The sequence below is a fragment of the Bufo bufo genome, chromosome 7, assembly GCF_905171765.1.
Source record: "Bufo bufo chromosome 7, aBufBuf1.1, whole genome shotgun sequence".
Classification (NCBI taxonomy): Eukaryota; Metazoa; Chordata; class Amphibia; order Anura; family Bufonidae; genus Bufo; species Bufo bufo.
This window is the reverse complement of record NC_053395.1, coordinates 231,522,821-231,594,909: the sequence shown is the minus strand read 5'-3', so window position 1 is coordinate 231,594,909 and position 72,089 is coordinate 231,522,821. Positions and strand designations below refer to the sequence as shown.

The following is a 72,089-nucleotide window of genomic DNA, read 5'->3' as shown; positions in this document are numbered from 1 at the left end:
AGGGACCATATAGCAGTACATTCTGTATACGGTATGTGTTAGGAGTTATACATGTTAACATGTTTACTGCCACCTGTAGGCTATATAGATATGACAGTTTATAACCTTTGTTATATTGTTTGTGTCTGAATAAAGTTTGTTAAATTACCTCATCGCCTCAGGAAACATGGTGTCAGAAGTGGAGAGGGCTTTGGTGTTTTAGAAAGTCCTAATATCAGAACAAAAGATCAACAAGAATTGTTTCTCTGGTAATTTATTAATAAGAGACACACCGTGTTACAGAAAATGGCTGCAAACAACTTCCCTGTGCCGTCTCCCATGGACTGTAAAGGGGACCTGGCAGTTAACTGGACATATTTCAAATCCCAGTGGGAAGATTATGAGGTGGCAACTGAACTTGATAAGAAAGACTCCAAGGCAAGGATAGCGACCCTGCGCTCAGTGATGGGAGAGACGGTCTGCATATTTATCAGCACCTCTCACTCTCTGATGCCGACAAGCAGGACATAGAGAAAACTCTGGATGCATTACAGAGCCATTTTATGCCTTCACGTAACATCATTTATGAGAGGTACATATTCAATACCACAAACCAAGGCCCATTGGAAACTATAGATCAGTATGTGACTAGACTGGGGCAGCTCGCCGCTACATGTGAGTTTGGAGTATTACATGATGAACTTATCAGAGACAGAATAGTTCTGGGATCAAAAGACATTAATGCTAGAAAGAGAATGCTCAGAGTACCAGACCTGAACCTACAGAGAGCCATTGATATGTGTAGAAGCCATGAACTTACAGAAATGCAAATACAAGCAATGCAAGAAAGCAAAAGTGAAACTGAAGCCGTACGTTATACCGCTAGAACATATAAAAAGCCCATGAAAGAAATCAAAGTAAAAACAATCAGATGTAGATACTGTGGAAACAACCACCCCTGGGGCAGAGACCACTGTCCTGCATATGGAGAAACCTGCAGTAAAGGCAGAAAGCAAATGCCAGAATACATATGGCTGCACAGATCAAGAGCAGCAGCTCAGAAGAATCAGTATTCACTATTATTCATCAAATAGGAGCAGTAAGCAGTCCGGGAGCAGTAAGCAGTCCGGGGTCACAGTGGTTTGTACCACTAGAGCTCAGCATTGACAGAGAAGCAGGGGAAAGGTTACACTGTCAGTTAGACTGTGGGGCCACCTGCAACCTTATGACATACAAAGACTATTGCAAAATTGTTAAAGAAGGAAAGCCAACATTACAGAAGAGTAATGTCAAATTAAAATGGTACAATGATACCTATATGATACCTATGGGCCAATGTAATCTAAATTGTACATATAAAAGATAAAACATATCCACTGCAATTCCAAGTTGTCCAAGGTAAACACAAACCACTTCTCTCAGCAGAAACATGTCAGAAAATGGGCCTCCTTACACTGAATGTAGAACATAATGTATTATTACATGATGACCAGCGAACAACTACAACTTCACCCTTTTCTTATGAAATGATCACAACTGAATATAGAGACATTTTCAAAGGACTCGGGTGTCTACCTGGAGAGTATCACCTAGAAATAGATGAAGCAATACCTCCTGTTCAACACCAACCACATAGAGTGCCGGCTCCACTGAAAGCAGACTTAAAGGCGAAAATAGAGAGATTAGAGACACTGGGAGTGATAAAAAAGGTCATAGAACCTACGACATGGATAAGTAGTATGGTTGCTGTTAAGAAACCAGGCAAGCTGCGAATATGCATTGATCCCAAAGACTTAAATAAAGCACTAAAACGCTCACATTATCCAATGCCCACTATAGAGGAAATCCTGCCAAGTTTAACAAATGCAAAAGTATTTTCTGTCTTAGATGCTAAGGATGGCTTCTGGCAAGTAAAACTGGACACTAAAAGCAGTTATCTCACTACATTCTGGACTCCCTTTGGGCGTTTGCCTTTTGGGATTGCTACTGCACCAGAAGAATATCAACGTAGACAACATGAAGCAGTAGAAGACCTGCCCGGAGTGGAAGTTATTGCAGATGATATATTGGTGTATGGCTGTGGTGACATTACAGAGGAGGCCACAAAGGATCATGACAAGAATTTGATTGGACTCTTAGAGAGAGCACGAAAGCTGAACCTAAAATTCAATAAAAAGAAGCTGAGATTGAGGCTATCTTCGGTACCATACATGGGACATTTACTCACAGCAGAAGGCCTGCGTCCTGATCCAGAAAAAGTCAGAGCAATTTTAGAGGTACCAAAGCCTGACAATGTACAAGCAGTTCAGAGACTGCTAGGGTTTGTAAACTACCTTTCAAAATTCTTACCACATTGTAACGGTCGCGTACACACACACACAGGGGGGAGGGAAGTGACCACTGCGCTCCACCCTTACCCCTGGCCCTGCCTACTTGCCTCGCGAGTCCTAATGACAGGGGACAACTGGACGGCAATCCCTAACTTGGAGTAAGTGCAGGGATGACAGACAGACAAACAACAGGACGTGAACGGACCGAGTCAATACCAGGAAAGCTGCAAAGTACAAATGGAGCAAGCAGAGAATTGTCAGGAGAAGCCGGGGTCATAAATACCAGGAGAGCAGAGAAGTACAAGAGGAGTCCTAAGAGAGTAGTCAGGTGGGAGCCGAGGTCACAATACCAGGACGGATGCGCAGTACAGGAGGAGCAGGCAAAAGGATGGTGAAGGAACAGGATCAGGTAAGTATTCAGCAGTCCAACAAATAACCAGGAACCTAGAAATTAACAGGCAACCTGTAGCCAGCAGGCTGCCTGTATTTATAGTGGGGAGTGAGGGTCATGTGACGTGGCCAGCGTCACATGACCGACAGACCAACCAGTCGAGCACCGAGTGATCAGCTCGGCGCTCAAGGCAGACTTAGGAGCAAGGAGCCACCCAGCTAGTAAAGCCGCCCTGGGAATGAGGTCAAACACAGAACCTCATTCCAAAAGCTAAGCAACAGTTCTGCGGGCAATGGGGGACCGAGTGCACCTTCGGAACCCCATGACAGTACCCGCACTTTTACGAGGGGCCAGCGGACCCAAGACTTCAGGCAATGGCTTTTCAGGGTGTTCTAAATGAAATTTACGAACAAGTCTAGGAGCATGAACCTCCCTGGCAGGTACCCAAGATCTCTCTTCAGGTCCATACCCCTTCCAGTGAATCAGGTACTGCAAGGAATTACGCACCTTCCTGACATCCACTATTTTAGACACCACATACTCGACAGCATCATTAACAAGAACTGGCGGAGGCGAGGCTTTTGATGGTACTACCGGTTCAAAATATTTTTTAAGCAGAGATTTATGGAACACATTATGAATGTGGAATGACTCAGGCAGCTCCAACCTAAAAGATACCGGGTTAATCACTTCCGTGATCTTATATGGTCCAATAAAACGAGGAGCAAATTTTTTAGAAGTTACCTTGAGAGATAGATTCTTGGAGGACAACCATACTTTATCCCCAACCTGAAAGTTTACCCCCCTTGAACGTCTCCTATCGGCCTTGAGTTTTTGAGAACATTGAGCCTTTTCTAGGTTCGATTGAACCCGGGCCCAAACTGTGCACAGTTCGGAGGAGAGTTTATCAGCTTCAGGGTTAGAGGAGGAGACGGACGACCCAGAATGAAAACGGGGATGAAAACCATGGTTACAAAAGAAAGGGGAGACCCCAGCAGAAGAATTGACACGGTTATTCAGAGCAAATTCAGCCAACGGAAGGAATTTGACCCATAATTGCTGGTCATCAGCAACATACAACCTCAGGAATTGTTCCGCAGACTGATTAAGGCGTTCAGTCTGCCCATTACTCTCAGGATGGTAGGCGGAAGAAAAAGACAACGAAATTTTACATCTTTGACAGAAGGCCCTCCAGAATTTGGACACAAACTGCACACCCCTGTCCGAAACAATATTTTCCGGGATACCATGCAATCGAACAATTTCTTTCACAAAAATAGACGCCAGGGTTTTGGCATTCGGAAGTTTAGACAGGGGAATGAAATGGACCATCTTGCTAAACCTATCCACCACTACCCACACTACAGTCTTACCCTCCGCCAGCGGTAGGTCAGTTATAAAGTCCATCGAGATATGGGACCAGGGTCTACTGGGAATGGGTAGGGGTCGTAGGTTACCAGCAGGGCGAGTCCTAGGTGTCTTGGACCTGGCACAAACCTCACAGGCTGACACATAGGACTTGACATCCCTAGTTAGAGTGGGCCACCAATAAGATCTAGAAACCAGATCCTTAGTGCCCTCAACACCCGGATGTCCACAAAAGGCAGAATCGTGACACTCACCCAACAGCTGGAGACGAAATTGTACGGGAACAAACAACTTATCTGTTGGGGTGGATACCGGTGCCAGATGTTGTTCCGACCTAATGCGAGCCGAGATATCCTGGGTAAGAGCTGCTAAGAAGATTTTTGCTGGTAGGATGGATTCAGGTGGTACCTCAGTAGGTTGAAAAGCCTGGAAGCTCCGAGATAATGCGTCCGCCTTCACATTTTTACTTCCCGGCCTGAACGTGATGGAAAAATCAAAACGAGTAAAAAACAGAGCCCATCTGGCTTGACGGGGATTCAACCTCTTAGCAGACTCGAGAAACATAAGGTTTTTATGGTCAGTGACAACAGTTACACAATGCCTTGCCCCCTCCAGAAAATGCCTCCACTCCTCAAATGCCCATTTAATGGCCAGCAGCTCCCTATTCCCTATGTCGTAGTTTCTCTCCGTGGGAGAGAATTTCCTGGAGAAGAAGGCACATGGTCTCAGATTAGTGAGGCTGGCAGGACCTTGTGAAAGGACTGCTCCTGCGCCGTCCTCGGACGCATCCACCTCCACAATAAAAGGTCTCTCCTGATCAGGCTGGATCAGAATGGGAGCGCTACTGAATGCCTTTTTTAATTTTTCAAATGAAGAAATGGCCTCAGTAGACCAATTCTCCAAATCCGCCCCTTTCTTAGTAAGGTCGGTCAACGGTTTAGCAATTACGGAAAAATTCATAATAAATTTACGATAGTAATTGGCGAAACCTAAGAACCGTTGTAAGGCCTTTAAGGATGAAGGTCTTACCCATTCCTTAATTGCTAGTACCTTACCAGGATCCATCTTGAAGGCGTGAGGAGTCAGAACATGCCCTAGAAACAGAATCTCCTGCACACCAAAGACACATTTCTCTTGTTTAGCGGATAGCTGATTCTCCCCCAACACCTCTAATACTTGTCTAACATGAGACACATGGGATTCGAAGTCAGGAGAGAATATCAAAATGTCGTCAAGATAGACAATAACAAATTTACCTAAGAACTCCCTAAGAATGTCATTCATGAAGTTTTGGAACACAGCTGGGGCATTGCTGAGTCCAAAAGGCATCACCTGATATTCAAAGTGTCCTACCGGAGTATTGAACGCCGTCTTCCATTCGTCTCCCTCCTTGATTCGGATTAGATTGTATGCCCCTTTCAGGTCAATTTTGGAAAACCAGGTTGCCCCCAGGACCTGGTTAAATAAATCCGGAATCAATGGGAGGGAGTATCTATTCTGGACAGTGATTTTATTTAATCTCCGGTAATCGATACATGGCCTAAGACCACCATCTTTTTTCTTAACAAAGAAAAACCCCGCCCCCATAGGAGAGACAGAAGGTCTAATATGCCCTTTACCAAGGCTCTCCTTAATATAATCTTCCATGGCCTTGCGTTCGGGCATAGAAAGATTATAAATTCGTCCTTTAGGAAACTTGGCCCCCTCTACTAGCTCTATGGTACAATCATAAGGTCTATTGGGGGGTTGAACCTCCGGGGTTGGTGATGAGAATACATCAGAATATTCTCTAACAACAGAGGGTAAAGTATCAGACTTTACTGAGACCCCAGCCTGTACCACGGACAGGCACGAGTCACACTTAGGCCCCCATCTCACCAACTCCCCATTGGACCAATCTATAGTGGGGTTATGTAGTCGGAGCCAAGGCAACCCTAGTACCACCTCAGCAGGTAGGTTCTCCAGGACTAGAAGCGAACATCTCTCTGAGTGGCACACACCCACGGTTAGAGAAATCTCCGAGGTACATAAGCTCACCGTACCACCAATAAGAGGAGTAGCATCAATAGCCATGACATGGATAGGAGTTGGTAAGGCAAACATAGGAATACCCAATCTAACAGCATACTCAGAGTCAATAAAGCTAGCCGCTGAGCCAGAATCAATAAAGGCCTTACCCGGCCATTTATCTACTCCCAGAGAAATCGTAATGGGTACCGAAAGCTTACATTTAGAAAATTCAGGGTGTACCTGGTCTTTAGGTTGCCTTGCCTTAGGAGACTTGACAGAGAGGACCTTCTTAGGACACTGGTTGATCCAATGGTCAGAATCTCCACAGTAAAAGCATTCTCCACGTCTGCGGCGAAGATTCCCTCGGGTCATGCCAACCTGCATGGGTTCCTCGGTGGAGACCTCAGCATTGTCTCAGGGATAGGCCTCTGGCTGGACCACCATCTGGGAAGAGAACTGTTGTTCCTGTCGTATCTCTCTAACCCGTCGGTCAAGTCGGACAACAAGGGTCATCATCTCCTCTAAGGTCTCTGGAAGTTGATAACTGACCAGAAGATCCTTTAATTTATCAGACAGACCTGACCTGAACTGACTCTTCAGGGCTGGTTCGTTCCATCCTGAGGGGACACACCACCTTCTGAATTGGGTGCAATAATCCTCCGCTGGTAAATTGCCCTGAACCAGTGTCTTTAGAGCCGTCTCGGCTACTAGAGCCCTGTCTGGTTCATCATAGAGGGTACCTAGGGCCTGAAAGAACCCCTCCACAGAATATAAACAACTGGCGCCAGCAGGTAAAGAGAACGCCTAGTCCTGGGGATCACCCTGTAATCGGGAAATGATAATGCCCACGCGTTGACTCTCGGGGCCAGAGGACACGGGGCGCAAACGGAAGTAAAGTTTGCAACTCTCCTTAAAAGAGAGAAACTTCTTCCGGTCTCCAAAAAAGGTTTCTGGGAGCTTAATCTGGGGCTCAAAATGCGGACTGGAGGCCTGAGGAGTGGAAGAGCCTTGCCCTAACTCAAAAGAGCTGAGTTTTTCCCCTAACTCCGGCACCATCTGCGTCAGATTAGAGACATAGTCAGTCAGGGTAACCAGAGGATTCATAATACAGTGGCTATTGGGCCTGTTAATCTGTAACGGTCGCGTACACACACACACAGGGGGGAGGGAAGTGACCACTGCGCTCCACCCTTACCCCTGGCCCTGCCTACTTGCCTCGCGAGTCCTAATGACAGGGGACAACTGGACGGCAATCCCTAACTTGGAGTAAGTGCAGGGATGACAGACAGACAAACAACAGGACGTGAACGGACCGAGTCAATACCAGGAAAGCTGCAAAGTACAAATGGAGCAAGCAGAGAATTGTCAGGAGAAGCCGGGGTCATAAATACCAGGAGAGCAGAGAAGTACAAGAGGAGTCCTAAGAGAGTAGTCAGGTGGGAGCCGAGGTCACAATACCAGGACGGATGCGCAGTACAGGAGGATCAGGCAAAAGGATGGTCAAGGAACAGGATCAGGTAAGTATACAGCAGTCCAACAAATAACCAGGAACCTAGAAATTAACAGGCAACCTGTAGCCAGCAGGCTGCCTGTATTTATAGTGGGGAGTGAGGGTCATGTGACGTGGCCAGCGTCACATGACCGACAGACCAACCAGTCGAGCACCGAGTGATCAGCTCGGCGCTCAAGGCAGACTTAGGAGCAAGGAGCCACCCAGCTAGTAAAGCCACCCTGGGAATGAGGTCAAACACAGAACCTCATTCCAAAAGCTAAGCAACAGTTCTGCGGGCAATGGGGGACCGAGTGCACCTTCGGAACCCCGTGACACACATCTTTCGGATGTATGTGAACGACTACGCAGACTGACAGACAAAGACAGCTTGTGGGCCTGGCAATCCAGCCATGATGAAGCCCTCAAGCAAATAAAAGATATTGTTACTAAACATCCAGTTTTGAGATACTACAATGTCAATGAAGAAGTAACAGTCCAATGTGATGCCAGTGAAAAAGGTCTTGGAGCAACACTTTTGCAAGGAGGTCAGCCAGTGACGTTTGCATCACGTACACTGTCTTCAACAGAACAAAGATATGCCCAGATTGAAAAGGAATGTCTTGCCATTGTATATGCATGCCAGAAGTTTAATCAGTACTTACATGGAAAAAATATTATTAACATTGAGACTGATCATAAGCCACAAGAGAGCATTTTTAAAAAATCTCTCCTAGTAGCACCAAAACGTCTACAGCGCATGATGCTACAGTTGCAAAAATACAACCTTAACGTGGTTTATAAAAAAGGATCAGAAATGTATATTGCAGACTTCTTATCAAGAGCAGCATTACCTCACAAAACAATGGACAAGGACACCCCAGATTATGAGATTTTCTTGATGCAATCAGAGGATGCCTTTTCTAAGGAACTGGAAGAGATAAACTTTGCAGAATATCTAAGAGTGTCTGATTTGCGCCTACAACAAATTCAGAAGTTCACAGAACAAGATGAAGTCTTGCAAGCATTAAAAACTACTGTTCTTACAGGATGGCCAGACCAGAAAGAAAAAATACCGATTTGTATCAGGGACTACTGGGGCTTTAGAGATGAGATAAGCATACAAAATGGAATTCTGTATAAAGGACACAGAGTCATCATACATAGAAACATAGAAACATAGAATGTGTCGGCAGATAAGAACCATTTGGCCCATCTAGTCTGCCCAATATATCTGAATCCTATGAATAGTCCCTGGCCCTATCTTATATGAAGGATGGCCTTATGCCTATCCCATGCATGCTTAAACTCCTTCACTGTATTTGCAGCTACCACTTCTGCAGGAAGGCTATTCCATGCATCCACTACTCTCTCAGTAAAGTAATACTTCCTTATATTACTTTTAAACCTTTGCCCCTCTAATTTAAAACTGTGTCCTCTTGTGGTAGTTTTTCTTCTTTTAAATATGCTCTCCTCCTTTACCGAGTTGATTCCCTTTATGTATTTAAAAGTTTCTATCATATCCCCTCTGTCTCTTCTTTCTTCCAAGCTATACATATTAAGGTCCTTTAACCTTTCCTGGTAAGTTTTATCCTGCAATCCATGTACTAGTTTAGTAGCTCTTCTCTGAACTCTCTCTAGAGTATCTATATCCTTCTGGAGATATGGCCTCCAGTACTGCGCACAATACTCCAAGTGAGGTCTCACCAGTGTTCTGTACAGCGGCATAAGCACTTCACTCTTTCTACTGCTTATACCTCTCCCTATACATCCAAGCATTCTGCTGGCATTTCGTGCTGCCCTATTACATTGTCTTCCCACCTTTAAGTCTTCTGAAATAATTACTCCTAAATCCCTTTCCTCAGATACTGAGGTCAGGACTGTGTCAAATATTCTATATTCTGCCCTTGGGTTTTTACGCCCCAGGTGCATTATCTTGCACTTATCCACATTAAATTTCAGTTGCCAGAGTTCTGACCATTCTTCTAGTTTTCCTAAATCCTTTTCCATTTGGCGTTTCCCTCCAGGAACATCAACCCTGTTACATATCTTTGTGTCATCAGCAAAAAGACAAACCTTACCATCGAGGCCTTTTGCAATATCACTTATGAAGATATTAAACAAAATTGGTCCCAGTACAGATCCCTGTGGAACCCCACTGGTAACATGATCTTGTTTTGAATGTTCTCCATTGACTACAACCCTCTGTTGTCTGTCACTCAGCCACTGCCTAATCCACTCAACAATATGAGAGTCCATGCTCAATGACTGCAGTTTATTGATAAGTCTTCTATGTGGGACAGTGTCAAAAGCCTTACTAAAATCTAGATATGCGATGTCTACTGCACCTCCACCGTCTATTATTTTAGTCACCCAGTCAAAAAAATCTATAAGATTTGTTTGACATGATCTCCCTGAAGTAAACCCATGTTGTTTTTCATCTTGCAATCCATGGGATTTTAGATGTTCCACAATCCTATCCTTTAATAGGGTTTCCATTAATTTGCCTACTATTGATGTCAGACTCACTGGTCTATAGTTGCTCGATTCCTCCCTACTACCTTTCTTGTGAATGGGCATGACATTTGCCAATTTCCAATCTTCCGGGACGACTCCTGTTACTAATGATTGGTTAAATAAATCTGTTAACGGTTTTGCCAGCTCACCACTAAGCTTTTTTAATAATGTTGGGTGTATCTCATCAGGCCCCTGTGACTTATTTGTCTTCACTTTAGACAGAAAACGTAGAACATCTTCCTCTGTAAAGATACATGCATCAAACGATTTATTAGTCATCCTTTCTAGTGGAGGTCCTTCTCCTTTTTCTTTTGTAAAAACTGAACAGAAGTATTCATTAAGGCATTCGGCTAGCCCTTTATTCTCTTCTACATACCTTCTGTCCTTTGTTTTTAATTTAGTTATTCCTTGTTTTAATTTCCTTTTTTTATTTATATATCTGAAGAATGTCTTATCCCCTTTCTTCATAGACTGAGCTAGTTTTTCTTCTGCCTGCGCTTTAGAAGTTCTTATAACTTGCTTGGCCTCTTTCTGCCTAATCTTGTAGATTTCCTTATCTTCATTGCTCTGGTTTTTTTTATAATTACAAAATGCTAGCTTTTTATTTTTAATGATTTGGGCCACTTCTGCTGAGTACCACAGTGGTCTCTTCCTTTTTTTGCTTTTACTGACAAGTCTAATGGAATTTTCTGTTGCCTTCAATAATGCACCTTTTAAGTAGTCCCATTTCTCCTGGACTCCATGTAATCCGTTCCAGTCTGATAAGGACTCATTTATGACTAATTTCATTTTTGAAAAGTCTGTTTTTCTAAAATCTAAAACTTTTGTTTTTGTGTGGTGGGACTCTTTCACAGTTCTTATATTAAACCACACTGACTGGTGATCACTAGATCCCAAGGTTTCGCCTACAATGACATCATATACCGAATCCCCATTTGTGAATACCAAATCCAAAATGGCCTCCCTCCGGGTTGGCTCCTCAACCACTTGTTGTAGAGATAACCCCAGTAGGGAATTTAGAATATCTGTACTCCTGGTAGAACTTGCTATTTTGGTTTTCCAGTTTATATCTGGAAGATTGAAATCTCCCATAATGATAACTTCTCTTTTCATTGTCATTTTAGCTATTTCTTCAACTAGTAGATCATCTAGTTCTTTAACTTGACCAGGTGGTCTATATATCACACCTACACGAGTTACTGCATGGTTAGCAAACTGCAACGTAACCCAAACTGACTCTATGTTGGCCTCACCAACTTGTATTAGGTTAGATTTAATGCTATCTTTTACATACAGGGCCACTCCTCCTCCTTTCTTGCCTTCTCTGTCTCTTCTGTATAAAGAGTACCCTGGTATGATTATGTCCCAGTCATTTCTTTCATTAAACCATGTCTCCGTAACAGCCACTAAATCTACATTCTCAGATGCCATTATTGACGCAAGTTCATTGATTTTTTTACCTAAACTGCGAGCATTTGTAGACAGGACTCTGAGCTTATCATTTCTTAACCTCTGTGCTTCTGACCTGTTCTGGCATTGTTTCGGGGGGCAATTGGACTCTTTTATTTTCACTCTTTTGCCCCCCCTTCCTAGTTTAAATACTCTTTCGCAAATTCTTGGAGTTGTTCACTAAGTACATTTGTTCCTTTGAGAGAAAGATGCAAACCATCTTTTTTGTACAGTTCCTTTCTATTCCAAGTAGAGCTATCATGAGAAACAAAGCCAAATCCTTGCTCTTGACACCATTTACCAAGCCATATGTTGAACTCCTTTATGCGCCTCTGCCTATCATTCTGAACATTATGCACAGGCAGAACTTCAGAAAATGAAATGGTGGATGCAAAATCCTGTACGTCATTACCAAGTGTGATAAAAGATTTTTTCACCTCTGACACTTCATTGCAAGCCAGGTCATTTGTCCCTAGATGGACAAGAACATCCACGTCCCCTTCCTGCTTTGCTTGCTTAACAATATTAATAATACGTCTTCTATCTCTTCTAGCAGTAGCCCCAGGGAGACATCTCACAAAACCATTTTCTTTAAGCTCCACACTTCTTATGATTGAATCACCCAGCAACAGCTGCTTCCTTTGAGACTTCACTTTATCTTTTTTGTCCTTGGCTGCAGTCTTGCATACATTAGACATAGGAGTCGATGGCTTATCACCCTCTGTGCTTGAGTCCATATCCATGTTGTCCTTACATTCTGAGAGTGCTGCAAATGAATTATGGAGAACCACCAAAAAACATGCGCCCAGAAATGATTGCGAGGACGCATTCTAGCCACTTAGGAATAGAAGCATGCCTTCGCAAGGCCAAGGATGTCATCTTTTGGCCACACATGGGCCCAGAGATTGTAGAGGCAATAAAGAACTGTAACACTTGCAATGAGTATATGCGTAAACAAACAAAAGAACCTCTGATGACTCACAAATTGCCCACTCTACCCTGGAGCAAACTAGGCTTGGACTTATTTTCCTTAACAGGACAAGATTACTTAATAATTGTTGATTATTATTCAGATTTCTGGGAAATTGATTTAGTTTCTGATACCACCTCTAAAACAATTATAGATTGTTGCAAAGCACATTTTAGCAGACATGGAATCCCTGATTCTGTAATTACAGATAACGGACCACAGTTTGTCAGCTCAGAGTTTGCAGGATTTTGTAGAGTGGGAATTTGAACATCTTACATCATCCCCATATCACAGTCAGTCCAACGGTAAAGCTGAAGCTACTGTAAAAATAGCAAAAACACTCATAAAGAAAGCTAAACGAGATGACAAGGATATCTGGAAAGCGGTTCTTGACTGGAGAAATACCCCATCAGAAGGCACCAGCAGTAGTCCTGTACAACGGCTAATGTCAAGAAGGACCAGGACTTTACTTCCGACTGCTCAGAAACTACTGTTTCCAAAGGTTATAAAAGGAGTGGTCGAGAACCTAACTGAAAGACGCAAACAAGCAAAGGCATATTATGATAAAGGAGCCAAGGAACTTCCCGAACTAAGCATTGGTCAGCCAGTGCGAATACAACCATCGCCGTCGTCAACAGATGAAATTTGGCGACAAGGTATTTGTTTGGGGAAAGTTGCTCCACGATCTTATAAAGTGGAAGCAAATGGACAGTTGTACAGAAGGAACAGGAAGTTTCTGAGGACTGCAGATGACAAATCTGACATTGAAATAAGTGAAGTGATTACACCAGGTACATCTCCAGATGAGACAACTCCCGAAGAAACAGGGATGGATGATCATATGCAACAATGTGAAGCTCCTGCCACACCAAGACGTGCTAGAACTAGGGTTATTAGAACACCAACAAGATTTAAGGATTTTGTATGCTAGATACATTATAAAAAACATTGTATGGATAGTGAATGGGCACTCTGATAGATGGAGTCTCATACAGAATCAATAACAATTTAAACAAATTTAATTACACAATGTTATAACACTATAAATATAAAAATCCTGGCATGGATAGCCACATGGCATATAATAAGGACATAAAATGTTGGCATTAAAATATGATATGTCGATTCGGAATTACACACTAGGCATTGTTAGCACATTGTAATATCTGGCAAATATAAAATCTAGCAAATATAGCACATACAATATCGTCACAATTGTTAAATATCTGTTGAAAAAAGGTCTCTGGTATGTTGAGACACCGAATGGTTAATGTTCATACAAAAAAGGGATCCAAAGTTCCTCAACGTGGATATAGATTGATATTGTTGTAAAAACTCACATTGGTCTATCACAGACAATGGTGATAATGTTAATTATAATATGTTATTGTTATTCTTTCTTGTTACACAGTGGTATATGTTGGTGATATTGCACGAATATTTGCACACAGACGGTTCATATATAGTGATATTTGGTCTTTCCAAGAATGTTATAGGTTTTGATAGATAACAGCAGGTAGTTGTTACATAGATTTTGCTCAGCTCTTGGTATGAGCAGCTATTACTCACAGTTAGCAGCCTCGGTTCGTGGCGTCCCACGTGCTGTCCTTGTATAGTGAGGTTGTTTCTTGTTTAAAGATTTTTCATACGGTTGGTGTACCGAATCTTTGTTATTTCTGTTGGAACATGGCTGTGTGAAGCTGTAACACACGCGGTCCCGATATTTGAGCTGATTTCTTTTGGCGTTCCACGTGTCTCCAAGTGTGCGGAGCCTCAGTGTTTATTGAGATACCTGCTATGAGCCGGTTGTTTGCAGACTATGGATTCCGCCAGTGAATCTCTTTAGTGAAGCGCTTCACTTGTGGACCATCTAGTCGATGTTGTCCGACATATAACCGGCTGTTTGAGTCTGATGACCGAAGGTTACTGCCAGACGCGTTTCGGGGACTATACTCGTCTCCTTCCTCAGTGGCTATGTTCGGTCTCTGTATGCAGCCGGGTTTTATATGTTTCCTCTCCGGATTGTCTGGAAAAAGTGGACTAAAGTCCATAGTGAGTCAATGTTAGTATATCTTTGCAATTGGCTCGCCCTATCGATGCGGTATACGTGCGTCTTTCTATGGTTTAATATGTTTTATTGGGGCCAAAAAGTCTCCGTCTCTTGTTTCTACAATTTCTGTGAGTTATTTACAGTCAATATTTAACATTTATACAACCCATTATATCCAGAAATAATTATTTCCCATTGTGGAATATTCAAACATTATTAACCATTATAAAACATTGCCAATATCGTGTAAATACAGTCTAAAATAAATATCAATATAAGATCAATGTATAAAAAGTACGATAAATATCTGGAATCATTAAAGACATATATTTGTAAAAAATACTTATAAAAAATATACTTATAAAAAATAATTATGAAAAATATATATAATGCACGTCTTAGTTGTAAAAGGTTTTTAGTTCAAACGTAAATTACATGTTGATCGTCCACTATATTCTGTTATACCGTTTGGGTTCTCATTTCTATTAAGGATGCAACATATGGGCGTTGTGGACAAATCGTTTTTCCATATAGAGCTGTTTATCTGATGATCTCCAACTTCCTCCTGGATTCCTACCGCTGCGGTTATCTTGCGGTATATATGCGTTTCTGAATACATTAGCTTCTATCTAAAATCTTTCTTTTTTTCTCTCTGAACTGGAATTGTTAAATTTGTTTAGCGCTACATATATCATATGAGATGTCTCAAACAGTTATTGGTGGTGCTGTTTGATGTGGGTATATTTCCGTGACCAATTTAATGCAAAATAAAGCGCAGGTTTGGTGATGCTCTAACGATTGTTTGGCGATATATATGCATTTCTGGTGAACATTTTTAATGGATTGCTGAGTTTTCAAGTGCATCAAATCTATAACTATTATAGTGAAGTTCTAATATTCCTTTTAATCATAATTCTATTACATTTGTGTCATATAGTCCAAGTGTATAGTTTTTTGAAAAAAAGGTGTCGACTTGTGCATGTGTAAAGGAAAAGAAAAAAGAGATTTTTTTATATATTTGATTTTATATTACATAAAATTATGTGATAAAACGTGAAGTACTTCAATTATATCTATTTTTATTTTTATTTTTATTTATATTTATTTTTATTTTGTGGATACATATATGATATCCATTAACAATGTGTCCCGAAAATTATGTGAGTCTCTATAGGTGACTAAATAATTGTTGGATTGTTCCAATGTGATATGCATGTATATATATATTTGTGCAGTCATAAATAAATATGTTTATTAATATACAGTTGGTCAAAGAATTTATAGATTGTGATGATAATTGTGATGATTATGATGATTGTGGGATGGGGGCTCAGGTCCGAGAGAAGGTCACAGTGCTGGAAAGAACAGCCTGACTGTGATCCCCCGTCAGACCAGGGCACCCATCCCTTCACAGGAAGCCGAATATTTCCAGTTCGGCGTTTAGACCGTCTGGCACCAGGCTGCCAAAGTCAAAAATCCTCCTGGACTCTGCTCTCGACATTCTTGATACATGGTCTCCTCCTCTCCAGTGGCATGTTATTTGTTCTAATGCCACAAAACTCAGATGTTTGGTATCTTGATTATGCACCAATTTGAAGTGCTTAGATAATGTATGTTTCTCATAGCCTTTTTTTATGTTATTGATGTGTTCGGCTATTCTGACCTTCAATGGTCTTTTTGTTCTTCCGATATATTGTTTAGAACAGGTGCATTGTATTAGATAGATCACATTAGAGGTGTTACAGGTCATAAAAAATTTTATTTCCCATACAAATGAGTTTTGGGTTGATTGTACTTTTGTAGTTTTTCTGGGAAATGAAGTATTTTTACAATTGATGCAGCTTCCACATCTATGGAAGCCACTCATGTTCAGCCATGTATTGATTGATTGGTTTTCTTTTTTGTGATGTTTAATTGAGGGAGCTATTTTGAGTCCTAAATTTGGAGCTTTGGTATAAACTATCTCAGGGGCCATAGGGATGAGAGCACCTATCACTTTATCTTTCCTAATATGGTGCCAATGTTTCCTTATAATTTTCTCGATGGATTTATGTTGTGCATTGTAAGGGAGTATTATGTGAAGAAGATCTTCATCTTGTTTGTTCTTTATTTTCCCTAGATCGGAAGAGAAGAATGTATTCCTATCTAGATCTCTTGCTTTGTTCAATGCATCATCCAACAGTTTTTCAGGATAGTTTTTAAGTTGGAATTCTGACCTCATCTTAATGGCTTCCTCTTCAAATTTGTCCCTGTCAGTGCAATTCCTTTTAATTCTTCGGAACTGTCCATACGGTATATTTAGCAACCATGTTGGCAGATGGCAACTGGAATAAGGTATAAAACTATTTATTGCTACTGGCTTGTTATAGGTATTGCACACATATTTGTCTTTATCATTGGTGATTTGTAAATCTAAAAATTCTGTATTTTCTTTATTAACACTAGAGGAGAAAATCAGATTATAAGAATTTTTGTTAATTTCTTCCAGAAACATATTTAATTCGGGCTCTCCCTTTTGCCAGACAAATACGACATTATCTATATATCTGTTCCAAAGCACCAGATCCGTCCCCAGCCTAGGCTCAATGGTCTCGCATTCCCACTGAGCCATAAATATATTGGCGTAGCTGGGGGCGAATCTGGTGCCCATCGCAGTGCCCCGAATCTGCAAGTAATGGTCGCCTCCAAAGAAAAAGTGGTTATGGGTCAGTATGAAATTGACACCTTCTGCCAAAAATTCCACTTGTTTCTGGTTTATGTCTCCATTTTTTTCCAGTTGAGCCTTCAAAGCTGCTATTCCCTGCTCATGACTTATAATTGTGTACAATGATTGTACATCCAATGTACCAATTATCCAATTCGGTTGTACTTCCAGGTTCTCTGGAATTTGTACAATCTGTGTGGTATCTTTAATGTACGAGTTGGTCTTTTTTACAGCTGGCTGGATTAGGCGGTCAATATACTGCGAAAGATTAGCTGTTAGAGACCCAATTCCTGATATGATCGGACGTCCTGGAGGTTCTGTCAGATTTTTATGTATCTTTGGCAAACAGTAATACATTGGTAGCCTCCGTTGGGTCCCTAAAATATAATCGTATTCTTGTTTAGTCAGAATATCTTGTTCTAAACCTCTATCGCAGTATTTGACCAACAATTCAGAAAATTCTTCTGTGGGGTCTTTTTTCAGTTTTTTATAGGTTGTCTCATCTGTCAGCTGTCTAAGGCATTCCTCATTATATTTTGCCGTTTCTAGAAGGACTATGGCCCCTCCTTTGTCCGCTGGGCGGATCGTGATGTTATTTAATGTCTGGAGCTCTTTAATTGCACGCACCTCTTGTCCTGTTAAGTTGTTATTTTTAATGGGTCTCTCTGATATTTTCCTTAGTTCTGTTTCCACATTCGTTTGAAACGTGGCTATTTCCGCACTGATCTCTTGTCTCGGAAATTTTTTTGATTTCATTTTTAAATCAGTATGTCTGATTTCAGGATTTTTGTTTCCTTCTATATTAGATATAATGGGGTTTTTTATAAAATATTTTTTTAGACATAGCTTTCTCACAAATTTTGCTATACCCACATAAGTATCAAATTTGTTCATTTTGGAAGTTGGGGCAAATTTCAGACCTTTCTGAAGTAAATTGATTTGTGCATTGGTCAAAACTACTGTACTTAGGTTGACTATAGTTTTTTGTTCTGCAGTGTCTATCTGTGATTTTTGTGTGTTCCTCTTTTTTCTCTGACTTCTTCGTGTCTTTCTTTTGGATCTCTGCTGTGTTCGTTTCGTGATTGTCTTCCTTCTCTTTGATACTTGGGAATGGGGTAGTGTCTGTGAGTCTGTGGGTACCAATTCCTCTGTTGTGTTTCCTGGTTGTGTTGTTCCTGATTGAATCTGTTCCTCAAATTGTATGTGTGTATCGGTGGTGACTCTCGGTGTTGAAATTGTATTGTTGGTGATGGTGATCTGTGTCTGATCCTCGGTTTGTGGTGGGGTGGAGTCCTGTCTAAAAAATGATTGTGATTCAAAGTTTCATATCTGTTGTTTACAGGAATATTATATTGATTATTATCGCTATTTTGTTCTCGTATGGGTCTGGGTTCTGTTGGTCTTTGTTGTGGATAATTATCCTGTGTTTCACTTTTATCTAAGTTTAGCCCATATCTATATTTTTTTGTTTTTTTCTCTATTATTTCTTGTTCTAATTTGTCTAAGCTCCTGCACAATCGTTCCTGCCATCTAGAAAATTCCTCATTTTTTGGGAGTAATCATCACAATTATCATCACAATCTATAAATTCTTTGACCAACTGTATATTAATAAACATATTTATTTATGACTGCACAAATATATATATACATGCATATCACATTGGAACAATCCAATAATTATTTAGTCACATATAGAGACTCACATAATTTTCGGGACACATTGTTAATGGATATCATATATGTATCCACAAAATAAAAATAAATATAAATAAAAATAAAAATAGATATAATTGAAGTACTTCACGTTTTATCACATAATTTTATGTAATATAAAATCAAATATATAAAAAAAAATCTCTTTTTTCTTTTCCTTTACACATGCACAAGTCGACACCTTTTTTTCAAAAAACTATACACTTGGACTATATGACACAAATGTAATAGAATTATGATTAAAAGGACAGCACGTGGGACGCCACGAACCGAGGCTGCTAACTGTGAGTAATAGCTGCTCATACCAAGAGCTGAGCAAAATCTATGTAACAACTACCTGCTGTTATCTATCAAAACCTATAACATTCTTGGAAAGACCAAATATCACTATATATGAACCGTCTGTGTGCAAATATTCGTGCAATATCACCAACATATACCACTGTGTAACAAGAAAGAATAACAATAACATATTATAATTAACATTATCACCATTGTCTGTGATAGACCAATGTGAGTTTTTACAACAATATCAATCTATATCCACGTTGAGGAACTTTGGATCCCTTTTTTGTATGAACATTAACCATTCGGTGTCTCAACATACCAGAGACCTTTTTTCAACAGATATTTAACAATTGTGACGATATTGTATGTGCTATATTTGCTAGATTTTATATTTGCCAGATATTACAATGTGCTAACAATGCCTAGTGTGTAATTCCGAATCGACATATCATATTTTAATGCCAACATTTTATGTCCTTATTATATGCCATGTGGCTATCCATGCCAGGATTTTTATATTTATAGTGTTATAACATTGTGTAATTAAATTTGTTTAAATTGTTATTGATTCTGTATGAGACTCCATCTATCAGAGTGCCCATTCACTATCCATACAATGTTTAACCTGGTGAGTAGGGTGTCGCACTAGTTTGGAGCACCTATACATCACCATCACAGGGGTGAGCCGTCCTATACCTTTTTGCTCCTACATTATAAAAAACATTGTCACCTTTGGAATGTATTGTGGTATCCAATCATCTTATGTTATATATTACTTGATTTCACAAGAAAGGGAGGATGTTAGGAGTTATACATGTTAACATGTTTACTGCCACCTGTAGGCTATATAGATATGACAGTTTATAACCTTTGTTATATTGTTTGTGTCTGAATAAAGTTTGTTGAATTACCTCAGATCGCCTCAGGAAACAGTATGTAACCACTATATAATACCAAAATTGCAGAACGGATGCAGACCCATTTTGCGGACGTGTGAATGGACCCATATAATACCCAATATGTGTTATACAGTGACCATATAGCAGTACATTCCATATATATAACTACCATATAATACCCAATAAGTGTCATACGGTGACCATATAGCAGTACATTCTTATATAATACCACCATATATTGCCTTACATTGAACCCACAGCATGAGCGCACTTTCTCTCCAAAAACCACCATACAACGCCCACATCATATTGCTTTACACGGAATACATCACAGTACCATACTTTTCATATATATAATACTGCCATACCCAGTAACTCCACATTGCAGTGCATTACCGCAGCATGGTTTAACTATATGTTACTATATGCGGTGCCCACATCGTATTATTTTACATTGGATGTATAAACGCACTACATTTTCACTGTATGACACCATTGAGGAACGAACCAGACACACTGCCAGGAGTGACAACCTGAGGAACGAACCAGATACACTGCCAGGAGTGACGACCTGAGGAACGAACCAGACACACTGCCAGGAGTGATGACCTGAGGAACGAACCAGACACACTGCCAGGAGTGATGACCTGAGGAACGAACCAGACACACTGCCAGGAGTGACGACCTGAGGAACGAACCAGACACACTGCCAGGAGTGACAACCTGAGGAACGAACCAGATACACTGCCAAGAGTGACGACCTGAGGAACGAACCAGGTACACTGCCAGGAGTGACGACCTGAGGAACGAACCAGACACACTGCCAGGAGTGACGACCTGAGGAACGAACCAGACACACTGCCAGGAGTGACGACCTGAGGAACGAACCAGACACACTGCCAGGAGTGACGACCTGAGGAACGAACCAGACACACTGCCAAGAGTGACGACCTGAGGAACGAAACAGATACACTGCCAGGAGTGACGACCTGAGGAACGAACCAGACACACTGCCAGGAGTGACGACCTGAGGAACGAAACAGATACACTGCCAGGAGTGACGACCTGAGGAACGAAACAGATACACTGCCAGGAGTGACGACCTGAGGAACGAAACAGATACACTGCCAGGAGAGATGAACTGGGGAACAGTTTAAATACACTGCCAGGAGTGACGACCTGAGGAACGAACCAGACACACTGCCAAGAGTGACGACCTGAGGAACGAAACAGATACACTGCCAGGAGTGACGACCTGAGGAACGAACCAGACACACTGCCAGGAGTGACGACCTGAGGAACGAAACAGATACACTGCCAGGAGTGACGACCTGAGGAACGAAACAGATACACTGCCAGGAGTGACGACCTGAGGAACGAACCAGATACACTGCCAGGAGTGACGACCTGAGGAACGAAACAGATACACTGCCAGGAGTGACGACCTGAGGAACGAAACAGACACACTGCCAGGAGTGACGACCTGAGGAACGAACCAGATACACTACTGCCAGGAGTGACGACCTGAGGAACGAACCAGACACACTGCCAGGAGTGACGACCTGAGGAACGAACCAGACACACTGCCAGGAGTGACGACCTGAGGAACGAACCAGACACACTGCCAGGAGTGACGACCTGAGGAACGAACCAGACACACTGCCAGGAGTGACGACCTGAGGATCAGAGCAGATACACTGCCAGGAGTGTCGACCTGAGGATCAGAGCAGATACACTGCCAGGAGTGACGACCTGAGGATCAGAGCAGATACACTGCCAGGAGGGAAGGGGGTTAAATCATGGAGTCTGGGGGTCAGTGTTGGTTCTGTCATCAGGTTGAACAGAGCGGCAGTACGGAGACTCTGTTTATATATTCAGGGCAGAGAAGTATTTGCCCCCCCCCCCCCCCTCCCATTTCATCTATTGCTACTTATTAACCACATTAAACTGAATAAAACTTAGGGTCCATTCACACGTCTGCAAAATGGGTCCGCATCCGTTCCGCAATTTGGTGCGGATCCATTCATTTTCAATGAGGACGGAATGTGCTGTCCGCATCCGCACTTCCGGATCTGCACTTCCGTTCCAAAAAAAAATACAAAATGTCCGGTTCTTGACCGCAATTGTGGACAAGAAAAGGCAGATCCGCAAAACACATACGGACGTGTGAATGGACCCTTATCGATTCACTTTTTATTAACTGTTTCTTGGAGTGAGTGGAGAATTCCAGCAATGAATTTTTATGTATTAAATGCTGCGCCGCCGCTCGCCGCGTTGTCTTTACTCTGCTGTCAGTACGTTTGTGACAATACCGAATCGGCGTCATTTTTATCCATTACTTCTTTTGCACCATAAACATCGTTGCCGTATTCTGACACTCAGATCTGGGTGAGGGCTCGTTTATTTTTTGGATTGTTTTATATATATATTTTTTTATTCCATTCAGTTGTTCTGTTGTTTTTTGTGAAGTATTTTTCCTTTTTTTCCCCTAACGTAATAAAGCATTATTAATGAGGAAAATATATTTTGGGACTTGGGCTCAGTCTGTCATATAACACCCTGTAATACCGCGCTGTGTGGACCACATTGTACAGTAATTGATGTTTTGGGGGCCAATGAGGATACGGCTCGGGGTTAATAGAAACCCAATTTGTGTCTGGTTGAAGGATTCTCAGCCTGTTTTTCCTGCGCCATTGTAATGTGTTGTGCCTGGCCCCAGGGATGCCAGCGCCGCCTGTTATTCCTGCGCCATTGTAATGTGTTGTGCCTGGCCCCGGGGATGCCGTGCAGCCAGCGCCGCCTGTTATTCCTGCGCCATTGTAATGTGTTGTGCCTGGCCCCGGGGATGCCGTGCAGCCAGCGCCGCCTGTTATTCCTGCGCCATTGTAATGTGTTGTGCCTGGCCCCGGGGATGCCGTGCAGCCAGCGCCGCCTGTTCTTCCTGCGCCATTGTAATGTGTTGTGCCTGGCCCCGGGGATGCCGGGCAGCCAGCGCCGCCTGTTATTCCTGCGCCATTGTAATGTGTTGTGCCTGGCCCCGGGGATGCCGGGCAGCCAGCGCCGCCTGTTATTCCTGCGCCATTGTAATGTGTTGTGCCTGGCCCCGGGGATGCCGTGCAGCCAGCGCCGCCTGTTCTTCCTGCGCCATTGTAATGTGTTGTGCCTGGCCCCAGGGATGCCGTGCAGCCAGCGCCGCCTGTTATTCCTGCGCCATTGTAATGTGTTGTGCCTGGCCCCAGGGATGCCGGGCAGCCAGCGCCGCCTGTTATTCCTGCGCCATTGTAATGTGTTGTGCCTGGCCCCGGGGATGCCGGGCAGCCAGCGCCGCCTGTTATTCCTGCGCCATTGTAATGTGTTGTGCCTGGCACCAGGGATGCCGGGCAGCCAGCGCCGCCTGTTATTCCTGCGCCATTGTAATGTGTTGTGCCTGGCACCAGGGATGCCGGGCAGCCAGCGCCGCCTGTTATTCCTGCGCCATTTTAATGTGTTGTGCCTGGCCCCGGGGATGCTGGGCAGCCAGCGCCGCCTGTTATTCCTGCGCCATTGTAATGTGTTGTGCCTGGCACCAGGGATGCTGGGCAGCCAGCGCCGCCTGTTATTCCTGCGCCATTGTAATGTGTTGTGCCTGGCCCCGGGGATGCTGGGCAGCCAGCGCCGCCTGTTCTTCCTGCGCCATTGTAATGTGTTGTGCCTGGCCCCAGGGATGCCGGGCAGCCAGCGCCGCCTGTTCTTCCTGCGCCATTGTAATGTGTTGTGCCTGGCCGCAGGGGCTTCTGTCCTCCGCACCGGGGCCATACATCACTGCTGGACGGAGCCGGACTGTTCCCAGGGGTCAGGAGGCCCCTATAGAAATGCTCCCCATCACCTAAACAATCATCATATACCCTCAATGTCAATAGGACTTAAAGGGGAGCTCCTCTAAAAGTGGTAACTAGCCTCTAGGGCAGGGGTCAGCAAACTATAACTCCCAGCATGCTCCCTTCACTTCTGTGAGCACATTGAGAGTTGTAGTTTCACAACAGTTGGAGCACTGGAGGTCCCCTAGTTCTGATATCAAAGGGGGGGGGTCTCTTTTAGCAGCGCCTTACCCCCCCGATCATTCTAGTTCTATAATCTGCATCCCGCGAATCATCAAGTTCTCCTTGTATCCAGTCCGCACAGTTATCCGCTCAGCATTCTGACGTCTTTTCACCCCCCCCCACCATAAGGGCTCATGCACACGGCTATAAGTGTTTTGGGGTCTGCAAATCACGGATCCGCCAAACATGGATCGCGGCTGAGTGCAAGGCACCTTTTTTTTTTTACTTCTGTAAAATGTCCGGTCCTTGTCTACAAAATGGACAGGAATAGGACGATCGAATTGTTTTGCGGGGGTCGCGGATTGGACGTGATGAGATGAATGGATCTGTATCCGATCCGCCAAAAAAAAACGCGGATCGGATGCGGACTGAAACTACAGCCCTAAGTCAGCTCAGGATGGAGGGCGGCCGAGATAGTCGCCTGTGGTGGAGGCCGCAAACAGCAGGATCCTGAAGCTGCAGGAGCAAAGAGGAACTGTGGCCGGAGGCAGAATACGAATGAATTTGTCTGACGGGTAAAATGGCAGAAAAGTCACATTTTACTCCAAATTAAAGACAAAATCAGTCTGATAACTCGCGGCCTAAAGAGCCTCTACAGGGCCCGCCGGAGCGGGAGATCCAGCCCGACATCTGCCGGCTCGTCAGTGGAGGCGAGTGCTGCATTCACATGGGCTATTACATGAGGGGATCCCCTCCACTGTATGGGGACAAGCGATCCCTGCTGCCATCACCCATCATTGGGGGTCACTTCCGAGTGGCGAGCGCAGCACAGAGACACCCATGTCACAAAATATTATCTCACATGCATTTAATAAGTCACAAAACCGGGTCATGTGATTTCTTATTTTTACCCTAAGGCTGGGTTCACACTTGAGCGTTTTACAGCGCGTTCAAACGCGCTGTAAAACACTCAACACATGACAACCAATGCTTCCCTATGGCCCTGGTTCTCACTTGAGCGTTTTACAGCGCGTTTGAACGCGCTGAAAAACGCCCTACGCTCAAAAAAGTTCTTGAGCTTCTTTGGGGCGTTTTGTCGTGCGTTTGCAGCCATAGGACACTGCTGTTAATCACACAAACGCGCGTAATACGCGCGTTGACTATGGACAAAAACGCACGACAAAAACGCGCAACACAAACGCGCGTTAAACGCGCATATCAAATATGCTCAGGTCTGAACCCAGCCTAAAACCTGACGTAGGGATGTTAGTTAATGAGCCCCATTGTTTCGGGGCAGAAGGATGCTGTTCAGACACCGCAGTCTGCTGCCCAGAAGCCATGATTTAGGTCTTAGCATTTCACTCGTTTATCAGGTGATCGGCGGCGCCTTTACACCCACAGATTATCGGAACGAGCCTTTATATAAATGTTTATCCCCAGTAATCTGCCCGACAATCAGGCCGCGGGAACGAGTCTTTAGTTTCTTCATAATTGCATCTCCTGCCTGTCACTGCTTCCCACCAAATTAGCACATTCCCCTCCTGAAATCCTCTGTGCTGCTGGGAGACCCTGCTCCTTCCACTATGTAACTGATCCTGTGACCCCCACAAGATCAGCACACTCCTCTCCTGAAATCCTCTGTGCTGCTGGGACCCTGCTCACTCCACTATGTAACTCTGATCCTGTGACCTCCATAAGATCCGCACACTCCTCTCCTGAAATCCTCTGTGCTGCTGGGGACCCTGCTCCTTCCACTATGTAACTCTGATCCTGTGACCTCCATAAGATCAGCACACTCCTCTCCTGAAATCCTCTGTGCTGCTGGGGACCCTGCACCTGCCACTATGTAACTCTGATCCTGTGACCCCCACAAGATCAGCACACTCCTCCCCTGAAATCCTCTGTGCTGCTGGGACCCTGCTCCTTCCACTATGTAACTCTGATCCTGTGACCTCCATAAGATCAGCACACTCCTCTCATGAAATCCTCTGTGCTGCTGGGACCCTGCTCACTCCACTATGTAACTCTGATCCTGTGACCTCCATAAGATCAGTGTACTCCTCTCCTGAAATCCTCTGTGCTGCTGGGGACCCTGCTCCTTCCACTATGTAACTCTGATCCTGTGACCTCCATAAGATCAGCACACTCCTCTCCTGAAATCCTCTGTGCTGCTGGGGACCCTGCACCTGCCACTATGTAACTCTGATCCTGTGACCCCCACAAGATCAGCACACTCCTCCCCTGAAATCCTCTGTGCTGCTGGGACCCTGCTCCTTCCACTATGTAACTCTGATCCTGTGACCTCCATAAGATCAGCACACTCCTATCTTGAAATCCTCTGTGCTGCTGGGGACCCTGCTCCTTCCACTATGTAACTCTGATCCTGTGACCTCCATAAGATCAGCACACTCCTCTCCTGAAATCCTCTGTGCTACAGGGAGGATCCTGCTCTTTCCACTCATCCTGTGACCGCCACATGATTAGCACACTCCTCTCCTGAAAACCTCTGTACTGCTGGGGACCCTGCTCTTTCCACTATGTAACTCTGATCCTGTGACCTCCACAAGATCAGCACACTCCTCCCCTGAAATCATCTGTGCTGCTGGGGACCCTTCTCCTTCCACTCTGTAACTCTGATCCTGTGACCTCCACAAGATCAGCACACTCCTCTCCTGAAATCCTCTGTGCTGCTGGGACCCTTCTCCTTCCACTCTGTAACTCTGATCCTGTGACCGCCACATGATCAGCACACTCCTCTCCTGAAATCCTCTGTGCTGCTGGGCACCCTGCTCTTTCCACTATGTAACTCTGATCCTGTGACCTCCACAAGATCAGCACACTCCTCCCCTGAAATCATCTGTGCTGCTGGGGACCCTTCTCCTTCCACTCTGTAACTCTGATCCTGTGACCTCCACAAGATCAGCACACTCCTCTCCTGAAATCCTCTGTGCTGCTGGGACCCTTCTCCTTCCACTCTGTAACTCTGATCCTGTGACCTCCATAAGATCAGCACACTCCTCTCCTGAAATCCTCTGTGCTGCTGGAGACCCTGCTCCTTCCACTATGTAACTCTGATCCTGTGACCCCCACAAGATCACTCCACAATTCACTGCCAGCAAACAGAGATGTTGAGAATGGTGAGGAACTGAAACACAAGCTGTGCTGGGAAGTTGCAGGACTTTGCTTTACAGGAGGCTCCATTTGCCTCAAGCGGTTGGGAGGATGATGTATAATATGTGGAGCGTCGCAGCCTCAGAGCTGAACTCTGCAATCAGTGATAAATAATGGACTGTTCTCCGCTGTTTGCTCTGTCACCGGGATCGGACAGGAGGCCATTTCTCCAATGTGTCTCCTCTCTCTGCTCTAATTAACATCTGAGGGTTTGTTCCTTTGTGTGCAGCCTCCAGGAGTTAAATACGACCTTTCCGTGCGGTCAGTTTGATTTATTAAAATATTCTTCCCGGGATGACGAATCCTGAGCGGATTTATGAGGCCGATATCCTAATAACGTCTCCTAGCAACCGAATGTAAATCTCCTCAGCGCCGTCGGCGTCCCGTCTCTGTGCAGGAGCGAGGACACGCACAGCGTCCTCATCTCCTAGGTGATATTGGGCGGGACAGACCGCACGGCCGGCATCCTCAGTTCCCCCGGCAACCAGGGGAGGTCTGAGCACCGAACTGGGCACTCGGTGCTCAGCTGTATTGACTAGTGCGGGTCATGTGGCGCTGGCCATGTCACATGACCGCAGCTAGTCAGTATGTAACAGGCAGCCTGCTGGCCACAGGTTGCCTGTTAATTAGGTTCATTTATGTTTCCTGGCATACTTACCTGTTCCTGTGTTCCCTGACGATCCTCTGCCTGCTCCTCCTGTACTGCGCTGCTCTCCTGGTATTCCGATCCCGGCTTCCACCTGACTATTCTTTGCGGACTCCTGTGATACTTCTTTACTCTCCTGGTATTTTGACCCGGCTTCTCCTGACTATTCTCTGCTTTATCCTTTTGCACTGCGTAGCTCTCTTGGTATTGACCCGGTTCGTTCACTATCCGTTATTTGTCTTGTCGGCACCTGAAGGGTTAATTGTGCGGATCACAGCCCCCTGTAAGAGATCGGGTGCTGCCAGGCAGCAGGGGGCAGTCATGTACACAGTTCGTAGTATATTCTAACTAGAAGCGTCCCCATCACTATGGGAACACCTCTGTGTTAGAATATGCTGTCGGATCTGAGTTTCACGATGTAACTCAAATCCGATGGTATACTCTAACATAGAGGCGTTCCCATGGTGATGGGGACGCTTCAAGTTAAAATATACCATCGGATTGGAGAAAACTCCGATCCTATGGTATATTAACTCCTGACTTTACATTGAAAGTCAATGGGGGACGGATCCGTTTGAAATTGCACCATATTGTGTCAAAGTCAAACGGATCCGTCCCCATTGACTTGCATTGTAAGCCAGGACGGATCCGTTTGGCTCCGCACGGCCAGGCGGACACCAAACCGACTTTTTTTTCATGTCCGTGGATCCTCCAAAAATCAAGGAAGACCCACGGACGAAAAAACGGTCACGGATCACGGAAAAACGGAACCCGTTTTTGCGGACCGCAAAAAAAAACGGTCGTGTGCATGAGGCCTAAGCTTCCTGAACCCTTTTCTGGAGACCGGAAGAAGTTTCTTTCCTTTAAGGAAAATTTATGTATTCTCATCACCTACCCCGGAGGTTCTACCACCCCATAGACCTTATGACTGCAACATAGAGTTAGTAGAAGGTGCCAAGTTTCCTAAGGGGCGTATTTATAATATTTCTAAGCCCGAACGCAAGGCCATGGAGGATTATATTAAGGAGAGCCTCGGTAAGGGGCACATTAGACCTTCTGTCTCTCCTATGGGAGCAGGGTTTTTCTTTGTTAAGAAGAAGGATGGTGGTCTTAGGCCTTGTATCGATTACCGGAAATTAAATAAGATCACTGTCCAGAATAGATACTCTCTCCCATTGATTCCGGATTTATTTAACCAGGTACTGGGGGCAACCTGGTTTTCTAAAATTGACCTGAAAGGGGCATACAATCTAATCCGAATAAAGGATGGATACGAATGGAAGACGGCGTTCAATACTCCGATAGGACACTTTGAATATCAGGTGATGCCTTTTGGACTCAGCAATGCCCCAGCTGTGTTCCAAAACTTTATGAACGATATTCTTAGGAAGTTCTTAGGTAAATTTGTCATTGTCTACCTTGACGACATTTTGATATTTTCTCCTGATTTCAAATCTCATGTGTTTCATGTTAGACAAGTATTGGAGGTGTTGAGGGAGAATCAGCTATCCGCTAAGCAAGAAAAATGTGTCTTTGGTGTACAGGAGATACTGTTTCTAGGGCATGTCCTGACTCCTCACTCCTTCAAAATGGATCCTGCGAAGGTACTAGCAATCAAGGAATGGGTAAGGCCTTCATCCTTAAAGGCCTTACAACGGTTCTTAGGTTTTGCCAATTACTACCGTAAATTCATTAAGAATTTTTCGGTAATTGATAAACCGTTGACCGACCTCACTAAGAAAGGGGTGGATTTGGAGGATTGGTCTACTGAGGCCATTACTTCATTTGAAACCCTAAAGAAGGCATTCAGTAGCGCTCCCATTCTGAGCCAGCCAGATCAGGAGAGACCTTTTATTGTGGAGGTGGATGCGTCCGAGGACGGGGCAGGAGCAGTCCTTTCACAAGGTCCTGCTAGCCTCACTAACCGGAACCTTGTGCCTTCTTTTTCAGAACATTTTCTCCCACCGAGAGAAACTACGACATAGGGAATCGGGAGTTGCTGGCCATTAAATGGGCATTTGAGGAGTGGAGGCATTTTCTGGAGGGGGCAAGGCATTGTGTAACTGTTGTCACTGACCATAAAACCCTAATGTTTCTCGAGTCTGCTAAGAGGTTGAATCCCCGTCAGGCCAGATGGGCTCTGTTTTTTACTCGTTTTGATTTCTCCATTACGTTCAGGCCAGGAAGTAAAAATGTGAAGGCGGACGCATTATCTCGGAGCTTCCATGCTTTTCAGCCTACAGAGGCACCACCTGATTCCATCCTACCAGCAAATATCTTCGTAGCAGCCTTAACCCAGGATATCTCGGCTCTCATTAAGGCTGAACAACATCTGGCACCGGCAACCACCCCAACAGATAAGTTGTTTGTCTCCATACAATTTCGTCTCCAACTGTTGGGTGAGAGTCATGATTCTGCCTTTTGTGGACATCCGGGTATTGAGGGCACTAAGGAGCTGGTTTCTAGATCATATTGGTGGCCCACTCTAACTAGGGATGTCAAGTCCTACGTGTCAGCCTGTGAGGTTTGTCCGAGGTCTAAGACACCTAGGACTCGCCCTGCTGGTGACCTGTATCTGACAGGGGTGTGCAGTTTGTATCCAAGTTTTGGAGGGCTTTCTGTCAAAGATGTCAGATTTCGTGGTCTATTTCCTCCGCCTACCATCCTGAGAGTAATGGGCAGACTGAACGCCTTAATCAGTCTGTGGAACAATTCCGGAGGTCGTATGTTGCTGATGACCAGCAATTATGGGTTAAATACCTTCCATTGGCTGAATTTGCTTTGAATAACCGTGTTAATTCTTCTGCTGGGGTCTCCCCTTTCTTTTGTAACTATGGTTTCCATCCCCATTTTCATTCTGGGTCATTCATCTCCTCCTCTAACCCTGAAGCGGATAAACTCTCCTCCGAACTGTGCACAGTTTGGGCCCGGGTTCAATCGAACCTAGAAAAGGCTCAAAGTACTCAGAAAGTCAAGGCCGATAGGAGACGTTCTAAGGGGGTGAACTTTCAGGTTGGGGATAAGGTGTGGTTGTCCTCCAAGAATCTCTCTCTCAAGGTAGCTTCTAGAAAATTTGCTCCTCGTTTTATTGGACCGTATAAGATCACGGAGGTGATTAATCCGGTATCGTTTAGGTTGGAGCTAAATGTGTTTCATAAATCTCAACTTAAAAAATATTTTTAACCTGATGTACCATCGAAAGCCTCGCCTCTGCCGGTTCTTGTTAATGATGCTGTTGAGTATGTGGTGTCTAAGATAGTGGATGCCAGGACAGTGCATAATTCCTTACAGTACCTGATTCACTGGAAGGGTATGGACCCGAGGAGAGATCTTGGGTACCTGCTAGGGAGGTTCATGCTCCTAGACTGGTTAGAAAATTTCATTTAGAACATCCTGAAAGGCCGTTGCCTGAAGCCTTGGGTCCAGTGGCCCCACATAATAGGAGGGGTACTGTCACGGGACGCCAAGGCGCTTGCTCTCCTCCAGCGCCGTCGGCGTCCCGTCTCTGTGCAGGAGCGAGGACGCGCACAGCGTCCTCATCTCCTAGGTTATAGGGGGCGGGACGGACCGGCCGCGCACGTCTCCTCCGCACGGCCGGCGTCCTCAGTTACCCCGGGAACCAGGGGAGGTCTGAGCACCGAACTGGGCACTTGGTGCTCAGCTGTATTTACTAGTGCGGGTCATGTGGCACTGGCCACGTCACATGACCCCAGCTGGCCAGTATTTAATAGGCAGCCTGCTGGCCACAAGTTGCCTGTTAGTTAGGTTCATTGCGATTTTTGTTACCTGGCATACTTACCTGTTTCTGTATTCCCTGACGATCCTCTTCCTGCTCCTCCTGTACTGCTCTGCTCTCCTGGTATTCCGATCCCGGCTTCCACCTGACTATTCTTTGCGGACTCCTGTTGTATTTCATTACTCTCCTGGTATTTTGACCCGGCTTCTCCTGACTATTCTCTGCTTTATCCTTTGTACTGCGTTGCTCTCTTGGTATTGACCCGGTTCGTTCACTATCCGTTATTTGTCTTGTCTGTCCTCCCAGCACGTATTCTAAGCTAGGGACTGCCGTCCAGTTGTCCCCTGTCATCAGGACTTGCAAGGCAAGTAGGCACGGCCAGGAGTGAGGGTGGAGCGCAGTGGTCACTATCCTCCCCCCTATGTGTGTGTGTGTACGCGACCGTTACAATCACACAATTGTGAACATTTCTACCATTCTGTGTTTATTTGTAAACAGTACAATGTATCACAGTATTCCGTATAATGTATCATAGATTCCTTATATAATGTATCACAGTATTCTGTACAATGTTTCATAGATTCCTTGCAATGTATCACAGTATCCCATAAAATGCATGACAATATTTACAACAATGTAAATGATTTATGTCAGCGCTGCATGGGGCCCCAAGTGCGACCTAGACTGTTCTGGGACCCAAAAACAGATTTTAGGACCCCAACCAAGGCCCCAAGCGTCACGCTGCTTTCCTCTGATTAAAGGTAATGACATGAGACTGTACAACGTGCAGCAATTACCCAGATTGTTTCGTCTCTTGTGTTTATAAAGTGCGGTACAACAGAGGGACGTGGAGGAGACATCCTGGACGAGAGTCGAGTTCATCGTAAGGAAGAACAGAAGAAGAATCTCCTTGGAGGAAGTAGATGAATGTGAATATATGATCGGGGCGGGCAGCGGCGTCACAGATTGATGCTGCTTCCCACTGATACTCCTGTTGTTGCCTCACAACTTCTAATAATGACCCCCCCAGTCGCCGCAGCTTGTCCTGCCTCCGTCCCTCTAGATCTTCGTTTTCTTCTCCTCATAGTTTCCCTCTGGAACCATTTCGTAGAAGTCGGGAACCTTCTTCTTCTCATCCTGGTCAATGTCCGCCTTCTCATCCTCTTCCTTCAAGTCGTCAGGATTTACAGGAACATAGAAATAGCCCATAATCGAGAAGATGATGGAGACGGCGATCAGAAGACCGGCAAAGAGGACAAACTCCGCCCACTGTGGGGTGAGAGACACACGGTCATACACGATGCATGGTCGTTCACATACTTATACTGGGGTCTCTGCTGCGGCTAGTTGCAGGGGTCCCTGGTCAGTTAAACTTAGACATGGGGGACAACTGGATATTCCATTGTGGTTTTCCAGGTGTTTTGGGGTTCAGGGTCACCTGATAAGTGACATATAAGAATGCTGAAGGGCGTACAGCAGAGACACTGTTACCTCACCATTCAGTATGGTGCAGGGTTAGAACCATACCTGTTCCAGGGTTGCTGCCTGAGCAACGATCAGCACAATCACGTTGCCAAACGCGACTGTCAGCAGCCACCCGGCCTGGAGGACGGACTTCATGCTGGATGGAGCCTGCGGGACGGAAGGGAAAGTTACCAATCTATTCTAGAATGTTCTAGAGACCCCTGACCGGACCAGTAATATCGGAGATAGCTGGAACCAAACGACGTTCCGAGGTCATATCAGGAACCAGCAAATGTGCCACGTCCCAGGCTCACCATAAAATGACCAGTACGTGCACCAGTCTGCCCCCATCCTGTGACAGTGGCTGCAGCGGCCCAGTCCAGTATACTGACCCTCTCCCAGTAGCCCTTGTGGGACCATACCTGAGTATATGAGAATTCCAGGCCTGTGATGGAGAACATGACTTCCCCGGCACTGAGGAGAAAGTACTGCGGAATCTGCCATGCAACGTGAAAACTGTTTGCCGCAACGTCCTCTACTACAACGGCTTCAATCACTTTGTCAGTGGGGTTGTTCTGGAAGCAAGAAATAAAAGTAATAACGATAGTAACGACTGTACAGTATATACAAAAGCTGGGGGGAGGGGGGGCGACATCTGAGCGCCATGTCTGCACTGCCATGAAGTATTATTACCCAGCGTGGGCTTCATGCGGCCGTCCCGTCCTTGCTGTAGTACACTGATGAAATGCAAGTAGGAACATAGAGGAAGAGGGGACGACATGTCTACGTATAGATGTACCGAGAGCAGCTGACAGGCTCCATGGCCTCTATAATGGAAGTGCAGCTCTGAAGCACAAACTGCTGCACTAACAAGTGAAACCTAAGGTGAACAGGGAGGAGCGGAGCCTGGAAATGGCAAATATATTGTGACACCTCGTGCAATGCGCACACGGCACCTGCACATACCGTATACACCATTGTGTCGGATTCGTTGAGTTTACGGAACAAAGCAAAGAGATAAGTCACTTACTGATCTCAATACAGCGGTGTACGCTCCTCCGAAATCCAGCAGCCCCAAGTCAATGGAGTATTCTGTGGCACCTATGAGAGCCGTGGCCATGACTCTGAAGAGAGGAGGAGAGGACTCAGGGGCGGCACAAAGCATGGTGCATATAGGTAAAGGACGCTATCTCTTTAATTGTGACAATCACAGGGGCCGTCCCCGAAGCTGCTATCACAGCAGGATGAGCTCACTTTACAGCATGTGCTTAACATAGAAGATAGGAGGATTTACAGCAGCCAGAAAGTGAGACTCTGGAACAGCACCCATAAAAATATGATGGATGTCAATGACTGAAGTGAACCGGCCCTTTAAGAATATTGGATCAGTGGCTGCAACAATGTCGCACATGAAGGATCTGAGCTATGAAGGAGCAGAGCGCAGAATATGGGGCGTGACACGTCCTCTTGGTGGTTAATGTCCAATGTATTTATTACGTGCAGTATTTTATTGTGCTGGGATAATGGGGAGATCAGGGGCTGCCGGGGGGGCCGCCAACTCTAAAAGTATTCTAATCGCTGTATTAGTGGCGCCATTTCAGAAGGGTTCCTGTGTATAACTGGGGCAACGGATGTCAATCACAGTGCGGTGACCCCACATCCCCCGCCCCTTACAGTGCGGTGACCCCACATCCCCCACTCCTTACAGTGCGGTGGCCCCACATCCCCCGCCCCATACAGTGCGGTGACCTCACATCCCCCGCCCCTTACAGTGCGGTGACCCCACGTCCCCTGCCCCTTACAGTGCGGTGACCCCACATCCCCCGCCCCTTACAGTGCGGTGACCCCACATCCCCCGCCCCATACAGTGCGGTGACCCCACATCCCCCGCCCCATACAGTGCGGTGACCTTACATCCCCCGCCCCATACAGTGCGGTGACCCCACATCCCCCGCTCCATACAGTGCGGTGACCCCACATCTCCCGCCCCATACAGTGCGGTGACCCCACATCCCCCGCCCCATACAGTGCGGTGACCCCACATCCCCCGCCCCTTACAGTGCGGTGACCCCACATCCCCCGCCCCACACAGTGCGGTGACCCCACATCCCCGCCCCTCACAGTGCGGTGACCCCACATCCCCTGCCCCATACAGTGCGGTGACCCCACATCCCCCGCCCCACACAGTGCGGTGACCCCACATCCCCCGCCCCTTACAGTGCGGTGACCCCACATCCCCCGCCCCATACAGTGCGGGGACCCCACATCCCCCGCCCCTTACAGTGCGGTGACCCCACATCCCCTGCCCCACACAGTGCGGTGACCCCACATCCCCCACCCCTTACAGTGCGGTGACCCCACGTCCACTTACTTCCCTCTCTTCAGCGTTGTGTAATTGGTCGTGGAGTTTGGTTCGGCGTGGACGAGTTCTCCCGAGAATGAGATATTGGAGACCCTCTCATCCAGCATATTGAGGAACCTGGAAGAGGAAATGACATCGTCTCAGGGGTCTGACCAGGAAGGAAAAGCCCAAATCCCTCAAATGAGGGCAGAGTCTAGCGGCTTCCACACAGAGCAGTCCCTGGATCATAATCTGTTGTGCTGTCCTGCAGGTGACAACTTCTGAGTACAGAGCTACTGCCCCACCTGTGCCAGTCTTCACTGCAGTTCTAGAATTCTATTCGTGAGCTAATCTATTGGCTGCACCGAATGGGGCAGTAAAAAGAATACACGTAGAGGATGACAGGCCATTATCACAAGTAACATTGTTGCACCTGTGGACGCGCTCTATAGGAAGCTCCCATTGGCTGATGACCGTACCTCACAGCCGCTAAGCCGTTCTCTGGTTTTTCATTGGGATCTGTAACCTGAGAAAGAAGAGACAGAGACAGTGATCATTGTAACTGTCACAAAGGATCCCCCCTCAGAAAACCAGTTTAATGTAAGGTCGGGTGACTGGAACCGCGGGGTCTGAGTCCATGATACGTATAAGATCTGCCTGCATTACATCTCTGTGTCAACTCTGTATAGTCTCTGTATCACCACTGTATTATCTCTGTATTATCTCTGTATCACCTCTGTATTATCTCTGTATCACCTCTATATTATCTCTGTATCACCTCTATATTATCTCTGTATAGTCTCTGTATCACCTCTGTATTATCTCTGTATCACCTCTGTATGATTCTGTTTTTCTGTATAGTCTCTGTATTATCTCTGTATCACCTCTGTATAGTCTCTGTATCATCTATGTATTATCTCTGTATCACCTCTATATTAACTCTGTATTATCTCTGTATCACCTCTGTATTATCTCTGTATCACCTCTATATTATCTCTGTATCACCTCTGTATAGTCTCTGTATTATCTCTGTATAACCTCTATATTAACTCTGTATCACCTCTATATTGATTCTGTTTTTCTGTATAGTCTCTATATTATCTCTGTATAGTCTCTGTATCATCTATGTATAGTCTCTATTATTTCTGTATCATCTCTATATTGATTCCATTTTTCTGTATAGTCTCTGTATTATCTCTATACAGGGAGTGCAGAATTATTAGGCAAATTAGTATTTTGACCACATCATCCTCTTTATGCATGTTGTCTTACTCCAAGCTGTATAGGCTCGAAAGCCTACTACCAATTAAGCATATTAGGTGATGTGCATCTCTGTAATGAGAAGGGGTGTGGTCTAATGACATCAACACCCTATATTAGGTGTGCATAATTATTAGGCAACTTCCTTTCCTTTGGCAAAATGGGTCAAAAGAAGGACTTGACAAGCTCAGAAAAGTCAAAAATAGTGAGATATCTTGCAGAGGGATGCAGCACTCTTAAAATTGCAAAGCTTCTGAAGCGTGATCATCGAACAATCAAGCGTTTCATTCAAAATAGTCAACAGGGTCGCAAGAAGCGTGTGGAAAAACCAAGGCGCAAAATAACTGCCCATGAACTGAGAAAAGTCAAGCGTGCAGCTGCCAAGATGCCACTTGCCACCAGTTTGGCCATATTTCAGAGCTGCAACATCACTGGAGTGCCCAAAAGCACAAGGTGTGCAATACTCAGAGACATGGCCAAGGTAAGAAAGGCTGAAAGACGACCACCACTGAACAAGACACACAAGCTGAAACGTCAAGACTGGGCCAAGAAATATCTCAAGACTGATTTTTCTAAGGTTTTATGGACTGATGAAATGAGAGTGAGTCTTGATGGGCCAGATGGATGGGCCTGTGGCTGGATTGGTAAAGGGCAGAGAGCTCCAGTCCGACTCAGACGCCAGCAAGGTGGAGGTGGAGTACTGGTTTGGGCTGGTATCATCAAAGATGAGCTTGTGGGGCCTTTTCGGGTTGAGGATGGAGTCAAGCTCAACTCCCAGTCCTACTGCCAGTTTCTGGAAGACACCTTCTTCAAGCAGTGGTACAGGAAGAAGTCTGCATCCTTCAAGAAAAACATGATTTTCATGCAGGACAATGCTCCATCACACGCGTCCAAGTACTCCACAGCGTGGCTGGCAAGAAAGGGTATAAAAGAAGAAAATCTAATGACATGGCCTCCTTGTTCACCTGATCTGAACCCCATTGAGAACCTGTGGTTCATCATCAAATGTGAGATTTACAAGGAGGGAAAACAGTACACCTCTCTGAACAGTGTCTGGGAGGCTGTGGTTGCTGCTGCACGCAATGTTGATGGTGAACAGATCAAAACACTGACAGAATCCATGGATGGCAGGCTTTTGAGTGTCCTTGCAAAGAAAGGTGGCTATATTGGTCACTGATTTGTTTTTGTTTTGTTTTTGAATGTCAGAAATGTATATTTGGGAATGTTGAGATGTTATATTGGTTTCACTGGTAAAAATAAATAATTGAAATGGGTATATATTTGTTTTTTGTTAAGTTGCCTAATAATTATGCACAGTAATAGTCACCTGCACACACAGATATCCCCCTAAAATAGCTAAAACTAAAAACAAACTAAAAACTACTTCCAAAAATATTCAGCTTTGATATTAATGAGTTTTTTGGGTTCATTGAGAACATGGTTGTTGTTCAATAATAAAATTAATCCTCAAAAATACAACTTGCCTAATAATTCTGCACTCCCTGTATAATGTCTGTATCACAGTATAACCAGTGTATCATATTTATATCATCTCAGTCCGATCTCTGTATCACTTCTGTTCCACCTCTAGATTATCTCTGTATCACATCTGTAGCACGCCTGATGAAGGGACTGGTGATGTTTGGCTATGTAACACTAAATCTGTGTCTTTGTATCATTTCTATATCTCCTCTTTATAATCTCTGTACTTATTCTTCTACTTACTGCTATGCATTTTCTGCCATCTACAGCCAGAGAATATGTTGTTGCTTCTTTGATCTGAATGGAGCAGAACTGTTTGTCCCCCAGACTGATAGTCACATTCTGTGTGCCAGCGAAATTCAGAGTCAGGTATTGTGGATCCTAAAGAAAGAAACATAACATTACCCAGGCGGTATAACCCGGGCGTCTCCTGTATATAATTATATATGTACAGCTGGTATAACCTGGGCATCTCCTGTATATAATTATATACGTACAGCTGGTATAACCCGGGCATCTCCTGTATATTATTATATATGTACAGCTGGTATAACCCGGGTGTCTCCTGTATATAATTATATATGTACAGCTGGTATAACCCGGGCATCTCTTGTATATAATTATATACGTACAGCTGGTATAACCTGGGTATCTCCTGTATATTATTATATATGTACAGCTGGTATAACCCGGGCATCTCCTGTATATAATTATATATGTACAGCTGGTATAACCTGGGTATCTCCTGTATATTATTATATATGTACAGCTGGTATAACCCGGGTGTCTCCTGTATATAATTATATATGTACAGCTGGTATAACCCGGGCGTCTCCTGTATATAATTATATATGTACAGCTGGTATAACCCGGGCGTCTCCTGTATATAATTATATATGTACAGCTGGTATAATCCGGGCATCTCCTGTATATAATTATATATGTACAGCTGGTATAACCTGGGCATCTCCTGTATATAATTATATACGTACAGCTGGTATAACCTGGGCATCTCCTGTATATAATTATATATACGTACAGCTGGTATAACCTGGGCATCTCCTGTATATAATTATATACGTACAGCTGGTATAACCTGGGCATCTCCTGTATAGAATTATATATGAACAGCTGGTATAACCCGGGCATCTCCTGTATAGAATTATATATGTACAGCTGGTATAACCTGGGCATCTCCTGTATATAATTATATATGTACAGCTGGTATAACCCGGGCATCTCCTGTATAGAATTATATATGTACAGCTGGTATAACCTGGGCATCTCCTGTATATAATTATATACGTACAGCTGGTATAACCTGGGCATCTCCTGTATATAATTATATATGTACAGCTGGTATAACCTGGGTATCTCCCCTATATTTTGATGTATATGAGACTGATATCCATCTTGCCCATACCTTTCATATCCCTTTCTTACCTTGAAGTCTTTGAGGTCCAGCGCCGGCACTTGCATCGTACCATTGACTGTCACTTCGCTGTCAGCAAAATTCATGACTTGCAGAAAACTTTCTCCGGCTTTTGGAGCCACTGGAATTGTTTCCTGGTGATGAGAGAAATGTGCTGAGGACACTTTGTACAGACTCCTCAGTAACTCCTCCTGCCTCTGACAATAGGAGTTGTCCTAAAAATGACTTTTATGTCACATCAGTAGCCGATCCAGAGAATAGAATAGAGGCGACCATCAAGACTCAGGAGTCATTTGTGGGACAACCCTCCAATAACCTCATCAGGATGTGAGGCTGAGATACAGTATCACACAAGATAGGATTAGATACACAGCTCAGCAGACGGTATCACACAGGATAGGATTAGATACACAGTTCAGCAGACGGTATCACACAGGATAGGATTAGATACACAGCTCAGCAGTCAGTATCACACAGGATAGGATTAGATACACAGCTCAGCAGACAGTATCACACAGGATAGGATTAGATACACAGTTCAGTAGACAGTATCACACAGGATAGGATTAGATACACAGCTCAGCAGACAGTATCACACAGAATAGGATTAGATACACAGCTCAGCAGACAGTATCACACAGGATAGGATTAGATACACAGCTCAGCAGACAGTATCACACAGGATAGGATTAGATACTCAGCTCAGCATTCAGTATCACACAGGATAGGATTAGATACACAGCTCAGCAGACAGTATCACACAGGATAGGATTAGATACACAGCTCAGCAGACAGTATCACACAGGATAGGATTAGATACACAGCTCATCAGACGGTATCACACAGGATAGGATTAGATACACAGCTCAGCAGACAGTATCACACATGATAGGATTAGATACACAGCTCAGCAGACAGTATCACACAGGACAGGATTAGATACACAGCTCAGCAGACAGTATCACACAGAACAGGATTAGATACACAGCTCAGCAGACGGTATCACACAGGATAGGATTAGATACACAGCTCAGCAGACGGTATCACACAGGATAGGATTAGATACACAGCTCAGCAGACGGTATCACACAGGATAGGATTAGATACACAGCTCAGCAGACAGTATCACACATGGTAGGATTAGATACACAGCTCAGCAGACAGTATCACACAGGATAGGATTAGATACACAGCTCAGCAGACAGTATCACACATGATAGGATTAGATACACAGCTCAGCAGACAGTATCACACATGATAGGATTAGATACACAGCTCAGCAGGCAGTATCACACATGGTAGGATTAGATACACAGCTCAGCAGACAGTATCACACAGGATAGGATTAGATACACAGCTCAGCAGACAGTATCACACATGATAGGATTAGATACACAGCTCAGCAGGCAGTATCACACAGCATAGGATTAGATACACAGCTCAGCAGGCAGTATCACACAGGATAGGATTAGATACACAGTTCAGCAGACAGTATCACACAGGATAGGATTAGATACACTCTCCTATAATAAATTCACTTACTATGATTTTGATCTCTACCACTGTGGCCACTACGAACGCCAGGGCTGCTATGATCATACCAATTGCCATCTTGGGAATAGGCCTGAGGATGATGAGAGTGGTTACTCATTGTTGTATCATTCGACCCCCCCTCTGTTTTCAGGTTCAGATTATTGCCCCGGTCGTCACTCACTTGAAGTTGATCTTGCAGAGTTTGACCAGAGGGTAGATGCCGAGGTCAAAGACGGGGATGAGGATGAGGATGAGGAGAGGGTTCAGGATCTGATGGGGAGATGATCCGCGGGTTATCACCAGGTACCTCACAAGGCACATGCAGTGTACGTGGCGGCACAGTGATTGGCACTGGAGGACTCAGCACCCCCATAACCATGTGCCCTGTGACTGCGCCACCGACCTTGGTACTTGTCTTCCAGAGTTGCAATCATAACTATGCCAAATACACTGCAGTTTACCAGAATAGCAGAATTGTGGCTGCAGCTTTAGATGTGACTGGAGTGTAAGAGATGAAGTAACTCCAGATCACAAAGCTAAGGACTTACTGCAGCAGAATATCATATAATACGATATAATGGTGGAGTCACACATGATGGATATCCTTCTTACAGTCCAGTTTACCCAGTAGTCCCATCTTACCTGTAGCTGGTCGGGCTGAGCCACGAATCCTTTCTGCAAAAAAAATGAAGAAACATAAATGAGCCTGGGCGCCCATGATCTGTCGTGTGGAGATGCCCCCTATGACTGGGCGCCCATGTCCTATCGTGTGGAGATGCCCCCTATGACTGGGCGCCCATGTCCTATCGTGTGAAGATGCACCCTATGACTGGGCGCCCATGTCCTGTCGTGTGGAGATCAGTACAGATGCCCCCTATGACTGGGCGCCCATGTCCTGTCGTGTGGAGATCAGTACAGATGCCCCCTATGACTGGGCGCCCATGTCCTATCGTGTGGAGATGCCCCCTATGACTGGGCGCCCATGTCCTATCGTGTGGAGATGCACCCTATGACTGGGCGCCCATGTCCTGTCGTGTGGAGATCAGTACAGATGCCCCCTATGACTGGGCGCCCATGTCCTGTCGTGTGGAGATCAGTACAGATGCCCCCTATGACTGGGCGCCCATGTCCTGTCGTGTGGAGATCAGTACAGATGCCCCCTATGACTGGGCGCCCATGTCCTGTCGTGTGGAGATGTCCCCTAAGACTGGGCGCCCATGTCCTGTCGTGTGGAGATGCCCCCTAAGACTGGGCGCCCATGTCCTGTCGTGTGGGGATCAGTACAGATGCCCCCTATGACTGGGCGCCCATGTCCTGTCGTGTGGAGATCAGTACAGATGCCCCCTATGACTGGGCGCCCATGTCCTGTCGTGTGGAGATGCCCCCTAAGACTGGGCGCCCATGTCCTGTCGTGTGGAGATGCCCCCTAAGACTGGGCGCCCATGTCCTGTCGTGTGGAGATGCCCCCTATGACTGGGCGCCCATGTCCTGTTGTGTGGAGATGCCCCCTATGACTGGGCGCCCATGTCCTGTCGTGTGGAGATGCCCCCTAAGACTGGGCGCCCATGTCCTGTCGTGTGTAGATGCCCCCTATGACTGGGCGCCCATGTCCTGTTGTGTGGAGATGCCCCTTATGACTGGGCGCCCATGTCCTGTCGTGTGGAGATGCCCCCTATGACTGGGCGCCCATGTCCTGTCGTGTGGAGATCAGTACAGATGCCGCCCTATGACTGGGCGCCCATTTCCGGTCCTGGGGAGATCAGTACAGATGCCCCCTGTGACTGGGCGCCCATGTCCTGTCGTGTGGAGATGCCCCCTATGACTGGGCGCCCATGTCCTGTTGTGTGGAGATGCCCCCTATGACTGGGCGGACATGGGATCTGTAGTCATGTAGGAGATAGAGCGCCCCTGCTGGTGAGGAATCTCTGCATCTCACCCCCAGCACTGGCACAGGGGAGCCAGGGGGTCATCACTCGCACCCCCATGTCTTGTAGGAGACACGGACCAGATGCTGCATCTCTTCTTTGCTGTCACTGTGATGTCTATGAAGAAGAGGAACACCGCACTTATGGGGGAGGGCAATGATGAAGCCAAGCTGAACAATAACCCCCACTTTCCACGAAGGGGAAGAAACTGTCCAAGCAGATACTAGTGTACTGGCCCACCCCAGGACAGGCGGCGAGTTGCTGCCCATGCCAGGGCCTCCCATTTCCTCGTTGGCTCCATAGCAGTTGATGCCTACAGGAAGGCTCCCGTCCTGACCTGCACCCGATATATGAGAGCGGGACGATCCCTATTCACACTCACAAAATCCAGGTTCATTCTTGTAGCCTGTAGAGTCCAGCGGGATCCCTGAAACAGAAGAGAAGGTTGTCAGAACGGCGGATGTCTACACCCAGCGCCTGCACAACAGCCTCGTGCTGATTGTTTCCTTTTTATACATTCACATCATTATCTCCAGTTATTTCTACAGCGCCCTCTGGTGTCAGGGTAAAATGAGAAATAGACATGTTGGATTATGAATCAGAGTATGTAAGGAAATCCACCTGGACTTGCCTTAGACGAGCCACCATTATATTTACCTGCTGGTCGAAGAGCGCCCAGAACATGGGCAGAGGGATGTACAGGAACAGGACCTTCGTCACCATCTTCACTTCTGTGATCAGTTTTTTCTGGAACAAAAGGGAAAGTCTGTAAAACAGATTGTACAAATCAGAAGCAGCAGCTCCAGAGCTGAAATCTCCCAGCATCTGCACAGAGGCTCCTTTTCTGGGAAGTGTCATCTTTACACTGGACCCTGTACAGTCAGTGATGGAGGAAAAACTACCCCCCCCCCCCCCCCCCCTGTATTATAGGACCTCAGCACGGGGGTGTCTGGTCTATCCACTAGTTTGCTCACTGTTTCCACTAACAACTAGCAGAATTGTAAATGCAGCTCTGGGTGCTGTGTGAATGATCCCTTCTGCCCCTCATTTGGATAGCCTTCCTTTGACTCCCCAGTAGATGGAGGTTGTCGCCTGATCATAGCTCCATAATAAGGTGTGACCCCCCAGCTGTACCCAGAGTTCCCAGCGCAGTTTGAGCCAAGCAAACATTTCAATCGTATGATGTGATGAATGGACTCCGTTACTGTATGGAGTATTGTATCCGGTTGCAGGACGCCGCTCGCTCAGCCATTGTTGGACTATAACCCTCATTCTCCCTGCACCATTGTAAGGTCTCTCAGATTTCCTGATCAGCGGACGGCGCGTACTCACCGTATACTTCTCGCTGGCCCAGTCCAGCCAGTGCTCCCTCTTGGGATGTTCTTTGGAGCGATGGTTCCAGCGGTTCTTGATGGCAAACTGAAATAAACCAGTGACATGAGGTGATCACCTATAGCACCTTACTACAGGGGCCCTCCTAGGGACCCCTCAGGACAAGTGCCTCTATCTGCCTGCTGAATAATCCAGGGGGCCCCAAGATAAGTGATCCACCGGGGCCCCCACATAACTGTCCGCATGTGATATATGTGACTCTGCCTGGGCTCTGTCTCCGCTATAACAGGGATGCTCAACCTGCGGCCCTCCAGCTGTTGTAAATCTACATCTCCCACAATGCCCTTCTGTAGGCTGTCAGGGAATGATGGGAGTTGTAGTTTTGCAACAGCTGGAGGGCCGCGGGTTGAGCATGCCTGCACTATAATAAGAGCTTTGTGACTTCAGCTGTATGTAAGTGTATCCTCGGTGCCCGGGTGGTCTAGGGGCCCCCAGGTATTAGGGCTTGCGTGATATTGCACCTCTACAACCCCTATAGAGGTGTGCAGCGATATATCATGTATATACCAAGCGAGAAGAGAGGAAGCAAATTCTGCTCTATGGCAGTACCATCCACATAGCTCTGTTTTCTGTCAGTGAATGGAAACATTCGCCTTCATCCTAAGATGGGAAGCCCTTCAAATTCAGAATACTTGTCTCCGCTGATGGTTTGTAACACTTGTATCCAGTCAACGCAAAACACAACAGCAGAAATCCATCACTCGTTTGTTACAGTGTTGCAGTGTAGACAATCGGCAGCACATAGCTCTTTCCTGTCCTAATGTTAGTTTGTTACAATGTATCAATGCAGGTAAAATGTATTTGTATGGAGTGAGGATTGTCTGGACTGGATACACTTGTAACAAAGCCTCAGATGTGAGAAGTATTCGGTCACCTTCTGGATGCTTCCTATGATTATTACTCTCCGTGGAGGGATTTAGGCAACAGCGCGGATCCATCGTACAGCCGATACCGCGGCCCCCAGTGACTTATAATGGGGGCGTTCAGGCTGTATTATTTGCTGTTCTTTCTGTCCGATCTGCCTCTGACCACAGTGTGAACAGAGCCTTTTTGTAGAGGAAGCCGGATGTCTCTGACTCTGGATGAATCCAATGAGTGAATTCTGTTTTGGAAACATTCTGATACATTGTTTCCATTCATGGTGACGGCCCATCCTCCGCCAAAACTTACACCAATGCACTTGAAGACCGAGCCCAATATGTTCCCCTGCGGCGGATACTTCTGGTACATGCCGCTGCCGCTGACAAACACAACTAGAAGACAGGAGAAAGAAGAGTCAGTGGGGGAGGGAAGACGGACGGACAAAGTTCTCGAGACGTCCTGACGAGACCTGAGACACCTCTGTCTCTATGAGGTGAACTGGTCATTTGTGACAAACACACAGATGACACATTCATCGTGAAAACAGATCCACATTAGTACGCGGAGTGGAACAGCATGGCGTCAGTGAGCTCTGGGCTGCGCAAGAGGCGGGGATTCACTTAGTGTTACCAAAAAAATACTGTCCCAGAGTCCAAATCTCTGACAACGTGGCGCACCCTCCACCCCCATACTACCACATAACCAGTCACATCTGTCATCAGGGGTTTGGTTGTCATTCAGCTTTCCAAGAAGCAGATCAGATGCCGCATTGAAGGAATTCAGAGTAAGTTAGAATACTTACTGAGTGCAAATAACATCAGTGCAGCTGGGACTCCGAACGCCAACGCGTAGCAATCCGTGCCGAAACACTGGACGTCTCCTGCAAAGGAAGAGCAGAGTCAGCGACCAGTGTCAGGGAGGGTCAGAGGGTTTAGGATAAGGTTGGACATGGGGTGACAGGATCCTGGGGTGCAGGAGCAGATCTAATCTCAGTACCCACCTCGGAGCACAGGGGTCACAAAGGTGGAGATGAGACTCCCGGCGTTGATGGCCAAGTAGAAGATGGAGAAGAACTTGGCTCTTTCTTGTACCTAAAAATAAGGCAAACATTTGGGTAAGAAAGCAACTACCAGGGCTGAAAAAAAGTATAGGCTCCCAAGGTCATCAGATCTCACATGTTCTTCCTTGAACTGGTCACCTCCGAAGGCAGAGACGCACGGCTTAATCCCACCAGTACCAAATGCAATGGCGATCAGCCCGATGATAGACAGCGCCCTGCGAGAAATGGTTCAGGGTTTATACGAGGCTTGGTCGCCCAATGTTCCGGCCATACATGTCAGGAGTGTACTTACACGTGCACCTCTGTGTTCCCCACCGTTGGAATGGCGCCCACGGATTTGATCACATGACCAATGACGTACAGGATGGAGAGCCAAAATATGGTGCTGCAATAAGAGACAGAGGGTCAAGGGTCATACGGAGAGTCCTGTGATACACCACAGGGACGGTGACCCGTGCACCCATCGGTGTATCACTCTCATCATTTCCTATGGAGCCTACGCATCAACATGGACCCAAGAACATGGCCCTGCCCAAAATACACTGGAATGCACATGGTGATTCAGGAAGGCTCTTACTTGAATTTTCCCAGCCAAGCGTCAGCAATGGGGGCGCCAATAATGGGGGTGAAGTAGCAGAGACCACTGAAGGCGTGGTAGACGGTGGTGGACAAGTTCCTATCCCAGTGCAGATAATTCACGAAATACAGGGTGAGGACGGCTGGGGGGAAACAGACAGATTAATGGATGGCATGGAGAGGCCTCCGACAACAAGGAGAACATGGGGGCATCACCAGAAGCCCCACAGCTCAGAGGGGCTCTGGTTCCCTGGAGAGGAGGGATCTAAGCTGGGGCCCCTCATTCTCCATGAGCCCTATAGCTCAGGGGACGTTCTGCTGTATATGGTGGCTACAATTGTAATCAATATTCCTACCAGTAAAATTATATTAAATAGATACATCGCTGTTTCTATCCAGAGGCTGAAAACCCGTCATCTGACAGTTGAGGGTTTGATACAATTGTATCCAGCAAATCAACCTGGACTCTAGTCTGATACATTGTTACCTGCACTGACACATTGTAACAAACTATCAGCTTACTAAAGAGATTTGTGCGGCTGGTGGTTTTACTTCATGGAGGATTGTTTATAACGGATACAACTGTAACAAACCCTCAGCTGTGAGAGGCAATAGTCCATACTGGCTTTCAGGATGAGGAAAAATGTTCTTAATTGTTGACAGCAAGCAGAGATCTTGGAACTTGTGAGTAATGGAAACACAGTATATTACAAAGTTGTGATTGAGCTATTTATTGACAGCAAGCAGGGATTGTGGAAATGGTGAGAAAATGAAAAACACAGTCCAGTGCTGATTGTTTCTTCATTCAGTGGTTGGACGCCGGCCCTTTAATGTCCGGACTGTCCTCGTGTTGGTGACCGTACAGAAGGTGAGGCTTCTCTGTTCGTTGTGGCGCAGGAACTTCTTGTTCTCTTTTCTATTTGGGAAGCAGAGAATCTGGGAAACGATCCAGCTGTGATGATTCTGCTCCGAGGCTCCATATGAAGCGCAGCAATCACTGCAAGTGGGCTATACAACATGTACAGGCGGGTATGGACATCATGTGCCAGCCTGCGCCCACATAGGGGTGCCCATAAACATTAGCTCGCCAAACCCGCAGGACTGACTATCTAGCGTATGTGGTGGAATCCTGACTCAGGGAGAAAGGAGGGATCAGGCATGAAGGATTTTAATATGCCCGACCTCCGTCACCTTCGCAGCCTGTAGAGTCAGATGGCTTCAGTCTTACAAGATGGCGGCCATTAGCTCCAGTGCAGCCGCACGCAGCCCGAGCCGTCAATTCAGCGAGCACAAAAAACAGCACAAATCTCTGCCTGATGGATTGTTACAATGTATCAGTCTCACAGAGGAATGTCTAGACTAGATTCACTGTAACAAGCTCTCAGCTGCGAAAGGTATTGCCAGGATGCTGCCTTTCACTGACAGCAAGCAGAGATTTTGAAAATTGTGAAACCGTAAAATACAAAGCCTATGAGAAAGTCTCAGAGCTTCTCATTGCACAATGAATGGGTTTTGCTCGTCGCTCCCTAAACTTGTGACAAATGCAACAAGCACTCTAAGTGCAGCCACTATTAACCTACATACCAGAACCTCCCAGTCCTGCCCCCACCGGGCCACGGACGCTGCAGGCGCCATCTACCTGAGATGGAGGAGTACCAGGGAACATCATTAGTATGGGGGGTAAATGGGGCAGCTGATGCTTGGAGATTGAGGGGGGATAAATGGAGGAGGTAATGCTTGGAGGGGGGGGGCAGATTTTTCTCCTATACTTTGTGTGGTTTTCTCAGTTGCCCCCTCTGGAGACCCCCTCTAGTGACCAGAATGGAGGGAAGTAGCTCACTTTCTGGAGGGGCCGCTGGTCCTGTACATTATATAGATGCCCATTGATTTTATTGCGCTCAACATAATGCTGCACATTCCCAGTTCCCCCAGTCATAACGGCATCGTGAAGGGTTCAGCATGGTCAGATCTACCTCCGTCCTCCCCCGTACAATATTTCTGGGCGCCGCTGTGTGTCTAGAGCATTCTGACATCAGAGTCATTGATTTTTATAGCCAATAAAAGATAAAGATCCGAGGTCAGGACTGAGGATGGCACTGATAACATCTGCCTGGTTCACAGTACTTTGGACTTGTTCCCTCCAGGCATCTTGTCCCATCATCTATAACAACCGCGGCTGCGGCAGCTGTGAGGGGTCCTGAGAGGGGCACTCGGGGGTGCAGTAAGCATAAGGATGGTGGTGCACCCTCAGCAAGGCACCAGAAACTCAATGTAGGCTGGCGCAATGCAGGGATATCATTGTACCCACCTGTGCCATGCCCCTAAGAGCTCATGGTGCAAACTGGAAGAGAAGGGCCCTAAAGGCACTCTATTACGGTATGTGGGGCACTAAGGGGCCTAGTTTATTGCACTGTGTTCAGGTGCTAAGAGGGCACATTTCTATGTAGGGCACAAAATGGGGTTCTGATATTGTGTGGGGCGCCATAACCATCTGTGGCACTATCTGTTTTGGCTAACTATAGATATAAGGGGACCTGGTTCAGCAGCCGGATGGTGCTGTTAAAGGGGTGGCAGGGCAGAAGTTTGTATGCAGGGCGAGGAATAGGTGGGGGTACTGAAAAAGAAAAGAGCTAAAAATGTATTGGTATTAAACTCTAGTCATAGCTAGAAGAAGTCGTCATGGTAGTCTGGGCTGGAAGGAGAAGAAAAGGAACATAGGAGACATCACCTGTGTGTCAAAACCTTTCCCAGTAAAGTGTCTAAAAATTGTCCCTAAAGAGACAGAAATGTTCTGATAATGTCTGAAAAGAATGAACAATAGCCAGGAGCGGGCACACGCACTGAACACGCCAACATCACATGTGTGATTATAGGTGGTACAGACTTACCTTTCATGCCATAGTATGAGAATCGTTCGCAGAACTCGTTCACGATGATGAACATAATACTCAGGGGGTAGTTGGTTCCACATAATGACTGCAACAAGCAAGAAACAAATCAGAGGATTTCATGAGATGTTGGTACTCCCAAGAGTAGTAGATCCAGAGGTGTTGGTACTCCCGGGAGTAGTAGATACAGAGGTGTTGGTACTCCCATGAGTAGTAGCTACAGAGGTGTTGGTACTCCCAGGAGTAGTAGCTACAGAGGTGTTGGTACTCCCAGGAGTAGTAGCTACAGAGGTGTTGGTACTCCCAAGAGTAGTAGATCCAGAGGTGTTGGTACTCCCGGGAGTAGTAGATACAGAGGTGTTGTTACTCCCATGAGTAGTAGATACAGAGGTGTTGGTACTCCCATGAGTAGTAGATACAGAGGTGTTGGTACTCCCGGGAGTAGTAGATACATAGATGTTGGTACTCCCGGAAGTAGTAGATACATAGATGTTGGTACTCCCGGGAGTAGTAGATACATAGATGTTGGTACTCCCGGAAGTAGTAGATACAGAGGTGTTGGTACTCCCAGGAGTAGTAGATACAGAGGTGTTAATACTCCCAGGAGTAGTAGATACAGAGATGTTGGTACTCCCAGGAGTAGTAGATACAGAGATGTTGGTACTCCCGGGAGCAGTAGATACAGAGGTGTTGGTACTCCCAGGAGTAGTAGATACAGAGATGTATGTGCTCCCAGGAGTAGTAGATACAGAGATGTTGGTACTCCCAAGAGTAGTAGATACAGAGATGTTGGTACTCCCGGGAGCAGTAGATACAGAGGTGTTGGTACTCCCAGGAGTAGTAGATACAGAGATGTTGGTACTTCCGGGAATAGTAGATACAGAGATGTTGGTACTCCTGGGAGCAGTAGATACAGAGATGTTTGTACTCCCAGGAGTAGTAGATACAGAGATGTTGGTACTTCCGGGAGTAGTAGATACAAAGATGTTGGTACTCCCAGGAGTAGTAAATACATAGATGTTAGTACTCCCGGGAGTAGTAGATACAGAGATGTTGGTTCTCCCGGGAGTAGTAGATACAGAGGTGTTGGTACTCCCGGGAGCAGTAGTTACAGAGGTGTTGGTACTCCCGGGAGCAGTAGAAACATAGAGGTTGATACTCCCGGGAGCAGTAGATACATAGATGTTGGTACTCCCGGGAATAGTAGATACAGAGGTGTTGATACTCCCGGGTGCAGTAGATACATAGGTGTTGGTACTCCCGGGAGTAGTAGATACAGAGATGTTGGTACTCCCAGGAGTAGTAGATACAGAGATGTTGCTACTCCCGGGAGTAGTAGATACAGAGATGTTGGTACTCCTGGGAGTAGTAGATACAGAGATGTTGGTACACCCGGGAGTAGTAGATACATAGATGTTGGTACTCCCGGGAGTAGTAGATACAGAGGTGTTGGTACTTCCGGGAGTAGTAGATACAGAGGTGTTGGTACTCCCAGGATTAGCAGATACAGAGGTGCTGGTACTCCCAGGAGTAGTAGATACAGAGATGTTAAAACTCCCGGGAGTAGTAGATACAGAGATGTTAAAACTCCCGGGAGTAGTAGATACAGAGATGTTGGTACTCCCGGGAGAAGTAGATACAGAGATGTTGGTACTCCCGGGAGCAGTAGATGCAGAGGTATTGGTACTCCTAGGAGTAGTAGATACAGAGATGTTGGTACTCCCGGGAGTAGTAGATACAGAGATGTTGGTACTCCTGGGAGTAGTAGATACAAAGATGTTGGTACTCCCGGGAGTAGTAGATACAGAGATGTTGGTACTCCCGGGAGTAGTAGATACAGAGATGTTGGTACTCCCGGGAGTAGTAGATACAGAGATGTTGGTACTCCCGGGAGTAGTAGATACAAAGATGTTGGTACTCCCGGGAGGAGTAGATACAGAGGTGTTGGTACTCCCGGGAGTAGTAGATTCAGAGGTATTGATACTCCCGGGAGTAGTAGATACAGAGATGTTGGTACTCCCGGGAGTAGTAGATACAGAGGTATTGAAACTCCCGGGAGTAGTAGATACAGAGATGTTGGTACTCCCGGGAGTAGTAGATACAGAGGTGTTAGTACTCCCGGGAGTAATAGATACAGAGATGTTGGTACTCCCAGGAGTAGTAGATACAGAGATGTTGGTACTCCTGGGAGCAGTAGATACAGAGGTGTTGGTACTCCCAGGAGCAGTAGATACAGAGGTGTTGGTACTCCCAGGAGTAGTAGATACAGAGGTGTTGGTACTCCCAGGAGTAGTAGATACAGAGGTGTTGGTACTCCCGGGAGTAGTAGATACAGAGATGTTGGTATTCCTGGGAGCAGTATATACAGAGGTGTTGGTACTCCCAGGAGTAGTAGATACAGAGGTGTTGGTACTCCGAGGAGCAGTAGATACAGAGGTGTTGGTACTCCCAGGAGTAGTATATACAGAGATGTTGGTACTCCTGGGAGTAGTAGATAGAGAGTTGTTGGTACTCCTGGGAGCAGTAGATACAGTGTTGTGAGAGCTCTTGAGAGTAGTAGTTGCTGAATGGGCTGTGCTCTGAGTGGTTGATCCCTATAATCATCCTTCTGATCAGTTTTTGCCAAGTTTGTTATGAAACAGAAGAGTGGAAATGCAGAAAATGTTGTGATTTGGGAAGAACTGGGGCATCGTCCTCGGCGCTACAGCTGGGGGTGAGGATGAATTAAGCATTTAATAGTATCATAGGAACACTTACCGGCACTTTCCTGGTGGGACTTGACTCTTTGGCAAAGAATTTCCCCACTCCGGACTTTTTCCCTGGGAGAGACAGAACAAACGGGTCATCTATGGGTCCAGACATCCTGCCGCACTCTCCAAAGTCCTCAAACTGCATCCTTAGGTCTTCCTGACCTGCTCCTCCTCCTGGGTGCAGCTCACCTCCAGGATCCTCCACCATTAACCCTTCCATACCTGACTCCCAATACAATTTGCAGGCCTTGATCTTCTGTAGGGCATTAACCCCTTCAATTCCATCCTCCGTTCTAATCAGCAGGAACTCTCTCTGACTTAACTCTTTATTCCTCCGGCGTCCTCCCATACTTACTGAATGCCACTCTAACAGGGAACAATAGACTGTATTCTCCTGTCCTACAGTCATCCTCTCCCCTGAAATGGCTGATAACAGGGAACAATAGACTGTATTCTCCTGTCCTACAGTCATCCTCTCCCCTGAAATGGCTGATAACAGGGGGCAATAGACTGTATTCTCCTGTCCTACAGTCATCCTCTCCCCTGAAATGGCTGATAACAGGGGGCAATAGACTGTATTCTCCTGTCTTACAGTCATCCTCTCCTCTGAAATGGCTGATAACAGGGAGCAATAGACTGTATTCTCCTTTCCTACAGTCATCCTCTCCCCTGAAATGGCTGATAACAGGGGGCAATAGACTGTATTCTCCTGTCCTACAGTCATCCTCTCCCCTGAAATGGCTGATAACAGGGAGCAATAGACTGCATTCTCCTGTCCTACAGTCATCCTCTCTCCTGAAATGGCTGATAACAGGGAGCAATAGACTGTATTCTCCTGTCCTACAGTCATCCTCTCCCCTGAAATGGCTGATAACAGGGAGCAATAGATTGTATTCTCCTGTCCTACAGTCATCCTCTCCCCTGAAATGGCCGATAACAGGGAGCAATAGACTGTATTCTCCTGTCCTACAGTCATCCTCTACCCTGAAATGGCTGATAACAGGAGGCAATAGACTGTATTCTCCTGTCCTACAGTCATCCTCTACCCTGAAATGGCTGATAACAGGGGGCAATAGACTGTATTCTCCTGTCCTACAGTCATCCTCCCCCCTGAAATGGCTGATAACAGGGGGCAATAGACTGTATTCTCCTGTCCTACAGTCATCCTCTCTCCTGAAATGGCTGATAACAGGGAGCAATAGATTGTATTCTCCTGTCCTACAGTCATCCTCTCCCCTGAAATGGCTGATAACAGGGAGCAATAGATTGTATTCTCCTGTCCTACAGTCATCCTCTCCCCTGAAATGGCTGATAACAGGGAGCAATAGATTGTATTCTCCTGTACTACAGTCATCCTACCCCCTGAAATGGCTGATAACAGGGGGCAATAGACTGTATTCTCCTGTCCTACAGTCATCCTCTCCCCTTAATTGGCTGATAACAGGGAGCAATAGACTGTATTCTCCTGTCCTACAGTCATCCTCTCCCCTGATATGGCTGATAACAGGGGGCAATAGACTGTATTCTCCTGTCCTACAGTCATCCTCTCCCCTGATATGGCTGATAACAGGGGGCAATAGACTGTATTCTCCTGTCCTACAGTCATCCTCTCCCCTGAAATGGCTGATAACAGGGAGCAATATACTGTATTCTCCTGTCCTACAGTCATCCTCTCCCCTGAAATGGCTGCTAACAGGAGGCAGTAGATTGTATTCTCCTGTCCTACAGTCATCCTCTCCCCTGAAATGGCTGATAACAGGGGGCAATAGATTGTATTCTCCTGTCCTACAGTCATCCTCTCCCCTGAAATGGCTGATAACAGGGAGCAATAGATTGTATTCTCCTGTCCTACAGTCATCCTCCCCCTGAAATGGCTGATAACAGGGAGCAATAGATTGTATTCTCCTGTACTACAGTCATCCTCTCCCCTGAAATGGCTGATAACAGGGAGCAATAGACTGTATTCTCCTGTCCTACAGTCATCCTCTCCCCTGAAATGGCTGATAACAGGGGGCAATAGACTGTATTCTCCTGTCCTACAGTCATCCTCTCCCCTGAAATGGCTGATAACAGGGAGCAATAGATTGTATTCTCCTGTACTACAGTCATCCTCTCCCCTGAAATGGCTGATAACAGGGGGCAATAGATTGTATTCTCCTGTCCTACAGTCATCCTCTCCCCTGGAATGGCTGATAACAGGAGGCAATAGACTGTATTCTCCTGTCCTACAGTCATCCTCTCCCCTGAAATGGCTGATAACAGGAAGCAATAGACTGTATTCTTCTGTCCTACAGTCATCCTCTCCCCTGAAATGGTTGATAACAGGGGGCAATAGACTGTATTCTCCTGTCCTACAGTCATCCTCTCCCCTGACATGGCTGATAACAGGGAGCAATAGATTGTATTCTCCTGTCCTACAGTCATCCTCTCCCCTGGAATGGCTGATAACAGAGGGCAATAGACTGTATTCTCCTGTCCTACAGTCATCCTCTCCCCTGAAATGGCTGATAACAGAGGGCAATAGACTGTATTCTCCTGTCCTACAGTCATCCTCTCCCCTGAAATGGCTGATAACAGGGAGCAATAGACTGTATTCTCCTGTCCTACAGTCATCCTCTCCTCTGAAATTGCTGATAACAGGGAGCAATAGACTAATCTCCTGTCCTACAGTCATCCTCTCCTCTGAAATGGCTGATAACAGGGGGCAATAGATTGTATTCTCCTGTCCTACAGTCATCCTCTCCCCTGAAATGGCTGATAACAGGGGGCAATAGATTGTATTCTCCTGTCCTACAGTCATCCTCTCCCCTGCAATGGCTGATAATAGGGGCAATAGACTGTATTCTCATGTCCTACTTTCATCCTCTCCCCTGGAATGGCTGATAACAGGGAGCAATAGATTGTATTCTTCTGTCCTACAGTCATCCTCTCCCCTGAAATGGCTGATAACAGGGGGCAATAGACTGTATTCTCCTGTCCTACAGTCATCCTCTCCCCTGAAATGGCTGATAACAGGGGCAATAGATTGTATTCTCCTGTACTACAGTCATCCTCTCCCCTGAAATGGCCGATAACAGGGAGCAATAGACTGTATTCTCCTGTCCTACAGTAATCCTCTCCCCTGAAATGGCTGATAACAGGGGCAGTAGACTGTATCCTCCTGTCCTACAGTCATCCTCTCCCCTGAAATGGCTGATAACAGGGAGCAATAGATTGTATTCTCCTGTCCTACAGTCATCGTCTCCCCTGAAATGGCTGATAACAGGGAGCAATAGATTGTATTCTCCTGTCCTACAGTCATCCTCTCTCCTGAAATGGCTGATAACAGGGGGCAATAGATTGTATTCTCCTGTCCTACAGTCATCCTCTCCCCTGAAATGGCTGATAACAGGGAGCAATAGACTGTATTCTCCTGTCCTACAGTCATCCTCTCCCCTGAAATGGCTGATAACAGGGAGCAATAGTCTGTATTCTCCTGTCCTACAGTCATCCTCTCCCCTGAAATGGCTGATAACAGGGAGCAATAGATTGTATTCTCCTGTCCTACAGTCATCCTCTCCCCTGAAATGGCTGATAACAGGGGGCAATAGACTGTATTCTCCTGTCCTACAGTCATCCTCTCCCCTGATATGGCTGATAACAGGGGCAATAGACTGTATTCTCCTGTCCTACAGTCATCCTCCCCCCTGAAATGGCTGATAACAGGGGGCAATAGACTGTATTCTCCTGTCCTACAGTCATCCTCTCCCCTGAAATGGCTGATAACAGGGAGTAATAGACTGTATTCCCCTGTCCTACAGTCATCCTCTCCCCTGAAATGGCTGATAACAGGGGGAAATAGACTGTATTCTCCTGTCCTACAGTCATCCTCTCCCCTGAAATGGCTGATAACAGAGGGCAATAGACTGTATTCTCCTGTCCTACAGTCATCCTCTCCCCTGAAATGGCTGATAACAGAGGGCAATAGACTGTATTCTCCTGTCCTACAGTCATCCTCTCCCCTGAAATGGCTGATAACAGGGAGCAATAGACTATTCTCCTGTCCTACAGTCATCCTCTCCTCTGAAATTGCTGATAACAGGGAGCAATAGACTAATCTCCTGTCCTACAGTCATCCTCTCCCCTGAAATGGCTGATAACAGGGGGCAATAGATTGTATTCTCCTGTCCTACAGTCATCCTCTCCTCTGAAATGGCTGATAACAGGGGGCAATAGATTGTATTCTCCTGTCCTACAGTCATCCTCTCCCCTGAAATGGCTGATAACAGGGGGCAATAGATTGTATTCTCCTGTCCTACAGTCATCCTCTCCCCTGCAATGGCTGATAATAGGGGCAATAGACTGTATTCTCATGTCCTACTTTCATCCTCTCCCCTGGAATGGCTGATAACAGGGAGCAATAGATTGTATTCTTCTGTCCTACAGTCATCCTCTCCCCTGAAATGGCTGATAACAGGGGGCAATAGACTGTATTCTCCTGTCCTACAGTCATCCTCTCCCCTGAAATGGCTGATAACAGGGGCAATAGATTGTATTCTCCTGTACTACAGTCATCCTCTCCCCTTAATTGGCTGATAACAGGGGGCAATAGACTGTATTCTCCTGTCCTACAGTCATCCTCTCCCCTGAAATGGCTGATAACAAGGAGCAATAGACTGTATTCTCCTGTCCTACAGTCATCCTCTCCCCTGAAATGGCCGATAACAGGGAGCAATAGACTGTATTCTCCTGTCCTACAGTAATCCTCTCCCCTGAAATGGCTGATAACAGGGGCAGTAGACTGTATCCTCCTGTCCTACAGTCATCCTCTCCCCTGAAATGGCTGATAACAGGGAGCAATAGATTGTATTCTCCTGTCCTACAGTCATCCTCTCCCCTGAAATGGCTGATAACAGGGAGCAATAGATTGTATTCTCCTGTCCTACAGTCATCCTCTCTCCTGAAATGGCTGATAACAGGGGGCAATAGATTGTATTCTCCTGTCCTACAGTCATCCTCTCCCCTGAAATGGCTGATAACAGGGAGCAATAGACTGTATTCTCCTGTCCTACAGTCATCCTCTCCCCTGAAATGGCTGATAACAGGGAGCAATAGACTGTATTCTCCTGTCCTACAGTCATCCTCTCCCCTGAAATGGCTGATAACAGGGAGCAATAGATTGTATTCTCCTGTCCTACAGTCATCCTCTCCCCTGAAATGGCTGATAACAGGGGGCAATAGACTGTATTCTCCTGTCCTACAGTCATCCTCTCACCTGATATGGCTGATAACAGGGGCAATAGACTGTATTCTCCTGTCCTACAGTCATCCTCTCCCCTGAAATGGCTGATAACAGGGAGTAATAGACTGTATTCCCCTGTCCTACAGTCATCCTCTCCCCTGAAATGGCTGATAACAGGGGGAAATAGACTGTATTCTCCTGTCCTACAGTCATCCTCTCCCCTGAAATGGCTGATAACAGGGAGCAATAGACTGTATTCTCCTGTCCTACAGTCATCCTCTCCCCTGAAATGGCTGATAACAGGGGGCAATAGACTGTATTCTCCTGTACTACAGTCATCCTCTCCCCTGAAATGGCTGATAACAGGGGGCAATAGACTGTATTCTCCTGTCCTACAGTCATCCTCTCCCCTGATATGGCTGATAACAGGGGCAATAGACTGTATTCTCCTGTCCTACAGTCATCCTCCCCCCTGAAATGGCTGATAACAGGGGGAAATAGACTGTATTCTCCTGTCCTACAGTCATCCTCTCCCCTGAAATGGCTGATAACAGGGAGTAATAGACTGTATTCCCCTGTCCTACAGTCATCCTCTCCCCTGAAATGGCTGATAACAGGGGGAAATAGACTGTATTCTCCTGTCCTACAGTCATCCTCTCCCCTGAAATGGCTGATAACAGGGAGCAATAGACTGTATTCTCCTGTCCTACAGTCATCCTCTCCCCTGCAATGTCTGATAACAGGGAGCAATAGATTGTATTCTCCTGTCCTACAGTCATCCTCTCCCCTGAAATGGCTGATAACAGGGAGCAATAGACTGTATTCTCCTGTCCTACAGTCAGCCTCTCTCCTGAAATGGCTGATAACAGGGACAATAGATTGTATTCTCCTGTCCTACAGTCATCCTCTCCCCTGAAATGGCTGATAACAGGGGCAGTAGACTGTATCCTCCTGTCCTACAGTCATCCTCTCCCCTGAAATGGCTGATAACAGGGACAATAGACTGTATTCTCCTGTCCTACAGTAATCCTCTCCCCTGAAATGGCTGATAACAGGGGCAGTAGACTGTATCCTCCTGTCCTACAGTCATCCTCTCCCCTGAAATGGCTGATAACAGGGAGCAATAGATTGTATTCTCCTGTCCTACAGTCATCGTCTCCCCTGAAATGGCTGATAACAGGGAGCAATAGATTGTATTCTCCTGTCCTACAGTCATCCTCTCTCCTGAAATGGCTGATAACAGGGGGCAATAGATTGTATTCTCCTGTCCTACAGTCATCCTCTCCCCTGAAATGGCTGATAACAGGGAGCAATAGACTGTATTCTCCTGTCCTACAGTCATCCTCTCCCCTGAAATGGCTGATAACAGGGAGCAATAGACTGTATTCTCCTGTCCTACAGTCATCCTCTCCCCTGAAATGGCTGATAACAGGGAGCAATAGATTGTATTCTCCTGTCCTACAGTCATCCTCTCCCCTGAAATGGCTGATAACAGGGGCAATAGATTGTATTCTCCTGTCCTACAGTCATCCTCTCCCCTGAAATGGCTGATAACAGGGAGCAATAGATTGTATTCTCCTGTCCTACAGTCATCCTCTCCCCTGAAATGGCTGATAACAGGGGGCAATAGACTGTATTCTCCTGTCCTACAGTCATCCTCTCCCCTGAAATGGCTGATAACAGGGAGCAATAGATTGTATTCTCCTGTCCTACAGTCATCCTCTCCCCTGAAATGGCTGATAACAGGGGGCAATAGATTGTATTCTCCTGTCCTACAGTCGTCCTCTCCCCTGAAATGGCTGATAACAGGGGGCAATAGACTGTATTCTCCTGTCCTACAGTCATCCTCCCCCCTGAAATGGCTGATAACAGGGGGCAATAGATTGTATTCTCCTGTCCTACAGTCATCCTCTCCCCTGAAATGGCTGATAACAGGGAGCAATAGACTGTATTCTCCTGTCCTACAGTCATCCTCTCCCCTGAAATGGCTGATATCAGGGGGCAATAGACTGTATTCTCCTGTCCTACAGTCATCCTCTCCCCTGAAATGGCTGATAACAGGGGGCAATAGACTGTATTCTCCTGTCCTACAGTCATCCTCTCCCCTGAAATGGCTGATAACAGGGGACAATAGACTGTATTCTCCTGTCCTACAGTCATCCTCTCCCCTGAAATGGCTGATAACAGGAAGCAATAGACTGTATTCTCCTGTCCTACAGTCATCCTCTCCCCTGAAATGGCTGATAACAGGGGGCAATAGACTGTATTCTCCTGTCCTACAGTCATCCTCTCCCCTGAAATGGCTGATAACAGGGGGCAATAGACTGTATTCTCCTGTCCTACAGTCATCCTCTCCCCTGAAATGGCTGATAACAGGGAGCAGTACAATGTGTTTCACTGTAAAGTAACTGAATGTGATGTAATAAACCTCTAGGTGTTTTCCGTAAATCTCCGGTGTATGTGCGCCCACTAGTGGCTATAAATGTAACTCACATGAACATTAAACGGGTTGTCTCATAGGATATGCCCCCATTGTCTTACAGGTGTGGGCTCCATATATCGAGAATGGAGCCCCAAAAGTGGTGGAGGGAGCACTGTGCATGCGCAGCCACCATCCATAAATTTCTTTGGGGCCACTATAAATAGCTGAGCGCTGACTCAGCAATTTCCGTCAGGCCCATAGAAGTGGAGAGGTGGCCAGTCATGCGCGTTGCGCTCCCATTCACTTCTAAGGGGAGACCGCTTTGTGGTGGCTGGACCACAGTCCTTCGGTCACCACTCTGTGGGGCTCCTTTCTTCATATAAGTGCGGATCTCTGCGGTGGTACCCGCACCTATAAGATAATCGTGGCATATCATAGCGATATGCCCCCATTGTCTGAGATGAGACAACCCCTTTAATTGCTCTTTTCTACCCTGTTCTATTGAAGATTCAGCCATTTCTGCTATAGGTAAATCTCATATTGATTTGGGGGGTGATTTATTCTACAGTCTGTGCCTCCTCTAATAGGCTGTGCCCGCCATATCCACCACCATTTATTGGGAGATCTCTAGCGCCTCTTCTGGTTCCGAGATCTTCGCTCAGCAGATAAGAGGAGGACACTGGGCCTCTATTGTGGTCGCACCCTTCACATACCGAGGCACAGATCATCCTTAAAGAGGACCGGTCCCCTCTCCTGACGCAACAGGTCTTAGTAAATACTTGGCACCTAACAATTCTGGAACATCTAGAGCTCGTGTGTTGTTTCTCTGTTATTCCTCCTGGAGTGTGACAAACTTCCCAAAACAGGACTCCCAAATCAAAAGGAAACTTATCTTTTATACAACTTTATTTTAAACAATTCTAAATGGCTGATTGGAATGTGTTTGATTTATTTTACTGTTTTAATGGCCCCAGAGGCTCATGGCGTCTGCAGCACTATGGAATCCGTATACTGGTGCACCGCTGACATGCATGTGGTGTACGGAGCGTGCTCAGTAATGGCAGGAGCACTCAGCGCTGTTTGTGCCCGCTGCACTCAGCTAAAAGCTCTGCATGGCACATCGGTGTAGGCTCTCCTGTGCTATGCCAGCAGAGCGGGCACAGGCAGCGTCATGTGCTCCTGCCATTACTGAGATCTCACAGGCATGTGGCGTCCTTTACTGTATCTACAGTGTATCTATAGCATAACTTTAATGTATCAATATTGTATCCATAGTGTATCAAAATGTGCAAATATTGTATCTAGAAAGCATAGAATTGGTCCTGTCATAAACCGTGCCCCTTTTACCAACACAGAAGGTGATGCAGAAGGTGACAGGTCTGGGAGGGGTGAGAGGGTGGGGGTCCCACACCTCCCATAGACTTCAATGAAGTGTACAGCATTCAGGGGCCACCAGTCTCATGATAACGGGGCCCATCAGGAATTTATGGCAGCTCCTCCAAGTCATGGAGGGAAATGGGGACAAGAGAATGTCACATGATTTGAATAAGACCGTGATAACCCGCGATGGGAGCAGTCACCCAACTTTCCCAAAACCAGATGTTGAAATGGCTGCACAGAACCTGGGGAGGACACCGGGACTCGTCTTCCCTGGGGTTGTGTGGATTATTTGTGGCATAAGAAGGGTTAAAGCTCGGATTTTCTATCCTTTTATGGCAGATGACTCAAGAGTCTGGATAAAGCCTCATTCACACGTCAGTGTTCGGTCAGTGATTTCCATCAGTGATTGTGAGCCAGGATTGGAGCCTCCACAGACATAAGGTATAAGCGAAAGATCTGCACCTGTTCTGGGTTTGGAGCCGCACCTGGTTTTGGGTCGCAATCACTGATGAAAATCACTGACCGAACACTGACGTGTAAATGAGGCTTAAGGGATGAGGAGGGGGACACTTCAGGGGCCCCTGATACTGTTCCAGCTTTTGGCGCTGGCGTCGAGGGATTATCACCATGATAAGTTGTAATGGCATCGTACAGGCACTAACAAGCGGCGTGCTGCCAGCCCCTTATCTCAGATGACCTCCTGGCCTGGGGTGCAACAACCTATGTCAGGGAAGCCCCACAATTCACCTGAATAGACGCGGAGAATGATGTGCGTCCGCTAATTCTTCTGTGCAGCCATATCTTCATTATTATTTATATAGCCCCGACATATTCGGCAGCGCAGTACACAGGTTGTCACCTCAGTCCCTGTCCCCACGGAGGCTCTGCCTCTTCTCCTGCAGGGATGACCCTCCATCTTCCCAGTGTCCGGAATGGTGAATATATCTGGTGATGCAGCCATATGCTGGTCAGGAGTCTGGGAAAGCTGGGTGACCATCCCTGGATACATGATTCACTAAATCCATTTATTAAAAATAAAAAGGGCCCCTCCCCCGCTCAATGTCCCTGCCATAAACAGTAACCAGGAAGAGAAGGTGCGTATTTCATTATATTCGGTATTACATTATAGACAGTGTTATATATAGTAGTCGTCGACCAATGGCCAGTGTCACCCAAATTCACCCAAATTCAATCTGAGTCACCAGGTCGTTATTATACGTTACTTTATATAACACACAGGGCTGTAGATATAGCAGAGCTGTGTTTGCCACTGGTTACAGCCCATGATGATATCACAATATGTGATGTGGTTTTACATAGGACTGCTGCTGCTCTGTCTGGTTCAGCGCTGCTTTCTCTTCTACGCTTTCCATGCACATTGGCGCTTCCATCCAATCCTGTTCCTGGGGGGCCGGGCGCCGCTGTGCACTGAACACCCAGAAGGAGATGCCTGACTTCATAAAATGTGAAAACCTCCTTTACTCAGCCTTACATAGGACTGCAGATAAAACAGTCCAGTTATCACAGTGCAGAATAGAAACAGTTAACTGACCAATTCAGCTCTGCTACATCTGTCCTAAAGCTTTCCTGTCCTACCCTACAATTACCTAAAACGCATGTTGTACCTGAAAGTGAATTCCTTCCAATGGATGTTTATATCACATCAGCCTCAGACCTGATGGGAGTTATAATCATCACACACTCCCTGCCATTCAACCAAGTAGTCAGAGGTCCCCCATAGCTCCCAGTAAGAAGGGATCCTACATGTGTGGCCCCCAGTGACACAGGAGTGGCAACAGTCCGATTCATATGTCATTCATAACGTCTATTCTGGGGAAACCCTTTAAATGCTGAATTAGTAATAAAGTATCGGACTGAATGAATTAGATACAAAGTTGCAGTCGTCGTCAGTGATGCATCAAGTGAAATATCAGACATGGGAATGAGTGTCCCAAAGCTGACATCTGGGGGAGGGGGGCTGATGTTTTACCTGCGCCCATGGCTGGATCCTGCGTGCTGCGCTCTCCTGGCAAAATGTGCCCCGACCCCACTGAGCATCACACTTTTCAGCTCCCCAATTCTGGTGAATGATTCACCCGCCGGGTCCTGCCCTCCGCCTGGGCTGCCAATAACATCCTGGAGAGACTTTCACTCATTAAGATGAGATGTGAAGACTAATTATCATGAACCTTTGGACCAGGCCAAGCTCACAGACAAGGTCTTGGTTGTTTTTTGAAGATGGGGTCATGAGATCCTGGAGGAACCTTGTGAGATCTGTGGAGAGGATGAAGAGTTAATACTGTCAGTGGATACATAGGGGCCAGATTTATCATGACTCTGACCGCTCACTCCACTTTCACATATGGCTAAAGTCAGTTTTAGCCAAGTCAGATTTATGATCGGCCCTTTAAGACTGTAATAAATGTGATTTGACGGTAGCAGTTTATCCGTCAGTAAGCGACTTTACAAAAGTCGCACGTCTTTACGAAAAAGTTGCATGTTCTTTTAAAAAGAGTGATTTTTTTGCGACTTTTTAAATTGTCGCAAGAGTAAATCTGTGTAGAGATTCATTTACATAAGAAAACACGCCCACTTTCAGAAAACTGGCGCGCATAGTGCAGAGCCAATAAAAGTCGACTTGAGCTAATGATAAATCAGGCTCATAGTGTCTGATCATGTGATCGCCGTCAGGGGATACATAGTGTCTGACCGTGTGATCACCGTCAGGGGATACATAGTGTCTGATCATGTGATCGCTGTCAGGGGATACATAGTGTCTGATCATGTGATCGCCGTCAGGGGATACATAGTGTCTGACCGTGTGATCACCGTCCGGGGATACATAGTGTCTGATCATGTGATCGCTGTCAGGGGATACATAGTGTCTGATCATGTGATCACCGTCAGGGGATACATAGCGTCTGATCATGTGATTACCATAAGGTGATACATAGTGTCTGATCATGTGATCACCGTCAGGGGATACATAGCGTCTGATCATGTGATCGCTGTCAGGGGATACATAGTGTCTGATCATGTGATCACCGTCAGGGGATACATAGCGTCTGATCATGTGATCGCTGTCAGGGGATACATAGTGTCTGATCATGTGATCACCATAAGGGGATACATAGTGTCTGATCATGTGATTACCATAAGGGGATACATAGCGTCTGATCATGTGATTACCATAAGGTGATACATAGTGTCTGATCATGTGATCACCGTCAGGGGATACATAGCGTCTGATCATGTGATTACCATAAGGTGATACATAGTGTCTGATCATGTGATCACCGTCAAACAGGGGCATTGCTAGGTCAAAACATTCAGGTCCTGGGCCCCTGAAGTTTTGTCCCAGGCCCCGAATGTCCTGCCTGCCAGCTAGATACAACTGGAAGTCCTCAGGACGGCAATACAATTGAATCTAATGGAGTGGAAGATCTGAAGGACCTGTGGTGACATCACAGGTCATGTGACCAGTAAAACAGGCAGTGGTTGAGAAGGACCTGTGATGATGTCACTATCATGTGACCAGTGCGGGAGAGGATGGCGGTGAAGAGGAGAAGTCCTGGGGAAGAAGCTGTGGTGAGGTCTGCTACATGAGGAGAGGTAAGTGAAGGGAGAGGCAGAGCAATGCTGGGAGTTGTAGTTATTTAACTGGGACTGTATGTTAGGGCTGAAGGGAGGGAACATGGAGCTGTGCGTTGGAGGTGGCTGGGGAGGAAATAATGTTATATACATGGGACTGTACGTTGCAGGAGGCGGGGGTGGGAGTGATGTTATTTACATTGGACTGTATGTTAATGGCGGCTGTGGGAGGGGATTATGTTATACAGTTGTGTTCAAAATTATTCAACCCCCAATGCTGTAAAGGGTTTTAGGGAATTTAGTGTACATTTGTAATTGTGTTCAGAATGAAATCTTACAAGGACTTTTTAAAGAACCAAATGCAACTAAAATGACATCAATTGTTTTTGTAATAAATAAATTAAATGTATTAAATGTTTTTTTTGTGATTTCTTCATTGACACAATTATTCAACCCCTTAAAGACTACCACTCTTAAGAACAGAGGTTCATTCAAGTGTTTTCGATCAGGTATTGAAAACACCTGTGGATGTCAAGGAGCAGCAATCAAGCATAATAAGCACCAATTAGGCAGATTTAAAAGGACTGTGATACTCGGCTCCTTCTAGACATTTACTGGTGTGTTTACAAACATGGTGAAGTCAAGAGAATGGTCCAGGAAGACAAGAGAAGAGGTGATTTCTCTTCACAGGAAGGGCAATGGCTATAAGAAGATTGCAAAGATGTTAAACATACCAAGAGACACCATAGGAAGCATCATTCGCAAATTCAAGGCAAAGGGCACTGTTGAAACGCTACCTGGTCGTGGCAGAAAGAAGATGCTGACTTCGACTGCTGTGCGCTACCTGAAGCGCAAAGTGGAGAAAAGTCCCTGTGTGACTGCTGAGGAACTGAAAAAACATTTGTCAGATGTGGGTACTGAAGTTTCAGCTCAGACAATAAGGCGCACACTGCGTAATGAAGGCCTCCATGCCAGAACTCCCAGGCGCACCCCCTTGCTGTCTCCAAAGAATAAGAAGAGTCATCTGCAGTATGCCAAAAGTCATGTGGACAAACCACAAAAGTTTTGGGATAGTGTTCTGTAGACTGATGAAACAAAATTAGAACTGTGTGGGCCCATGGATCAACGCTATGTTTGGAGGAGGAAGAACAAGGCCCATGAAGAAAAGAACACCTTGCCTACTGTGAAGCATGGCGGGGGTCAATCATGCTCTGGGGCTGTTTTGCTTCTATAGGCACAGGGAAGCTTCAGCGTGTGCAAGGTACCATGGATTCTCTTCAGTACCAGGAGATATTGGATGAAAATGTGATGCAGTCCGTCACAAACCTGAGGCTTGGGAGACGTTGGACCTTTCAACAGGACAATGATCCCAAGCATACCTCCAAGTCCACTAGAGCATGGCTGCAGATTAAAGGCTGGAACATTGTGAAGTGGCCATCGCAGTCACCAGACTTAAATCCGATTGAGAACCTCTGGTGGGACTTAAAGAAAGCAGTTGCAGCGCGCAAGCCTAAGAATGTGACTGAACTGGAGGCTTTTGCCCATGAAGAATGGGCGAAGATACCCGTAGATCGCTGCAAGACACTTGTGTCAAGCTATGCTTCACGTTTAAAAGCTGTTATAACTGGAGAAGGATGTTGTACTAAGTACTAAGATTGAATGTCACTTGGGGGTTGAATAAAACTGATAATGATGTGAGCACAGAAAAGACATTGGTGGTTATTTCATTATAAATGTTATGTTATACTGTATTTGTCTGACTTACAAGGGCCTCTTTGATTTAATTGTAAACAAGATGACTGAAATGATCAAAATCAATGTCAAACTGGCCAAAACACTCAATTTCAGTGGGGGTTGAATAATTTTGAACACAACTGTATACATGGGACTGATTGTTACAGGGGTCTGAGGGAGGGAGTGATGTTATTTACATGGGACTGAATGTTGAGGGGACAATGTTATTTACATGGGACTGTATGTTTAAGGTGGGTGGTGGTGGGGAATTATGTTATTTACATGGGACTGAATGTTGAGGGGGTGATGTTTACATGGGATTGCATGTCGGAGGCGGCTGGGGAGGGGGTGATATTATTTACATGGGACTGTATATTGGAGGGGGCTGTAGATAGAGAGGGATGTTATTTACATGGGACTCATAATGGCGGGGGAGGGAAATAGTGTTTTCATGGGGCTATATATTGGAGGAGCTGAAGGGAGGGGAGTGATGTTATTTACATAGGACTGTATTTTGGACGGGGCAGGAGAGATGGTGTGATGTTATTTTCATGGGACTGTATGGTGGAGGGAGGAATATAACTACAGGGGGCATTATAAATACTGGGGACATTATAGGCGTTCTTATTACTACTGGGGGCTCTATAGGAGGGACTTATAGTTCTGCATTATTTCTACTAAGAGCATTATGGGGGCCTTATTACTACTGAGGGGGCTGTGAGGGTATTATTAATACTGGAGGGCTTTTCTACTAATGGGGGCATTCTTGGGGAGCGTTATCACTGTTGGGGGCAATATTACTAATGGGGGCATTCTAGAAGGGAATTGCTATTGGTGGGACTATGAGGAGCACTATTACTATGGGGAGTACAAATTTTTCTTCAGGATAGTATTTGAGGGTATTGGGGGGCACAGCGAGCAGCAGGATAACACTGTGGGGGCTCCAGGTTGGGGATGATGCTAGAAATGTGAGGAAGCTAAGATGTCCGTGTGTCACACTCTGCAGAGACGAGGAGCGGGTAAAAGACGTTGTCCGGACTAAATGGAGAAGATGATGACAGAGAAGATCTACATCGGAGGAGACGTCACCTGGAGGCCCTGGATGTGACAGGCAGTGTCGGACTGGGGTTCTTAGGGTCCACCTTAGGGCTCCTGCACAGAAACTTATTTTTTTTCCATGTCCGTACCGTTCCCTTCACTTCAATGGGGCCGCAAAAAAAAAAATGACTCCGTGTGCATTCCGTGTCTGTATGTCCGCATGGCCGTTCTGCACAATGATAGAACATATCCTATTACAGACAAGGATAGGACGGTTCTATTAGAGGCCGGCCGTTCTGTTCCGCATAATGTGGAATGCACACATCCAGTATCCATGTTTTGTGGATCCGCAATTTGCAGGCTGCAAAACATCCAACGGTCGTGTTCATGAGCCCTTACCGTGATAACAGAAATATTACAGATGAAGGATGATGGCAGACACTCACAGCAACACGCACAAACATACATGTGGCAGAAACAAGACACGTGCAGCGCACACCAATCACTCACTGGACACATGTGGCACACAAGACACTTATACGTGGCTCACTTCAGTAAATGGCATTTATCATGTAGAGAAAGTTAATACAAGGCACTTACTAATGTATTGTGATTCTCCATATTGCCTCCTTTCCATCACATTATACACAGCACGTATCCGTGGTTATGACCACCGTGTAATCCAGCAGCGGTGGCCGTGCTTACACACTATAGGTAAAGGTGTTGGCCTATGCGCACTTCCAGCCTTTCCCTATAGTGTCTAAGCACGGCCACCACTGCTGGATTACACGGTGGTCGTAACCACGGATATGTGCTGTGTGTATAATGTGATGGAAAGGAGGCAATATGGAGAATCACAATACATTAGTAAGTGCCTTGTATTAACTGCAGGATAAATGCCATTTACTGAAGTGAGACAAACCCTTTAACCCAGTGGTCCCCAACCTTTTTTGCACCAAGGACCAGTTTCATGGAAGACAATTTTCCCAGGGACCGGGTGGGGTGGGGGGTTATGGGGCGGGGCTTAGAGGGTGCTGGTCGGCCCATTATTTGATGAGGTGCTTGGGGCCACTTAATGTGAGGTACATGGGGGGTACTAATGTAATAGAACCATCTACCTCAGAATAATAATAGGTGACCCTACAGTGTAGACAGATAATCAGTGCCCATTCATCAAGTCTCGGTCTCTTCGCAATGTGTCTGCTCCGGGTAAGTGCACAGATGACAGACCTCCACATCTGTCGACACTATCGCCATGCCTGCTGCTCGCGCACCCCCCCGTGTAATGGATGGATCACAGATGTGAGGCGCGACACTGGCAGGGCAGATCGCGGAACGACACTCAGTGATGCACAGGAGACAGGAACCTGTTCTGTGTCACCCTCGCCGTCTGCCGCCTGTCTGACTGGTTACCTGCTGCCCGTAGCCGCCTCATCCTCCCGCTGAGGGCACCGGACGGAGCTCTTTGAATTTTACCGGAACATGAGCCCTAAGTCTGCGCACTCCCTAGTACCCTGAGTACAAGCCAGTCCACCAGGGCTACAGTCTCTAGGGCCGCCCCTGGCAACGGCCAGTGCGTCATAGAGCATTAACCTATCACGGACATCTCCGCTCCTCTGTATTGCCGCGGCCCGGAAAACAATCTTCCAGGGCCCGGTCCTGGACCGCGGCCCGGCGGTTGGGGACCGCTGCTTTAACCCCTTTAAACATAAATGTCTGGCATGAAACTTACCAAATCTTACCCTCCTCATATTGTACATAATCCGACCATAATGACCTCTCGCCTCTCTACAGGACCGGTGATAAGTATCAGATTGCTGGGGTCTGACTGCTGGAACACCCACTGATCACGAACAAAGGGGTCCGGAGACATTCAATTACATTACCGCCAATCTATGTACACACGGGTCTTAAAACCACATCCCCTTGATCATGGGGGTCCCAGCAGTCAGACCCCCACCAATCAGACACTTATCACCTGTCGTGTCATAGCTGTTGGGCCTTTTCACATTCCCTATCCTTAAAGGTTTTCTTTGGGTGTAAAAATAAAAAAATAAAATACATTTTGGCCCAAAATATGTCAAACTAAAATAGAAATGCTCGCCTGTTAAAGGGCCGGAGTCCACTCTTCTAGTTCTCCTGTATCCACAGGACTGGGGATAACTAGGTGTTCCGTGGGGGTCTGAACGCTGGAGCCCCCACTGATCCCCGTTCTTGGCTGAGGGCAGGTGGAGCATATGCCCTGCCTCTCCATCCATTCTCTATGGGGTCGCCGGAGATGGCAGAGTACAGCGCTGGCTAATTTCAGTGGTCCCAAAGAGAATGAATGGAGCAACAGGGGGTATGTGTGGCCTGCCACACCATAAAAAAGGGGGAACAGGACCCGTTCCTGGGATCAGTGGGAGGGGGGGGGTCGCAGAATCGGACCCCACTAATATAGTTATGCCCTATAGTGTGGAGAGGATAATTTGAAAACCTGCACAACCCCTTTAAATCCTCCACCACTAGTATCTCTTTACCTGGCAGCAGTGATGCCTGTAAATACGGAATATTATCACTGCCGCCATGTAAACCATATGTGTCAGTACTGGAGAATGTGACGCACTGTGCAGAATTTTTTGGGCATAAGTCCAACCCCCTTTGCAGGTCATAACCTTTAACAAAGACCAAGCAAAGGAGCTAGAGGAGCAACGTGAGCAAAGGGCACAAACGGAGGGTCATAACTGAAGCAGAGGCATTAGGGTCACCTGAAGCAGGGTGATAGTGGGGATCCTGGAGCAGAGGTATTAGGGTCTCCTGAGTCAGGGTAATAGTGGGTATCCTGGAGCAGGAGCAACTGGAGAAGAGGCAATATTAGCGGTGCATTTAGAGTGGGGGCATCTGGAGCTGGGGCACTTATGAGGGTGCACCTAAAGCAGAGGCATTGGGGGGACCTAGGGTAGAGTCCCCTCAATGCCACTCTGAACTCTGCAGAGAGCAGCACACATACACGGATCTGAGTCTGCTATAAACAAATCCCCTGTTTCCCCCTTACAGTCTCCTACAGCTCATTACTGTCACACACCTGAGAAATCAGCCCAGCACCGCAGAGGAGTCCTTCTCTCCAGCAGCCACAGTTTTCTGACAGCAGGGAAGGCAGGAGGATGGCCAGACATGTTCTCTCCTCCTTCACTGCCAGCAGCCGGGAAGTTTAGAAGATACAGCGGGGCCTCCTGTACAATGTACACTAGTAGGAGGCTGCATCACTGTGCGATACTGCCACTTAGTGGTTACAATAATTATCTCTCCTGAGAAACAAGATAAATAATTACTCCTCCGTCTTATCTCTGGGCGCAGGAGACTGGGGGCCCACCGAGGAATCCCCCGCCTCCCCAGTGGGCCAGTCCTAGCCTGCTGACAGGTATGTGCTGCTGTATAGCAAGTACAGAAAAATGCATTGTGTGGGGGGGAGGGGGGGTTGACTTAGAAAACTGGGCCATATTCATTGGGGCTTGGGCCCTGGATCTTTTGAGACCCTGGAAACGCCCCTGCCATCAGGGGGTACATAGTGTCTGATCATGTGATCACCCTAAGGGGATGCATAGTGTCTGATCATGTGATCACTGTCAGTGGATGCATAGTGTCTAATCATGTGATCACTGTTAGTGGATACGTAATGTCTGACCATGTGATCACCGTCAGTGGATACATAGTGTCTGATCATGTGAAAAACCACTTCAAAACTTGGAACCGAGCTCGGCTTTGGTTCCGAGTGGTATCTTGGAACCGAAGATGAGTTTGTTCTAAAGTTTTTCACAGTAATAATCAATTACCGAAGTTACTCAATGAAGTTTCGCGCGACTTTGTGAATAATGAACTTTGGCTCAACGGAGCCCATACATTCTAATACTGTACGGAGATGAATCTCCATATTGTATTATAACAAAATTTTTAGCAAAGCGCTTTTGGATGAAGCAAACAAAGTCGCTTCGCTCATCTCTAGTCCTGAGTAAAGGGGCTGAAGACTTA

General features: G+C 46.2%; 1 protein-coding gene across 2 annotated transcripts; it reads right to left on the bottom strand.

The window, feature by feature from the left end:
• Nucleotides 1-32,207: 32,207 nt before the first annotated feature.
• Nucleotides 32,208-63,757, bottom strand: LOC121008472 (solute carrier family 15 member 2-like). 2 transcript variants are annotated; one of them, XM_040441052.1, is made up of 23 exons: nucleotides 63,709-63,757; nucleotides 52,703-52,764; nucleotides 49,946-50,033; nucleotides 47,059-47,200; nucleotides 46,774-46,866; nucleotides 46,597-46,696; nucleotides 46,422-46,512; nucleotides 46,224-46,301; nucleotides 45,731-45,813; nucleotides 44,501-44,587; nucleotides 43,826-43,915; nucleotides 43,551-43,595; nucleotides 41,886-41,918; nucleotides 41,425-41,513; nucleotides 41,253-41,334; nucleotides 39,722-39,844; nucleotides 38,522-38,659; nucleotides 36,016-36,062; nucleotides 35,567-35,674; nucleotides 34,226-34,319; nucleotides 33,618-33,770; nucleotides 33,259-33,363; nucleotides 32,208-33,000 (listed from the first exon to the last, which is right to left on the bottom strand). In XM_040441052.1, exons 1-23 carry the CDS (start codon nucleotides 63,716-63,718, stop codon nucleotides 32,791-32,793), a joined length of 2,151 nt encoding a protein of 716 aa, XP_040296986.1. In that variant the 5' UTR covers nucleotides 63,719-63,757; the 3' UTR covers nucleotides 32,208-32,790. The 2 variants fall into 2 exon arrangements, with proteins under 2 accessions (XP_040296986.1, XP_040296985.1); XM_040441051.1 differs by lacking the exon at nucleotides 63,709-63,757 and having other exon boundaries at nucleotides 52,703-52,826.
• Between the last annotated feature and the right edge of the window lie 8,332 nt (nucleotides 63,758-72,089).

Bases quoted from the DNA above. Each gene is read 5' to 3' on its own strand.
- LOC121008472 (XM_040441051.1), bottom strand. From the start codon at position 52,807: ATGTCTGGACCCATAGATGACCCGTTTGTTCTGTCTCTCCCAGGGAAA. The intron at 50,034-52,702 runs GTAAGTGTTCCT...TGCTTGTTGCAG, and splicing joins GTCCCACCAGGAAAGTGCCG to TCATTATGTGGAACCAACTA. The intron at 45,814-46,223 runs GTAAGTATTCTA...CCTGTCTTCTAG, and splicing joins ACTGATGTTATTTGCACTCA to TTGTGTTTGTCAGCGGCAGC.